Raw genomic sequence first — 72089 nt, 5'->3', positions numbered from 1 at the left:
TATACACAGATCTTCTTGGATAGATGTATTTAGTACCTTAGAATAATATATCCTTAGGAGAGGAATTGCAAGGTCATAGGGAAAGTCCACTTCTAGCCTTCTAAGAGATGGACCATATTCCATTTGCCATAATGATCTAGGACCTGACCTGCCTCACCCCAGAGTCTTTTACTTTGGTGCAATACAACAACTTCAGTCCAAGTTCTACTTAGTGTTTTCCCTTCTTTTTTTTAAATTTCTTTATTGGGGAATTAATGTTTTACATTCAACAGTAAATACAATAGTTTGCACATGCATAACATTCCCCAGTTTCCCATGTAACAATACAACCCCCACTAGGTCCTCTACCATCCTTCAAGGACCTGTATTCTCCCCACCCACCCACCCCAGAGTCTTTTACTTTGGTGCAGTATGCCAATTCCACTTCAGGTTCTACTTGTGTTTTCTTTTCTGATCTTGTTTTTCAACTTCTGCCTGAGAGTGAGATCGTCCCATATTTCATCTTTCTGTTTTTGACTTACCTCATTTAACATGATTCCTTCAAGTTCCATCTAAGATGGGGTGAAGGTAAATCCACCATTTTTAATAACTGAGTAGTATTCCATTATGTATATATACCACAACTTGCTCAGCCACTCATTTGTTGTTGGTCACCTGGGTTGCTTTTGGCTATTGCAAATTGTGCTGCTAAGAGCATAGGTATAAACAAATCTTTTTGAATGAGTGTGTTGGGTTCCTTAGAATATATCCTAGGAGAGGAATTGCAGGATCATAGGGTAGGTCCATTTCTAGCCTTCTGAGAGTTCTCCAGATTGTTATCTACAGAGGTTGGACCAATTGACATTCCCACCAGCAGTGCAGAAGAGTTCTTTTGCCCCCACAAAGTCTCCAGCATTTGTTGTTATTATCCTTTCTGATGTATGACATTCTTATAGTGGTGAAGTGGATGAGATGAAAGAAGAGGCATTAAATCCCAATTAATATTTTTCTTAATAATGCACTCTGTTGTATATTTTATGAAAAAGAATGTTGCTTTAGAACATATATTAACTTAAGCTCTCTGTCTTAGTTTTCTCACTTTAATTGGAGATAGTCACTCAACTGCAACTTTGTCTCTGTGCTTTACCTCATTAGTATTCGCTGGTGGGATACATAAATCATTGTCTGAAAAGGTGTTTGAAGTCTTTAGGAAAGATAACTAAAGACTGATACAGCAGCAGATACCACAATAAGTGAATTTTAACTTTAGTGTTGCAAGATGTTCCCTATTAGGTTGTAAGTAAAATGTATTTCAATCTGGAGGAAAATAGGGACCCTGCCAACTGTTATCAATGCTCACTTGCCTTTTAATTGAAGCACACTCTTGGAAAATGTCTAAGTGTCTGGGGGAAATATGCATTCTGCATAAGAATAAATCTCTTTTTGAGAGAGTTAGACCTAGTGATATATATGTATATATATTTTTACTTTTCAGTCATTCCATAATCTTTCTGGTTTATCAGCTCCTTTTCCTTTGCTAAGCAGTGACGGTAATGCATACATTTGCCTTTTCCAGTAAATCATCCTTTTGTAATTTGGCTTTCTTTCAATCTTAGATTCCCATCAGAAGGATTTTACCTCGAGGCATATTGCAACCAATTTCCCCTCCATAATTAATGCCATATCTGCCTCAGAGTCCATTTCAACTCCCAAATGAAAATTGATGAGGCAGTCAACCACAAATAAGGATCACATACCACTGATTAAACTATCACTCTGGTTTCCAGACTATCACGTTACAATGCTGAATCATAACCAGAGGGTGAGTTTTCTGGTCTTTTGCAATGTATATTGTTCATAGGAAGCATCCATAAATTGCCATTAGCAGGGTAAGAGAGGGATTTTCTATAACCCCTATCAAATTCTACCAGAAAAACTAATGATTAAAGAGGTTTGTGTTCCAGGGACTGAAACTCCAAAGCACATGAGAAAAAAAAAAGTGTCTAAAGTGTCTAGACTTGATAAAATGAGCCACAGGCTGAAACAAAAATAGCCAAGAAAAGAAACATGCCCCACGTAAGTGGGTCTTTTTTCCCCCTACCCAGGAAGAGTGTAGATAGATGAATCAGACAACAGCATATTGTCTTGGGAAGATGGAGACCAAATCCTTTACACAAGAGTCTTCACTGACAGATACAAGATGGAAGTGGAATTTGCATTCCCCAAGTTGTCAGCAGCAAAAATTATGGAGGCTTAAGAGATAGCATAATGGTGATACAAGAATACTCTTGTGCTTGAGATTCTGAGGGTCCAGGTTCAGTTTCCAGGACCAACATAAGCCACAGTCTCTCTCTCTCTCTCTGACTCTCTTTTGCTCCTCTTCTCTCTGTATCTTTCTCTGTATGGTCTCTCTCTATCTCTGATTCTCTTTTTCTCTCCCCCTCTCTGTATCTTTCTCTCTGTAGATCTCCCATTAAAATCAATCAGTAAAAATATTTTTAAGAAGAATTATTCACTAAAGTTGGCACGATAACTCACCTGGATAGTGCACCTGCTGTTTCCACCACACCGGGGGGAATTTGGTGCTGTTTCCTCCTCTTTCTTTCTTCTTCTTCTTCTATTCCTCCTCCTCCCCCCTCCTCCTCCTCCACTTCTTCTTTTTGCCTCCAGGGTTATCTCCGGGGCTCGGTGCCTGTACTATGAATCCACTGCTCCTGGATACCATTTTTCCCATTTTATTGCCCTTGTTATTATTGTTATTGTTGCTATTGCTGTTGTTGTTGTTGGATAGGACAGAAAGATATTGAGAGAGAATGGGAAGACAGAAAGACACCTGCAGACCTGCTTCACTGCTTGTGAAGGGACTCCCCTGCAGGTGGGGAGCTAGGGGCTCGAACTGGAATCCTTATGTTGGTCCTTGCGCTTGACCCACTGTGCTACCGCCCATCCTCCATCCTCTACCCTTTCCTTCGGTCTCACTTTTCCTCTGAAAAAGTTGTGTTGGAGTGGTAAAGCCTCAGCAACAACAGCAAAAACAGTTGCTCGTTTATTCACTCACTCACTCCTCACAATTTACTGCTGATTTTCCAGGCAGAGCATGAAGAATGTGAGCACACAATACAAAAGGTTCCAGCTCAGGAACAAGCAGTGAAGCACCTGGTAGAGAACACAAACTGCCATGAGCAAGGACCTGGGTGCAAGGTATCAATCCCCACCTGCAGGGGAGGAGTTTCCTAAGTGGTGGAGCAGTGCTGCAGATGTCTCTCCTGTCTCTTATCCACTTTCCTCTTCCCTCTCACCTTCTCTGTGTCCTAGCAAAAGAAAGAAAAAGAAAGAGAGAAAGAGAAAGAAGAAAAGAAAGAAAAAAAGAAAGGGAAAGAGAAAGAAAAATAGAAACACAGAGAGAGAGAGGCTACCAGCCAACTGTGAATTCATTGTGTGGTCACTGAGCCTCTAAGGAGAACCCTGGTGGCAATAAAAAATAAAATTTAAAAAAAGAAGATACTGACTCTGTCCTGGCTGGTCTTCAAGGTGAGGATTTATTAAAAGCCACAAGTTACTCTGTGTGTGTGTGTGTGTGTGTGTGTGTGTGTGTGTGTGTATACACATGTGTACGCACTCACAGGCTCCTTTAGGAGAAGAGGTCACTAGAGTGGTAAGCGGATGAAGACTGTTACCAGGAATAGGATGCTGTCAGGGCAGGGCATTCACAGCTCTGGAAGCAATGTGGCCAGGTATGGAATGATGAGAGAACATGACTACTTTTAGTAACAGAAAAGTTGATCACAGCAGAAATAAAGGTTTTGCAGAGGGCTTTGTTAGGGGGAAAAGGACTAGAGGAAGGGTGTCATATATTCTCCCTAGGTATTTGACCTTCCATGGGAGCAGGGCAGATACTAAGGCAATTATGAACATATGCATGACTATATGAACCTGCATACATAAAAATTATTACATGTTTCAATAAATGATGCATAAGTACCTTTAGGGTACTTTTTAAAGAAAAAACTTTTTTTCTTTAAATTTTTTTCCAAGCCTCCTCTTCTTCCTCTTCCTCCTTGTTCTTCTTCTTCTTTTGCCACCAGGATTTTTGCTGATAGTCAGTGCCTGCATGATGAATCCTTAATTCCTGGTAGATATTTGTCCCTTTTCACTGATTTGATAAAGAGAGAAAAAAGAGAGGAGAGGAGGTAGGGAGGGAGAAGGAGATAGAGACAGACAGACAGACAGAAAGACACTTACTGCACTGCTCCACCACTTGCAGCTGAGAATATGGGACTTGAACCATGGTCCTTACATTTGGTAGCTTGTTTGCTCTACTGGATGTGACACTGGCTGCCCAGCTCTAGCTGTTGCTGCTCTTGTTATTGTTGTTGTTGCCGTTGTCATTACTGAGGCTTCACTGCACCAGAATGACTTTTTAAATTAATTGATTTTGGATAAAGACAGAAACTGAGAGGGAAGGGGGTGGGGATAGAGGAAGAGAGAGGAGAGACACTTGCAGCACTGCTTCACCGCCCACAGAGCATCCTGCCTACAGGTGGGTACTGAAGGCTTGAAGCAGTGTCCTTGTGCATTGTAATGTGCACTCTATAAGACACACCACTACTTGACCTCCAGGATGACTTTTTCAGATAGAGAGCGACAGAGACAAAAATATGGAAAGAGAGAAAGAGACCACAGCACCAAAGCTCCCTCCAGTGTGGTGGGGGCAGGCTTGAACCTGAGTCATGCACACGGCAAAGCAGCACGCTTGGAACTAGCTGATGATGAAGACAGCAGCTCTTTGCACAGTCGCATGTCTAAGATAAATCCTAAGAGGACACAGACAGAATCAAACGGAGAGGTTTAGCTTTGCCCAGGTCTTCTGGGTTAGAATTTTTTAAGCATGCTCTATGTGGCTTGTCTCACTGTGAGCATTTTTCAGCTTCTTCACTTCAAGGATATCAAAGTGTTGGAAGAGAGTCAAGGAAGGATAATGAAACTCTGCTGTGGCTTCCTTACGGAAGTGGGCTTACCGCCTGAGAGGACAGCAATGTTGAATCAGCTCTTTCTGGGAAAACCACCATACCAGACAGCTGAGACCCCTCCATCTCATTCATGGGATTTGACTTAGACCATTATTCCCCTTCTGACTGACCCTGAAGCTATTGGCCTGCCTTTAAGAAAGAACAACTCAAGTCCCTTATTAGATTGAAGAAAGTAGCCAGAAGTACTAGACAGATTCAAAACCATTATTCCACCCCCAACTCCATAAATATTTATCTGCCTAGCCTAGAACTAAACCCACGCATATACAAGCGTATTATATATGATAAAGAGGCCAAAACTGCCCACTGGGGAAAAGAAACTCTCTAACAAATGGTGTTGGGTGAATTGGATAACCACATGCAGAAAAATGAAATTAGACTACCATCTAACACCGTACACCAAAATTAACTCAAAATGGATCAAAGATCTGGATTTAGAGCTGAAACTATAAAATACATAGAAGAATACATTGGTGAAACATTTTATGATCTTAACATGAAAGACTTATTTGGAGACTCTACCCCATGGACAGGAAAAACAAAAACAAGAATGAATAAATAGGACTATATCAAATTAAAAAGCTTCTAAACATCAAAAGGAAAATTCTATAAGGGTAAACAGGCAACCCAGCAAATGGAAAAAGATATTTTATTGTTTTATTTATTTTTTATTTATTTTATTTTATTTTTTATTTTTTGGAAAAAGATATTTTCACACTACATTTCAGACAATTGGTTGATAACAGATGTTTATAAAGAACTTATACTGGTGTATTGTACCAAAGCAAAGGACTCTGGGAGGGAGATAGAGGGTAGATAGGAAGAAAAATGGGGGGGGGGCTATTGTATAATGAAATTGTATGCATATGTTAGTTATTGCACTATAAACTATTAACCTCCTTAATAAAAAAATCACCATAAAAAGAAAAAAATGAACTAATACAGCTCAATAAAAAGAAAAAGAACATCCCAATAAAAAAGTGAGCAGCAGATATGAATAGACATAGAGGCTAGATTTGAACCTGAGTCCCATGCTTGCCAAAGCTATCCAAGTGAGCTATTTTATCCCTCCACCGTTTGTGTTTATGTATAAACTGCCTTGGCACCCTGGATGTGTTTATCCCTCTGCATCTAACCAGCCACCAGATTCTACCACTTTGTTCTTACTCCTGGCTTTCAGAAGCACATAGATCAGGCTTAGTGAGAGTTCACCATTACATGAACATCAGAGTGAAAAGAGCTGTCTGTCCTTGTGTAGCTTCAGATTCACCATCTCATGAGCTGGGATGATGAAGCTGAGTCACTGAAATCCTTAAAAGCACAGAAGCATTGTAGAGGTACATAATCCATCTTAGGTGAATTTTCATAAGATCACTTGTCGTGCTTTCAAAGACAGGAAAATATGATTGTGAGGCCACCTTCTGGGAAATGAAAAGGATTCTCATTGCTGGGTGATTTAGGCCATGGGGAAGGGTGAAAGTGCTATGCCATTGGAAGATTGAAGGAGCCACTGAAGGCACTTAAGCAAGAGAGTGCTGTGAGTAGACCTCTGTGTTAGGCAACAGCATTCTGGCAGTGTCATATGGGAAGTGGCACAGGGAGAAAACTTGGCATCGAAGCAAGGTAAATCAAGCACTCACCTTGGATTTAAAAAAAATGAAAGAGGGAAGGCACCACAGCCCCTATAATCAAAGTATGGCAAATAAATATTAAATACATGCTAATGGAATATTAAAAATTAGAATATATAAAAGTACAAAAATTCACGGTATAAAGGGATGTGTTGGATCCACAGGCACTAGGTCCCCAGTTCAATCTCCAGTATCACATGTGCCAAAGAAATGCTCTGGTTCCCCCTCTCTCACTTTCACATAAATAATTATTTTAAAAACATTCTATTTATTTATTTATTTATTTATTGCCTCCAGGGTTATTGCTGAGGCTCGGTGCCTTCACCATGAATCCACTTCTCCTGGAGGCTGTCCTTTTCCCCCCTTGTTGTTCATCGCTGCCACTGCCATCATTGTTGTTGCCATTGCTGTTATTGTTGGATAGAACAGAGAGAAATGGAGAGAGGAGGGGAAGACAGAGAGGGGGAGAGAAAGATAAGACACCTGCAGACCTGCTTCACCTCTTCTGAAGTGATCCCCCCCACACACAGGTGGGGAGCCAGGGACTCGAACCAGGATCTTTACTCCGGTCTTTGCACTTTGCGCCACGTGCACTTAACCCTCTGCACTACTGCCCAACCCCCAATTTATTTTATTTTAATGAGAGATAGAGAGAGAAAGATACACAGAGAAAGACTAGAGTATTGCTCAGCTCTGACTTATGGTGGTGCTAAGGATTGAACCTGGGACCTTAGAGCCTCAGACATGAACATGTTTTACAAACCCATTAGGCTTTCTCCTGAACCCTAAATAAGCCAGAGAGAAAGATATAGATATATAGATATAGATATAGATATAGATATAGATATAGATATAGATGATATAGATATAGATGATATAGATATAGATATAGATAGATAGATAGATAGATAGATAGATAGATAGATAGATAGATAGATAGACCGACCGACCCTGTAGTGACACTGTGAACTTCCAGAGAGGCTGAGTGATTTAGAGTGCTGTTGAGGAATTAGATGACTGATGAATGTTCTGGGACAGTGAAATGGGGGAGTAAAGAACAAAGGCTACTGTTATGACTCAGAGCACTGCTAGTTACCAGCTAAGGGAATGCAGAGAAGTAGGCTTGGGGGAGGAGGAAGATTAGTTCTGCTAGCAGTTTTCCACATGTGAAGTGTAGGTGGGATATGGGAGGAGATCCAACTAATGACTAGAATTATGGGATGGTCCTTTGCAGAGGAGTCTTGAACTCCATCCAGAGGGGCAGCCTCTCCTGTGTTATGGGAAGGACAGAAGATGGTGCTGGATATAAAACTAGAGAGCAGTAGTGCCATTTACTGAGGCTGGCTGTGTGCTAGCCAACCTGCTGAGCTATTTACAAGCATTAGCTAATCAAATCCTCACTACAGCTCCCAAGATCTATGTCATTATTATCATCAATTCAGTGACAAGGAAATGAACATTTAGGGAAATTAAATAAGCAAGATTTGAGCTCAGCAAGTAAATAGCAAAGCCAAGATTAGTCTCGAGGAATCTGTAGAGAAAAACCTGGCTCTGAAAGGTGGTGTCCAGGGCTTCAACTCCAGCTTCATTATCCATGGGCTGTGTGATTTTGGCCAACACTCTGACCATCTACAATGACCATCTAACAATACCCCAAGGAACAAGCATGAAGACAAGATGGGAAATAGTAAGTGTTTGATGCCCAGTAGGCTCTCAGGATGAGTTTGTAAATATTACAATCCTTAGAAACACACCAGGGTCATGCTTAAGGATCCTGGTTCGAGCCCCCAAGCCCCTACTTGCAGGAGAGTCGCTTCACAGGCGGTGAAGCAGGTCTGCAGGTGTATTTCTCTCCCCATCTCTGTCTTTCCCTCCTCTCTACATTTATCTCTGCCCTATCCAACAACAGAGACATCAATAATAACTACAACAATAAAACAACAAGGGCAACAAAAGGGAATAAATAAATAAATATAAAAAATAAAAAAATAATGTACTAAGGTCTCAAGTTAAATCTTCAGCACCACCATAAACCCAAGTTGATCAGTGTACTAGTAAATTAATTAAAAATGGTGTGGAAGGAATAATGTACTAATATTTTTTATTCAGGCACTGAGAGAAGATTGAAATTGTTTGCACTGTCTTGGATTTTGGGGTGTCCTGGGCACACCAAGCAAGGTAAGATTTGGATTCCACATGGTGGGCAGACAGTGACACCAGACTTGAATCCCATATCCTCTGGTATAGACTCAGCCTCCTTTCTCTCCCCCTCTCTGCTTTTCCCTCCTCTCTCCATTTCTCTCTGTCCTATCCAACAACAGTGACATCAATAATAACTACAACAATAAAACAACAAGGGCAACAAAAGGAAATAAATAAATAAATATATCTACCAATCCACATGTCTTTCGTTTTCAAGTAGAACTCTCCAGAGTGAAAAAAAAATTGCTTGAATTATGAAGGCTCTAAGCTCAACTCCAGTGAAGATTATATAAAAAAAAAAAAGCCAAAACCTCACAGAGAGATGGAAAAGTTATGAATAATTTGCATAGTTTGAGGAAAAACTTTCATTTCGTTAGATTTACTTAATACGCACTAACGGCCAAATGTCATGAAGAACTTGGAGAGGATCTGGCAGAGGAATTAAAAGCAAGTAAAGAGAACCTGTTTATTCAGATGCCCCAAAGTCTGAGCTCTTTGTGCTGACATGCCCTTTGGAAAGCATGGTAACCATTTTATGTGAGAAGTAACATTTCATCCAGGTTCACCTATTTGAATATTTGTGATTCATTTGCATATACCTTACTGTGCTCTCAAAATGTGTCGACCTGTTTCTAGTCACAGCTTTAACTTCCTGATATCCTTTATAGTCCTTTGGTACTATAGCAGGTCAGATACTGCAGCATACGTTCTTGCTAGAAAGGATGACAACAGGTCTCATATGTAATCTTCTATTCTGGGGAACACTCCATGCATGGTGGATGAGTGCTGAGGTTTCTCTCCTCTCTCCTTCTGTCTCTAAAATAAAGAATGAAAAATTAAAACAAACTAACAACAAATGTCTTTTATTTTAAATATCTGATGGCATTTCTTCCTTACATTTATTTCTCTTTCATCTCATAAAGTGACTTCCTTACCTCCTAGCTACTCTCCAGCTTTAATTCAAGACCATTGTTTCCTTTTTACGGAGCACTTCCCTAACAACCCACTCACTCAATGCTCAGTGGCCTTCATAGTGATCTAATAGCTCTTTGATTTAATTATATTCCTCATACTCCAGCATCTTAATTTCTCCCATTGTGTTCTGCCCAAAATTGATAGTGATGAATATAGACTTTACCAGAAAGGTAAATGACTTTTTCACCATTCTTGCTCCCTTTCCCATCCCCAAAGAAGCATCTTTTCCAGTTCAGTTTCTTCTTGGAGCAACAAAGAAAGACAAGCAGGAGGTGGAGAGTAAAGAATGCAGCAAGAGATAGAAATTTGCTCCTTCTCCTTTTGTGGAAAAGAAGAAAGTACAGAAAAAGAAAGATGATGAGGGGATGAAAAAATTAAAACTTTGAGAAAGGGATCTCTTTCTGTTTCTTTGTGTCCCTGTCTCTTTTAACAGTGCTCTTTACTTTTTAAAATTTTTTATTTATAAAATGGGAATATTGGCAAGACTTTAAGATAAGAGGGGTACGATTCCACACAATTCCCACCACCAGAACTCCATATCCCATCTCTTCCCTTGATAGCTTTCCTATTCTTGAGAGCTTGTTTGGAGGTTCTATCAGGGGAGCAGAGCTGCTTATACCCTAGACCTAAGACCTGTTCGTCTCTATTCGGGGAAGGCCATCTTCTTCAACCAAGTGCACAACTTTGTGAGGGATGCACATGGAGTGGTGAGGGAGGAAGGGGACACCCGCCTAGCCAGCCAGATCAGCCGAATCAACCCTGGCGATCGATCAATGGGGTGACAGATGTCTCAGCCAGATTGCCCTCACATCCAGATTTCCTATTCTTTAACCCTCTGGGAGTACAGACCCAGAGTCACTGTGGGATGCAGAAGGTGGAAGGTCTGGCTTCTGTAATTGCTTCCCTGCTGAACATGGGCACTGGTAAGTCAATCCATACTTTCAGCCTGTCTCTTTCCCTAGTGTGGGGGGAGGGGTCCTAGGAAGGTGAGGCTCCAGGACACATTGGTGGAGTTCTCTGCCCAGGGTAGTCAGATTGGCATCATGGTAGCATCTGAAATCTGGTGGCTGAAAAAGAGTTCAGATATAAAGTAGAACAAATTGTTGACTAAAGGCAGGAATATTACAGATAGAGATTTGGGGTCTCAGTTTTGGAAAAAGCTAGTAGGCCTATTTTAGGTATATTCCAAGGAGCCCCTGATCCTACTAGTTTTTGCCTGAGCCTGAAAGCTAATATGCAGGTGACCTAAGTTCTTGTCTGGGGAGATAGTGTCATGGTTGGAAAAGGGACTAGCCAGCTGGATCAGGGAAGAGAGTAGCTCCCAAATATGGGGAAAGTATTTAAATATTGTTATCTATAATCCCCGTCGATTTGATGGCCCATATTCAGCACAAGATCCTATGTAACCTCTGAATCCCTCTAGGTCTGAGCTCATATTCTGTGGACACGGCGAGGAACATTCCAGGGTGCACTAATTTCAGGACCCATCTTCTTCGGGTGGTAGGGAGAGTATGTCGTCCAACCTCCCTTTGGAGAATGGAACAGTCCCTACCATTGTTGACCCACATTGAGGGCAAGATCCTGTAGGGGCCCACAAAGGGGTCTATTATGTTGTTCCTGATGGAGATGACCATTGACAGTGGAGAGAGGGATCTGTTAGAGGTGTAGGCCCATCATGTCTGTGTGGGAATCCCGGGACTCCCTGACTAGAGCCCCAGGTGATGGGGTGGCCTGGTAGTGACCAAAGAGTCATCATTAAAGTATGCCAGTCTCTTGCCCTTATTCAGCTTTTGTAGTCCTTACTTTGTCTGACAAGGTTAGCTTTGGAGTGATTGAGGGAACTGAAATAGGAAGTAGGTGAGGAGGGTATCTAGGTATAAGTAGAAATTATTTGACTAGGTACTTTATGGTGTCTTTTTAAGTCTTTCTACTTGCTTGCTGCTTTTATTGACTCACTGCAAACTATTGTGCACTTTTGCTTTACCGTATATATTTTTCCCTAACTTATGGATACGTGTGTACATATCACTATCTGATGGACACTGGTCTATATCTAGGTTTTGAGCCTTTGTTAAGAAGTACACTACCCAAAATGGAATTAAGGAGTCCTATGAGCTAGGAAAGGTCTCACCAGAGTAATGAAGCTGGAGGGATATTGACATTCCACACCTGATGTCTCTAGACACAGTCCAAAGGGAAACATACTGAGGTGGTACTGGTTACATTGATTAGGCTGGGATCAACAGATGCAGTATCAATTGGCATGAACTGAGAGAAGCCAGCAGGAAAGCGTGCTCCACTGCAGAGGTTCCAAGACTGGAAGAAATATGGGTTTTATAGAGAAAGGGGAAGGTTCCTGCTGTCTTAGGGTTCAAGAAGGCAATAGATAGTTATTGTTATAATCAAATTATTTGGCAATTGGGTTACCTTTGAAAATCCCATTGTTAGGATTTGCTGTATTATACAAGACCTCACCATAATTTATGTCATTTAATGCTATTTACATATATCTATATCTTATTAAGTAATGCCACCAGTTGCTTTTTTTTCTCCCTGGTCTAAGCTTTTAGGAGATTTAATATTTCAGAGAACAAGTCATTATTAGAAATGTATTAACAATTTGAGCCCACTGTTAAAATTCAATCTGATTACCAATTTGAAGTCTTAAGCATTTACACTGAAGGAACATATATACTCAGCCTATAGCCATGTGGTCTATGCATCAAGAAGTTTGAGACATTCGATCCGTTTTTTTCCCCCCTCTCATGTTAATTAAATAGTGATCTGTGTGACTATAAGTTAATAAGAGTGCATATTAACACCATTCACACCACCAAAGGTCTATGTCCCTCTCCCCAACAGTGAAGTTGAACATCTACCCTTACCCTCCACCTAGAGATTTTTTACTTTGGTGCCCTACTCCAAATTCAGTCAGATTCTGCTTTGAGTTTCCCTTTCTGTTCTTCTTTCTCAACTTCTGTTTAAGAGTGGGACCATCCCATACTCTTCTTTGTCTTTCTGACTTATGTCACTTAACACAATTCCTTCTACCTCCATTAAAGTTGGGTCAGAGAAGGTGGGCTCATTATTCTTAATAGCTGCATAGTATTCCATTGTGTATATACCACAGTTTTCTCAGCCATTCATCTGTTGTTGGGAACCTAGTTTACTTCTAGGTTTTAGCTATTACAAACTGTGCTGCTATGAACATAGGTGTATGCTCTTTAGTTTTTATTGCAGATAAAAACTTTTTATTTTTACCATTTTTCTTCTTTATTAGGGGGATTAATGGTTTACAGATGACAGTAAAATACAGTAGTTGGTACATGCATAATGTTTCTGTTTTCAATATAACACTCTAACCCTCTACCTAGATCCTTCTCTGTCATTGTGTTCCAGGACCTGAACACTTCCCTCCACTTCAGAATCTTTTGCTTTGGTGCAGTACTCCAACTTCATTTCTGCTTTGTGTTTTCCCTTCTGTTCATATTTTTCAACTTCTGTCCATGAGTGAGACTATCTCATATTCATCCTTTTCTTTCTGGCTTACCTTGATTAACATGATTCCTTCAAGCTCAATCTTTTTTGCCCCCTTTATTGTAGTTATTCCAGATAATGGGGAATGAATTAGAAGAAATTGGAGCATATTTGAGTGTGAGCAGAGAGGTCTCTCCTTCAAGAGCTTGTGCCATTGACAGAAAGGGAATGAGACTGAATAGGGAAGCCAGTGAGGAGTAGGCAAAAGGGGAGAAGAACCTGAAGTCAGTTACCTGTATTGCCAAGTGACTGTTAAGAGTTGAGGAGATGTGAAATGCTGGTTTACTGGAAGCAAACTATAGAAAGAAAAGGAGGCATATTATGTGACACTTAAGTTTATGATTTGGGTAATGAAGTGCGTAATGGTAGCACCAACCAAGACAGAGTAGAGGGTATAGAAGGATGAAATGTGAAGAATAAGGCATAATTTGATATGCTTGGAAAAGATCCAGGTGGGTTCTACTATGCAGTTGGAGAACTATGTCTGGTGCTTAGGAGGAAACCTAAATTAGAACTACAGACCTAGTTAATTACTGTGCGGTGTTTACACTCTGTTAAATCCTAGACAAATGCATTTTATGTTTTGTTTATTTATTATTGGATAGAGACAGAAAGCAATTAAGAGAGAAGGGGAGACAGAGAAGAAGAGAGACAGAGAGACACCTGCAGCCCTGCTTCACCACTTGTGAAGCTTTCCCCCCGCAGGTGGGGACCAGGGGCTTGAACCCAGGTCTTTGTGCACTATAAGTTGCACCACCACCGGGCCCCCAAATTAATATTTCTTTAATTAGTAGTTATTAGGAAGGAAAGGGAGTGGGTCAGTCTGGACAAAGAGGATAAAGATATGGTAAAGAATGGGACTTCTCTCAAATGTGGAGTGGGAGTGGTGTACTGCCCCAAAGCAAAGGACTCTGGGAAAGTAAGGCAAGGAGCAGCTGGAGAGGACATTGGGGTCCTGATGCATGATGGTGCAAAAAGATCTAAACTGGGGTAAGAGTATTTTGCAGACAGTTATCATGGGGAAATGAGCAATTGTACCCATGTCAATAGCTATACTATTAACTAAACCCCCCACCCCAAAATAAAATTCTAAAAAAGTAAAGAATAGGACTTCTGATGATGGGTTTAATAAAGTGTATACATACTAGTTTTTCTTTTCTAATTGTGATTTATAGTAGATTACACTATTGTGAGATTACACCACACCACACCAAAGTTCTGTATTCCCACCCTCCCACCTCACAAAGATAACCACCATATTTCTCATAAGCCTTACAGGTTGCTCGTTTCTGCTTTGTTTTTCCTCCAAGTTCATGTGTATCAGTTCTTTAGATTCCACATACGAGTGAAAGCATCCTATAGTTGTCTTTCATCTCTTTATATATTTCACTAAACATAATTCCCTAATCACCTCCAGTTCCATCCATTTTGTCCCAAAAGACACAATATCACTTTTTATTGCAGAGTAGTATTCCATGGAATATATATCCCATATCTTATTTAGTCAGTCATCTGATGATGAGTGTATAGGCTACTCTTTGGCTACTGTAAATAATGTAGCTATGAACATAGAGGTGCATATGTTCCTTTAAATTAGTGTTTGAGTGTCCATTGGATAAATGCCTAAGAGTAGTATTTCTGGATCATTAGGTAATTTCCATTTTTATTTGTTTAAGGACTCCATGCAGTCTTTAAAAGGGGCTCCACCAGTTTGCATTCCTACCAGCAGTCCATACCAATTTTCAATGATGCACACATGGGCCAGGCAGTGGCACACCCAGTAGAGTGCACATGTTACCACATGCAAGGTTCAAGTCCCCAGTCTCCACCTGCAGAGGGAAAGTTTACCAAGGATGAAGTAGTGCTACAGATGTATCTCTTTCTCTCTCCATCTATATCTCACCTTCCCCTCTCAATTTCTTTCTGTCTTATAAAATTAAATAAGAAAGAAAGAAAAGAAAAGGTCACTGGGAGCAGTGGATCCATCATGCAGACACCAAACACCCATGATGACCCTGGTGGCAATAAAAAACATGATAGGGGGCCGGGCACTAGCGCAGTGGGTTAAGCACACATGGCACAAAGTGCAAGGACCGGCATAAGGATCCCGTTTCGAACCCCCGGCTCCCCACCTGCAGGGGAGTTGCTTCACAAGCCGTGAAGCAGGTCTGCAGGTGTCTATCTTTCTCTCCCTCTCTCTGTCTTCCCCTCCTCTCTCCATTTCTCTCTGTCCTATCCAACAACAATGACAGCAATACAAACAACAATAATAATAACAACAATGATAAAGAAGGGCAACAAAAGAGAAAAAATGGCCTCCAGGAGCAGTGGATTTGTAGTGCAGGCACTGAGCTCCAGTGATAAATATCCCTGGAGGCAAAAAAAAAGTGATGCACATAAGAAGCTCACTTAAAATTCTAAGTTCACATAAACAAAATGTTGCTTCGAAAATCCATCATGTCTACACAGACACAGGAAGGACCTATGACAGGAACGATTTGTAGGCAGGCTCCTCTAATTTTCTGCTGGACTAAATTCTACAGTCTAATTAGTGTGTCACCTCTAATCCACAGAAAGACTCTGAAGGTGACCTCATACAGCAATCACAGCTGAGTGAAGCCTGCAGTCTACACATGTGATGACTCAGCTGCTGTGGAGAAGGACAGGCAGGTGATGGAGACCATGAGGCTGTGAGAGAAGCCACAAAGACATCACCACAGTCAAAGACAATCGATTCCAGACCAAATCTTTCTAACCTTCCCCCAGGACTTATTTCTCAACAGCATAGAAAAATGCCTGGAGAATGAACTGGAAGGAAAAGCAGGGAACTGATTTGACTGGTCTTTTGAATGGGTGAGAATAGTTAGAATGTCATTTGAAATGAAACTCCAAATGCTCATGCTTCTCTCCTGTTTGGAAGGGCTGTGTTCTTCAGAACCAACAATGGCCATCACTTGTAAACAAGGCTCAGCATCACCTTCCCCTCTAAAATATGTGTAGACAGTCAGAGTGTGTTCCACTGTCTCGTATCCAAAAACAAAGGCAAAGACAGGGTGGCACACCCAGTAAGAGCACACATATTATCTTTTCAAGACCCTGTTTCAAGCCCCTGAACTCCCTGCCTGCAGGAGGGAAGTTTCAGAAGCAGTGAAGTAATACTAAGGTGTCTCAGTCTCTCTCATCCTCTTTCTCTCTCTCTCTTTTATATTTTATTTATTTATTGAAAAAGATATGAGGAAAGGGAGAAAGAACTGACATCTTTCTGGTATATGTGCTGCCAGGAATTGAACTCAGGTCCTCGGGCTTGAGGGTCTAATGTTTTATCCACTATGCCACCTCTCAGACCACTCTCATCTTCTCTATCTCACCCTGCCCTCTCAAATTCCCACTGTCTCTATCAAAAAGAAAGAATAAAAAAGAAAAAAAAATACTGCTGGGAGCTGTGGATGTGTTGTGCAGTCACCAACCCCTAGCAATAGGCTTGGTAATAATAAAAATAAACTGTGTTTTAAAATATATATATTATTTTATCTAAAATATATATATATATATATATATAAAACAAAGGCAGGCAGTCAATTAAAACCTTGATTTACTTATGTATCTCCTTTCTTCCACTGACTGTCTTTGGAGAAGAATTCTATTAGTATGATTCATCACAATAAGCAGCATGGTTTCGGCTTTAATTGACTTGTCTTTCTCTCTCTCTCTCTAAAAGTCCTCTGTGTTTCTATTTTACATCAACTTTATTGTCTTCACCACCCGGCCCCTCCATATCTTTGTCAACTCAGATGATTTCTACAAGGACTAGGATTTTTTAAACAGTCTACAACATAAATCAGTTATTTTTTAAAGTGCTGACTGTAATCATTCCTTACATTAACTGAAATTAGCAGGGGTTTTCAACCCTTAGTCAAAAAAGAAGAGGATTTTAAAGAAGAAAAGCTTCCTGCTGTTCTTTGTGGGTGAAACAGTTGACATTTTGTAAAGAGATTTTTTTCTTTGCTCGACTTTAATTCTCAAGCTTTAATGTATTCTTAACAGTTAAAAATGGAATGGTTCATTTTAAATGGAAGTGTAGCTATGGCAGCATAGTTATATCCAGCCTCTGAAATGGATCATTGCATTTCACACGTGCTACAGAATCTTAAATTCCACCTTTACTCATCTCAATTTCTATACTTAAAATGACTCTGTTGCTCTGAATTCTGACATCAATGGATTGAATATATACCAAATTGTAGTGGTAATTGTTCATAAGTACATATTTTATAACATGTGCTAATAGAGTAATAAAATATATTGCAATAACAATATGCTTTGCCTGATAGAATTTCATCATGAGATTCCATTAGCACACCCGGCTGATATCAGCTTTTGAAAATGCCTCTCATTGTGTCAGAAGGGAAATACTCCATAGAAGTGAATGAAGAAAATGGAATTCAAATAGGAATCTCTAGTAAGGCTGAAATGAGAAAAAGACGGAACTGTGGATGGATGCTGACCAGGCATTTTGTGACACTGTTTGAGAATCTAGGTTCGTTCTATGACTGCCTATACTAGCTATCATAATACCCTAGGCCTTCAGTCCCTACAGTTCTGTAATTGATCTTGTGCTTGAATCTCTCTCCCTCTCCCTCTCCCCCAACCCCCCTCTCCCTCTCCCTCTCCCCCTCCCCCCTCCCCCTCTCCCTCTCCCCTTCCCCCTCCCCTCCCCTCCCTCTCCCCCTCCCCCTCTCCCCCTCTCCCTCTCCCTTTCCTTCTCTCTCCCTCTCCTTCTCTCTCCCTCTTCCTCTCCCTTTCCCTCTCCCTCTCCCTCTCTCCCTCTTCCTATCTCCCTCTCCCTCTCTCCCTCTCTCCCTCTCTCCCTCTCTCCCTCTCTCCCTCTTCCTATCTCCCTCTCCCTCTCTCCCTCTCTCCCTCTCTCCCTCTTCCTATCTCCCTCTCCCTCTCTCCCTCTCTCCCTCTCTCCCTCTCTCCCTCTCTCCCTCTCTCCCTCTCTCCCTCTCCCTCTCCTTCTCTCTCCCTCTCCTTCTCTATTCATCTTCCTCTACCTCTCCCTCTCTCTCTCCCTTCCTCCCTCCCTCCCTCCCTCCCTCCCTCTCTCTCTCTTACTGCTTCGTGTTTGGGATTGAACCCAGGATCATGTAGGTATGTTCTACTGAACTACCTTCATGGCACAATTTCTGAGTTTTTCTTTTAATTTTTGTGGGAGTAGAAAGAGACAACTGAACTTTGTTCCACTATCCATGAAGTTTGTCTTTGGTGTTCCTCTGCAGTGCAAGGATTGAGCTCAGAGCCACAGGCATGGCAGGCAGGTAGGCACCCTACCCACTAAACAACCTGCACTGACTTTCTTCTTTTTTTTCTTCACTTAAAAAAATGTATATATTGTATTAGTGGTTTAATAGTTATTGACAAGATTTAATAACATAATAGGGGTATAATTCTACACCATTCCCACCACTAGAGTTCTGTGTCCCTCTCACCTTGCAATGTCAACCACCATAGGTTTCCCAAGGTTGTAGATATAGGTTGAGTATATATAATTTTTCTTTTTTTTAATTTTTTAAATTTATTTTTATTTAAGAAAGGATTAATTAACAAAACAATTAGGTAGGAGGGATACAACTCCACACAATTCCCACCACCCAATTTCCATATCCCATCCCCTCCCCTGATAGCTTTCCCATTCTCTATCCCTCTGGGAGCATGGACCGAGGGTCCTAGTGGGTTGCAGAAGGTGGGAGGTCTGGCTTCTGTAATTGCTTCCCCGCTGAACATGGGTGTTGACTGGTCGGTCCATACTCCCAGTCTGCCTCTCTCTTTCCCTAGTAAGGTGGGGCTCTGGGGAAGCTGAGCTCCAGGACACATTGGTGGGGTCTTCAATCCAGGGAAGCCTGGCCAGCATCCTTATGGCATCTGGAACCTGGTGACTGAAAAGAGAGTTAACATACGAAGCCAAACAAATTGTTGAGCAATCATGGACCCAAAGCTTAGAATAGTGGAGAGGAAGTGTTAGGGAGGTACTCACTGCAAACTCTAGTGTACTTCTGCTTTCAGGTATATATTTTGCAGTAGTTTATGGATACGTGTGAACATATGCTCTCTCTCACAGAAACTGGTGTATATCTAGGTTTTGGGACTTTGTTAGAAAGTGAACCACCTGAGATGAAATTAGAGTGTACTATGAAAGGAAAGGTCTCACCCGAGTAATGAAACTGAAGGGTTGTCATTCCACATGTGAAGTCTCTGGACACAGTCTGAAGTGAAGCATGTTGAGGTGGCAATCGTTGCGTTGGTTAGGTTGTGATCGGCGGATGCAATATTATTTGGTATGGATTGGGAGAGGCATACGGGAAAGTGGGCCCTATCCAAGGGTTCCAGGACTGGAGGAAGTAGGGGCTCTATAGTGGAGATGTGGGGTTCCTGCTGTCTTAGGGTTCAAAAAGACAATGGATAGTTAATGTTATCATCACATTATTTGGTAATTGGGTTAACTTTGAAAAGTCCATTTGTTAGAGTTTGCTGTATACTACCCAGTATCTTGTATGTAGCTGTGCCATTGGTTGCTTCTGATCTACTTGGTCTAGGCTTTTGAGGGAGTCTGCATATCAAATACACAGCCTCTATATTAAAAAGACTCAGTCTGTGTTTTAAAAACTTCGAGACATACAATTAATTTTCCCCCTCTCATATTAATTAACTAGTGATTTATATGACTACACTTTACTAGGAGTGTACATAAACACCATTCCCACCACCAAAGGACTATGTCCCATCCCACCCACCCACCCCCACCCCCACCGGCCCAGGAAGCTGCATGTCTACCCCTCACCACAGGGTTTTTACTTTGGTGCCCTATTCCATATGTAGTCAAATCCTGCTTTTAGTTTCCCTTTCAGATCTTCTTTCTCAACTTCTGTTGATGAGTGGGATCATCCCATACTCATCTTTATCTTTCTGACTTAGCTCACTTAACAAATTCCTTCTAGCTCTGTCCAAGATGGGTCAGAGAAGGTGAGTTCATTGTTCTTGATAGCTGTATGGTATTCCATTGTGTATATATACCACAGCTTTTTCAGCCACTCATCTGTTCTTGGGCACCTGGGTTGCTTCCAGGTTTTAGCTATTATGAATTGTGCTGCTATGAACATAGGAGTACACACCTCTTTTTGGTTGGGTGTTATGGAGTCCTTGGGGTATAACCCCAGGAGAGGAATTACTGGATCATATGGAAGGGCCATGTCTAGCCTTGTGAGAGTTCGCCAGACTGCTCTCCATAGAGGCTGGACCAATTTACATTCCCACCAGCAATGCAAAAGGGTTTCTCTGTCCCCAGAGCCTCTCTAGCATTTGTTGCTGCTGTCCTTTTTTAAAGTTCTATTTCAGTTCTCTATATTCCACTTATGAGTCAAACTATCACATATAGTTTTTCTTCTTTTTTCCTCTTCCCTTTCAGGCAAGAGAAACAGCACTTGACATTCTTAGGTGTTATCTAGAATCTCTTAATGATGACACAAAAATAGAGGTTCTTTTATATTATTATTATTTTAGCTTTGTGGCCCTTTTTATTGTTGTTATAGTTGTTATTGGTGTCATTGTTGTTAGATAGGACAGAGAGAAATGGAGAGAGGAGGGGAAGACAGAGAGGGAGAGAGAAAGACAGATACCTACAGACCTGCTTCACCGCCTGTGAAGCGACTCCCCCGCAGGTGGGGAGCCGGGGGCTCAAACCAGGATTCTTATCCCAGTCCTTGTACTTTGTGCCACGTGCACTTAACCTGCTGCACTACCACCCGACTCCCCCAAAATACAGAGGTTCTTTGTCACAAGAATTCTGGAACATCGGTTCAGATCCCTCTGATCATCTTCCTCTAACATTTTCCCCTCTGGGTCTGTGGACCAAAATTCTTCTGGGGCTGCAGAAGGAAGAAATTCTGGCTTCTATAATTGCTTCTCTCTGGCACTGGTTTTCTTTTCTTTTTTTTTAAAATTAATCTTTTTAATCTATAAAAAGGAAACATTGACTAAACCATAGGATAAGAGGGGTACAACTTCATACAATTCACACCACACAAACTCTGTATCCCATCCCCTCCCCTGATAGCTTTCCTATTCTTTAACCCTCTGGGAGTATGGACCCAAGGTCATTGTGGGATGCAGAAGGTGGGAGGTCTGGCTTCTGTAGTTGCTTCTCCTCTGAACATGGGCACTGATAGGTTGATCCACACTCCCAGCATGTCTTTCACTTTCCCTAGTGGGGAAGGGCTCTGGGGAAGCGGAGCTCCAGGACACACTGGTGGGGTTGTCTGTCCAGGGAAGTCTGGCTAGCATCATGCTAACATCTGGAACCTAGTGGTTGAAAGAGAGTTAACATACAAAACCAAACAAATTGTGGACCAATCATGGACCTAAACGCTGGAATAGTGCAGATGAAGAGTTGGGGGCCCTCCATTTTGTGGATGGCTAGTAGGCATGTTTTAGTTACATTCCAAAGGGCCTGTGGCTATACTAGTGTTTGTTTGTTTGTTTCTTTGCCTGAGCCTGAAATATGATATGTAAGTGGATCCTAATTATTGTCTGGGGAGATGAAGTCATGGCTGGCAGAAGGACCAGAAAGCTGGATCAGGGAAGAGACTAGCTCCCAAATATAGGAAAGGGGTATAAATATTGTTGACTGTAAACCCGATCAATTTGATGTGATCTGGGGCCCATATTCAGCTTAGGAGCCTATGTGACCTCTGCATCCCTCTAGATATGAGCTCACATTCTGTGGTCATAAGTAAGAATGTTCCAAGCTGCCCCAATATCAGGACCCATCTTCTTCAGGTGTCGCATAGAGTATATTGTCCAGCCTCCCTTCGGAGGATGGAACATTCTCTACCATTGTTAATCCAAGGGCAAGGTCCTATGGGGGTCCACAAAGGGGTCTATTGTGTTGTTCCTGATAGAAATGACTGGTAACAGTGGAGAGAGGGAATTATTCGAGGTCTAGGCCCATCATGTCTGTTTGGGAGTCTCAGGACTCCCGGAATAGGGTCCCAGCTGATGGGGTGGCCTGATAGTGACTAAAGAGTCATTGTTAAAGTATGCCAGTCTCTTGCCCTTATTCAGCTTTTGCAGTCCTTGCTTTGATGAGGTTAGCTTTGGAGTGAGTAAGAGAACTATATTAGAAAGTAGGTGAGGTGGGTATCTGAGTCTAAGTAGATACTCTTTCATTGTGAACTTTATACTGACTCACTACAGACTCTTGTGTATTTTTGCTTTCAGGTATACATTTTGCCCTGGTTTATGGATACATGTGAACATATGCTCTATTTTACGGTACCTGGTCTATATCTAGGTTTTGGGACTTTGTTACGAAGTGAACCTCCTGGAATAGAATTTGAGAATACTATGAAAGGAAAGATCTCACCCAAGTAATGAGTGTGAAGGGTTGACATTCCATGCCTGATGTCTCTGGAAACAGTCTGAAGTGAAGCATGCTGAGGTGGTACTCATTGCGTTAATTAGGTTGGGATGGGTGGATGCAATATCATTTGTTATGACTTGAGAGAAGCATGCAGGAAAGTGAGCCCCACCCTAGAGGTTCCAGGACTGGGAGAAATATAGGCTCTAAAGAGGAAGCAGGAAACTCAAAGCAGAATTTGACTGAGTTTGGAGTAGGGTACCAAGATAAAATCTCTGGGTTGAGGGTGAGGGTGGGTGTTCAGGTTCAGAGGGGGGGGGGAATGGTGGATGGGATGAGAAAGGGAAAATTGATAAAATGTCTCAAACTTTTAAAATCACAGACTGAATCTTTTTAATACATAGGCTGAGTCTTTGATATGTTGACTCTCTTAAAAGCTTAGACCAGGGAGAACCGAAGCAACTAGTGGCACAGCTATAGACAAATAATGTCAAAGGACATAAATTATTGTGATGTGTATGATACAGCAAATCCTAACAAAGGGATATTTCAAAGTTAATCCAATTGCCAAAGAATGTGATTATAGCAATATCTATTGTCTTTTTTTTTTTTTTTTCCTCCAGGGTTATTGCTGGGCTCGGTGCCTGCACCATGAATCCACCGCTCCTGGAGGCCATTTTCTTCCCTTTTGTTGCCCTTGTTGTTGTAGCCTCGTTGTGGTTATTATTATTACCATTGTTGATGTTGTTCATTGTTGGATAGGACAGAGAGAAAAGGAGAAAGGAGGGGAAGACAAAGAAGGGGAGAGAAAGATAGACACCTGCAGACCTGCTTCACCACCTGTGAAGTGACTCCCCTGCAGGTGGGGAGCCGGGGTTCGAACCGGGATCCTTACGCTGGTCCTTGCGCTTTGCGCCACATGCGCTTAACCCTCTGCGCCACCGCCCGACCCCCATCTATTGTCTTCTTAAACCCTAAGACAGCAGGAACAAAAGACTTTCGTGCCTGATGCTCCAAAAACCCTAGGCTCAAAATCAGTCACCTCTGTAGACAGAGCTAAGCACTATTCAGGAAATAAAAGGAAAGAAATTTAGATGGTGATAGTATAATGGATATCCCAAAGATTTTTTTAAATATTTATTTATTCCCTTTTTGCCTTTGTTATTTTATTATTGTAATTATTGTTGTTGTTATTGATGCCGGTGTTGTATAGGACAGGGAGAAAGGAGAGAGGAGGGAAAGACAGAGAGGGGGAGAGAAAGATAGACACATGCAGACCTGCTTCACTGCTTGTGAAGTGACACCCCTGAAGGTGGGAAGCCGGGGGCACGAACCAGGATCCTTATGTTGGTCCTTGAGCTTTGTGCCACATGTGCTTAACCTGCTGCGCTACTGCCCAACTCCCCCAAGAGATTTTTTTTTTTTTGCCCAGGGTCTCAGGTTCAATCCCAGGGACCAACATAAAGCAGAGTTGAGCAGTGCTCTGGTAAAGCAAAACAAAAACAAATAAACAAACAAGAAACATCCATTTCCTAAAGTATACAAAACAAAAGCAAGAGATCAGGTAACAGAAAGATCAGTGACTCAGATGGGATGTGAGTGGAGAGACTGAGGGAGAACCAAGTGAAAAGCACTTGATTGCTGTGGAAACATAGTACTCAGAAGAATACCTCTGAGGTTTGTGAAATATTGTCTGTCTTTGGACCAGCTGAGTTGAGGGCTGTGCATTTCTCAGGCATTGGCATGGAGTAAGAGGTCAGTCCTGGGCAGGGAGTTCTGATGGTGGGAATTGTGTGGAGTTATACCCCTCTTATCTTATGGTTTTGTCAATGTACTCTCCCCCACACCCACCCCCCAGAGTCTTACTTTGGTGCAATATGCCAACTCCACTCAGGCATAAGTCTTTTGCCTAACCATTATACTGTTTCTGCAGCCCTCACAGCATTTTATTCTTGAGTTTAGTTCTCTTAATTTCTGCTTCTAAAAAGATGAATAGATAGATCCCTGGATTGTTTATCAGATTTCAGTCCTTTTCACATGTTCTCAGGTCGAGTTCTACCAAAAACAACTTCAGTGATTCCCTATGATCTGCCCGTTAAAGTTTATTAAATATTCTTTATGGCCAAGCTATACTTTCATCATAGATTATTTACTACTACTTGCATATATATGTAGTCTTTGTAGTTTAGTCACACCTAATTACTTGTAAACATACTAGTTCATAAATACTACTCCCACTAGCTCTCAGCTACTACCAATACATGAACAGATAAGAGGCAGCTAGCATAAGATCAATCTAATCCAGTAAATCCTCCTTTATGACAGTTGATAGGTTCTTGGAAACTGTTACTTTAAGGAAAATAACATATGATAAAACCATCTCTTCCTTCCATAGGCTGGTTGATATGAACAACAGTTAATTTCCTCTAGAATACTTCTGGTCACAAGAACATAGCAAAAACTATAAATATGAATGCAAAAGCAACCTCTAATGTGAAAACAGGAATTTATATTCATTTATTTTATTTGCCAACTTACTTATTCCAGTTCAGAGTTGAGGGTGGCCAGAGCCTTTCCTGATAGCTCAGTGCTCAAGGTAGGGCCAACCTAGGCCAACCCTGGCCATCCAGACACACTTACACTCCCTTAGATTGGGACAATGTGGATGTGTCAGTAAACCTAAACCACATGTGGCTGGGATGTGAGATGAGACAGTAGTATGTGCAGAAAACCCATGTCTAACCTGTGCTAAAGCCTATATTAGAAATTTAAGATAGGGGGCTGGGTGACAGTGTGCTGGCACTCATGTGGGTGGCCTCTCAGCAGAGGTAAGCCTTGTTACTGGCCTATCATATTAACTCTAGTGGCTAACAACAGAAAAAGGACCAGGAGACCATTTTAATCACAAATTATCAGTTTTATTGTACAGAAGGCAGGGTTCAAGTAGCAGAAGGGAACAACGACATTTTTCACATAAGGCAATAGCGGTGGGCTTTGAAGGTCAGAGCCTTCATGGTGAAAGTTCTAAGGAATGAAGAGAATTGATAGTAGTAAAGGGGAGTTCTGGAGTGATTAGTGGTGAGAGAAGCAGACAGAAAAGAGCCTTGAAGGCAGAGAGATAAGATAGAGGACCAAAGTGGAGGACGGGGTTAAGGAAATAGAAAGAAGGGCCTTTTAGTCAAGGCAGAATGTATGATCAAAAGCAGGTGAACTATAGTGAACTTTAAGCAAGCAAACCATTTGGTTTATAACAAGGAAATGAGTTAAGTGTTAGGGGGTGTAGGTTCTTGTGATGCTTGGGAGACTAATAAGGGGAAACTGAGTCAGGAAAGCTTTTCCTCCATGCTCAACCCCTGAAAGGGAGAGACTGACAGGTGGGGTATCTTTTTAGACCTCCATCTTTATGATGGGAGTTCCCCTATGCTCTTACCATGCTTTCACAACTAACCCCACAATAGCGCACATGTGGCAAAAAATATAGGGACCAGAGTAAGGATCCTGGTTTGAGCCCCCAGTTCCCCACCTGAAGGGGGGTTGCTTCACAGGTGGTGAAGCAGGTCTGCAGGTGTCTGTATTTCTCTCCTCCTCTCTGTCTTCCCATTCTATCTTGATTTCTCTCTGTCCTATCATCATCAACAACAACAGCTATAACAATAACTACAACAAGGGCAACAAAATGGGAAAAATGGCCTTCAGGAGCAGTGGATTAATGGTGCAGGCACCGAGCCCCAGTGATAACCCTGAAGGCAAAAATAAATAAATAAATGTTTAAAAAGCAAACAAACAAGTAAATAAAAACATAACATATTTACAGTGGCATGACTCCTTCCTTGTACAAAGCTGGATTTCTGCAATATTGATTTCTATGACTACATGCCTAATCTTTTAGCTCATTTTCCGGATTAATGACATTATTTAGAAAGTAGACCTTTCTCAAGAACTATGTGTTTATAAACAAACTATCCTTTCCTAGCTGGTCTCCCATGCTTTAGTAGCCAAGATGTCTAGAAACTGTGGTGTAGCATCTGAAGGTTCGGCTTGGTTACCACTGGGTAACTGTCACTGAGCCTGCACCTTTGCAGGAATTCCCTGTGCCTCCCACTGAATCCACTGTATAGCTGGTGTAGTATGATCACCCTAATGTTGAGAAAAATGAGTGACAATTCTCTGGTGGCAGACAGGGATTGATTTCAAACATAGGAATTGATTAAATTTCCGGTGATGGGTTGAAATTTAAGAGGAAGAAGAGAGCAAATGAGGCCTGTATAATGGTTTCCTCTTTAAGTGCTGGTGAAATTAGCCTTTTTTTTTATTGATAGGCACAGGAATTCTTGGACATATTCTTGTGGCCTTCATCATAAAATAAGAGAGAGAACACCAAGTCAGGACTCATTTGTGGAGGAATTCAAATGCATATTTAATAATAATCATTCAGAAAAAGGAAATCCTTTTAGTTGATGCAAGTACTGTTATAATACAACACTGGTTTATCTGGTTTTAGATAAGACTAATGAACCACCTTACTGAATAACCCACTTTACTGAAGCTTATTAAGGAGGTTCTACTCCCAAAGTTTCTCTCATTATCCAGTTCTTGCTCCTAGATGTTTACCACATAGAAACACCACAGTTAAAGCATTTGAACTATGAAATTCATCCCTTAAAGGCAAAAGTTTATTGTGCTTAAGTAAGCATAAATATCACCCGGGTTGCTATCACCTGGATTCTGATTCTTGGGGCACAGGATGGAATCCATGAAATTGAATTTCTCTTTAAGTATCCTCAGAGAGCTTGGTAGATGCCCTGCAGTTGTTGTAAATACTAGTCTGTATACAGATTACATATAAACTTAGACTTATCTGGATAATTTTTCCCCAACAACATATTATAGGATTAGAACACAAAAGAACTAGTTTCAAAATAAGGTCATGGTGAAGAGAAAACATGCAATATAAAGGGAATTAGTTATCAGAGAAGACAAGCTCAGGTTGGTGTCTAGGCAGGGAGACTTCAATTGATGCACACTGATAATACTGTTGGATGCCCGTGGAAGACAGCAGGCTCAGGACTCAAGTGTGGCAAAGAGGTGTCTTGAGAGGAGCTATATAGGATCATGAAAGAATGTTCTATTGTGTTGTTTTTTTTCCTTGCATTTTCTAGGCACCTCCTTAATCTCCTAGTTTTGACTTTGGTAGGCAGCTTCCGAATATTTTTTTTTCCTCCCAGTGTTATCATTGGGGCTTGGTGCCTACACTATGAATCCACTGCTCCTGGCATTTTTTTTTTTTTACCAGAACACTGCTTTGCTCTGGCTTATGGTGGTGAGGGCAACTGAACCTCGCACTTTGGAGCCTCAGGCACAGAGTCTCTTTGCATTACCGTTATGCTGGGATGCATTGGATCGACCTTCTCGTGGTGCATCCCGTGAGTACCCATTCATTGGGGAAACTGACGATCCTTCCTAGCCAACTGAATCCACATGGATCCCAGTCACTTTCAAAGCCAGCAACAAGCAGCTCCTGACAGCTTTCAACCTGACCTGTTGACTGGCTACAGAAGAAGGGCAAACGCTAGAAGAAGAAACCGTTATGCTATCTACCCACACCCATGGCAGCCTTTTTTTCCAGTTTTTTTTTTTTTGATAGGACAGAGAGAAATTGAGAGAGGAGGGGAAGATAGGGAGAGAGAAAGTTAGACACCTGCAGACCTGCTCCACCGTGTGTTATGAGATTCCCCTCCACACACACACACACACACATGAAGGTAGGGAACCAGGACCATGGTTCTTCTGTTTCATACTATGTGCACTTAACCCAGTGTGCAATTGCCTGGCTCCCCCTGAAATGGTTTCTAATAATCTACACCTCCTGGAGTTCTTGTCTGTGTATAATCCACTGCTGTTGTGTGTGGATTAAACCTACTGACTTGTTTCTAATAAGTGGTACATAGTAAAGATGGTGGACTGTCACTCACAAGATTACGTTATAAAAGATTATGACTTCTACCTTGCAATGTGCAATGCACTCTTTTCCCTGCTCTCTTTTTTTCTCACTCCATTGGAGTGAGAACTAAATCCTGCCAACAAGTACAAGAGTTTGGTTGGAAACAGATCTCTCTCCAGCTGAGTCTTCAGATGAGGCAGTAGCTTTATTCCTAGTCTATGAGAGATCCCAAGTCAGAAATCTCAACTAAGTCATGTTTATAGAAGCTACAAGTTAGTACAGTATAGTTATAGAAGTTATAGTTATAGAAGCTACAAGTTAGTAAATAGTGTTGTCTAAAGTCACATAAAATTTTAAAATAATTTATAATGCAGCAGTAAGTGGCTAATACAGTGAATGAGGCTTTGGGTGCTGGCTGAATTTGGAAGAATAACTTAAATTAAGAATAGTTGTTGTTCAGAACACTGAACCTATGTTACACGTTTATTTAGTGAATTACCTTTTTGCAGGGATGCTTCTTTCTGTTCCTTCTTCCTTACACCCCCAGCCTTTTCTCCCTTAAAAATAAGCTATAGTTGTCTTATCAGGGTTTACTGTTGAACTTAGAAATTTCTTCTATTAACTTTACAGTACTATTATCATTGCTCTTCTCTATCATGAACTCCTTTCCTCAGATTTATGATGATACCAGGAAGCAGATGGCCATAGTTAATAATGACCATATTTTCTACCATCCAAATTATCTTTTACATAGGAGCCATAGTCACTAGAATGAAAAAAAAATATCTAGAATGCCTGAGATACCAAAGACATAGGATACCAAGACCTTGCACTCATTGCTTACAGAACTACAAAATGATGTGGTCATTTTGGAAAATTCTATGGGAGTATCTTATAAAGATAAGCTTAAGAATCAGAGAAGTAACTTCCTATTTGCACAGCACATCTTTCAACCCCAGGAGTACTACATAGAAGATGCCATGGCATTGAAGGAAGCTCTTCTACTGTGGTATCTCTTCATTACTCTCTCTGCCTTTCTCTTTCTATCCTAATGAAAAAGCAGACTAGGAGTGGTGAAATCATGTATGTCAAAGACCACAGTTTTGCAAAAATAGAGGGAGAAAGAGAGAGAAAGAGGGGGGTGAGAGAGAGAGAGAGAGAGAGGAAAGTAAAGAAAGTTAAACCTAAATATAACATATGGCCTAGTAATTAAGTCCTGGGTATCTATCCAAAGGAATAATAACATAAACACTAATGATAAAATATACATAACACTTTATAATAGTCCAAGACTAGATATAATCCAAATAATCATTCGTTAATGACTAGATTAGTAAATTGTAGTCTAGCCATACAATGGAATGATACTTGGCAATGAAAAGGCACAGCACAGAATGCTGGGATATATATCATTGAACTTATAAAGTCTCATGCTAGCTGGCAGAAGCCAGACACAGAACATAATGTACTCTTATTCCAACTGTAGAAAAGAATAGAAAAGGCAAGTCTATAATGAAAGAGCACGTCAGTGGTTTACGTGGGTGGATCAGAGGCAGAGGGAGGGAGGACACTATTGACGGAAAGACACAGGAAAACTTTTTGCATGATGGAAATGCTCTGTGTCATGACTGTAGCAGTGGTTATGTGACTATCTGCATTGGTCACGACTCATTGAGCACTAATTGAGTGCGTTGTTTATTGCGTATAAATTGTACCTCAATAAAATTGTTTAAATGAAAAAAACTTAAGTGGTTACAGAGACTAAAGAGCTGAAGTACTTCAATTTCTGTTTCTTGTCTTTATAATCATGCCATAATCATTGTTCACTTTCAATCTATAATTTGAATGCAAGAATACATAGCACCCAAGCACTCAGATGAAACAGCATGAGTTGTGAGCTATTTGAATTACTTTCTGGCTGGATGAAATTATCATTAATGAAAAATCATTAAAGTGTGCCACTTTGAAACCCATGGTGATTATTAAAAGATAACCCTAACCTCAGCAATTGTTTAGAACTTAGATAAACAAAAGATTTGGGGGTGAAGAATGTTTTACTACTAATATTGTATAGAATTTCTGGCCCATGGTAATAATAGAATGCAGGGAAACTTTTATCTTTTATTAGTAATTTAATAATTATTATTAATAATTATTTAATATTATTATTATTTTAAGATAACAGGGATGCAATTCCATATAGTTCCCATCACCAGAGTTCCATGTTCCATCCCTTCCACTGGAAGCTCCCCTACACTTTTTTTTTTTTTTTTTAATATTTATTTTATTTATTCCCTTTTGTTGCCCTTGTTGTTTTATTGTTGTAGTTATTATTGTTGTTGTTGGATAGGACAGAGAGAAATGGAGAGAGGAGGGGAAGACAGAGGGGGAGAGAAAGACAGACACCTGCAGACCTGCTTCACTGCCTGTGAAGCGACTCCCCTGCAGGTGGGGAGCCGGGGTTCGAACCGGGATCCTTATGCCGGTCCTTGTGCTTTGCGCCACCTGCGCTTAACCCGCTGCGCTACAGCCCGACTCCCGCTCCCCTACACTTTATCCCTGAGAGTATGGACCACAGTTCTTCATGGGATGCAGAAGGTGGGAGGTCTGGCTTCTGTAATTACTTCTCAGCTGGATGTGGGCATTGGCAGGTCTATCCACCCAAGCCTGTTTCTGTATTTCCTTAGTGGGGTACAGCTCTGGAGAGGTGAAACTTCGGGACACTTTGATGAAACCATCTGCCCAATGAAGTCAGGGTGGCGTCATAGTAGTGTCTGCAACTTGTTGGCTGAAAGGTGATAGGATATAAAACAGGACAAACTGTTTAATAAACAGGGACCCAAAGGTAGGAATAGAGCAGATGAAATTAGGGGTCTTTGTTGGCATGAAGCTAGGAAGTCTATTTTAAGTATATTCCAAGGTGCCCATGACCTTAGTAATTTATTTTTAAAAATATTTATTTATTTACTCCCTTTTGTTGCCCTTGTTTTATTATTGTAGTTATTACTGTTGTTATTGATGTCGTCTTGTTGGATAGGACAGAGAGAAATGGAGAGAGGAGGGGAAGACAGAGAGGAGGAGAGAAAGATAGACACCTGCAGACCTGCTTCACTGCTTGTGAAGCGACTGCCCTCCAGGTGGGGAGTCGGGGGCTTGAACCGGGATCCTTAAGCCAGTCCGTGCACTTTGCGCTACCTGCGCTTAACCTGCTGCGCTACCACCCAACTCCTGACCTTAGTAATTTTTGCCTGAGCCTGATAGCTAACATGCAGGTGGACTAAAAATAATGTCTAGGAAAAATGGTGTCAGAGTTTAGAATAGGGTTAGAAGTCTGTATTAGGGCAGAGAGTAGCACCCAAAAATGAGGAAAGTGTATACAAATACTATTAACGGGGAGTCCAGTGGTAGCAGCAGGTTAAGTGCACATGAAGTGTAGCGCAAGGACGGGTAAGGAGCCCGGTTCGAGCCCCTGTCTCCCCACCTGCAGGGGAGTCGCTTCACAGGCAGTGAAGCAGGTCTACAGGTATCTATCTTTCTCTCCCCTCTCTGTCTTCCCCTCCTCTCTCCATTTCTCTCTGTCCTATCCAACAACAATGACATCAATGACAACAACAATAATAACTATGACAACAATAAAAAACAAGGGCAACAAAAGGGAAAATAAATAAATAAATATAAAAAACAATAAATAGGATGATCTCACTCTCAGGCCGAAATTGAAAAACAAGATTAGAAAAGAAAACACAAGTCGAACCTGAAATGGAATTGGCGTATTACACCAAAGTAAAAGACTCTGGGGTGGGTGGGTGGGTGGAGAGAATACAGGTCCATGAAAAATGATGAATGACATAGTGGGGGTTGTATTGTTAAATGGGAATCTGGGGAATGTTATACATGTACAAACTATTGTATTTACTGTTGAATGTAAAACATTAATTCCCCAATAAAAAATAAATTATAAATTAAAAAAATTAATTATAAAAAAAACAATAAATACTATTAACTGTTTACCCCATCAATCTGACCTAAAGCTCATATTTATTCCTATTTAGCACAGGAGCCTCTGAGTCCCTGTCAGTATGAGCCTGCACTCCATGGTCACAAGCAGGGAAATTTTATCCAGTTTAATTTTGTTTTCTAATTTCTTGAAGGCAATACATCTTACTACCTGCACCAAGCATGGATGCTTCTACCTGCTGTCCTTGAGAAAATACGGCTATTGCTCATCAGCACCATAGCACAGGGGCCCTAGAAGAACACCTCAGAATCAGAGGTAAATATATGATCTGCAGAATCTTTGAACACTTCACATTCATCCTATGTTATTGATCATTTACTGCAACAGACCAGACACAGTTTTAGGTGCTAGTAATTTCAGGTGAAAAGATCAGTCACCTCTAGTTCTTAGTTCCCACACCTTAAGTTTTAAGAACATCTATTACCATTATGAGAGTAAGTTAAAAAGTCAATAGCTCAAAGCAGTCAGCTTTCCAGAAAGCTGCAGGTTGTCCTCTAATCCCCTTTGACCTGCTGGTTCAGTGTCTTCCTAGGTGAGAATATTTCTTCCAGTATGATAATAAGTGATATTTCTCATAAGCTTTGAGTGTAGAGTTCAGGAACAGGCTTCATTTTTTCCCCAGAAGGGAAATCCAACAAGTGAGATCTTCTGTGCTACCTTAGATCGAGTTGTCCTTATACGCCTGTGACATCTACCTGCCAATAAAAGCCTCTCACAGATACAAGGTGCTTCTGATACGTTTGATGTAGGGATGCTGCCCAAAATCTCTGTCAAAATCACTAGCTAAGACTTAACCAGCAGATATCTGGGTCTCTGAAAAAATACTACAAGGTCTTATCACTGAAGATAAAAGTGTTTTCAAGAAGTTTAAAGGGATCAAAGACCCACAGTGGGAAAACTGGAGAGGTTCTCATAGACCAAGTTAGATCTACCACACAGATTTCAATTTTGTAACAGGATTACCTGCTATATATAGTTCACCTCACTTTGTTTTGATCTTTTTCTTTTTTTAAAACCTAACTTCTTTCTTTCTCTACCCCCTTTCATATCTCTCTCCCCGTGTTAAGGAACTCTGCTGTAAATCAAGAAGACTAGAGCCAACGTAGTTGAAGGGAGAAAGGAAGTTTACTATGTGAAGGCCAAGAGCTCAGATCTAACAAAGGAACGATACAAGCTTATATAGGCGGTACAGGCTTGAGAGCATAAAGTATCATTATGGAATCAGAGGCTGCAAGGTTAAAGAGGATCAGGGTCTGGTTGCCTTACTTACTGTTATGGTTACTTGTTATCTCTCTTGCGCTATATAGCTGTGTCTGGGAAAGTTTAGCCTCAACATAAGATACAACACAGGGGTTGAAGGGTGGAAAGACAGAAGCTAGCTAGGGTTATAAAAGTTGATGTGACAAGCAGTTAAAAACAAAATATGGGGAGTCGGGCTGTAGCGCAGCGGGTTAAGCGCAGGAGGTGCAAAGCACAAGGACCGGCATAAGGATCCCGGTTCGAACCCCGGCTCCCCACCTGCAGGGGAGTCGCTTCACAGGCGGTGAAGCAGGTCTGCAGGTGTCTATCTTTCTCTCCTCCTCTCTGTCTTCCCCTCCTCTCTCCATTTCTCTCTGTCCTATCCAACAACGACAACAACAATAATAACTACAACAATAAAACAAGGGCAACAAAAGGGAATAAATAAATAAAATAAATATTAAAAAAAAAAACAAAGAAAAAAAAACAAAGAAAAAAAAACAAAAAATGGTTGGGAGTTGGGCAGTAGCGCAGTGGGTTAAGCACAGGTGGTGAAAAGCAAGGACCAGTGTAAGGATCCCAGCTCGAGCCCCCGGCTCCCTGCCTGCAGGGTAGTCACTTCACAAGTGGTGAAGCAAGTCTGCAGGTATCTATCTTTCTCTCCCCCTCTCTGGTTTCTCCTCCTCTCTCCATTTCTCTCTGTCCTATCCAACAACAGTGATATCAGTAATAACTACAACAATAAAACAACAAAGGCAACAAAAGGGAATAAATAAATAAATATTTAAGAAGACCAAAATATGGCAATAACCTTGGTTACTATAGATACAGTTTAGAATATTTGCTTTTTCGATATCAAACATCTTATTTTCTTGGCCCTCTGTTTAGAGTTGGGACCTTCTCAGTGAAAGTTTAGTCTGACCTTTACTGTCTCAATTTTGTTTTCACTTACTTTAACCTTCTACTTTTACATAACCACCAGCTCTGTCTCAAAGTTTCTGTACTTAGTCTTTCTACACATTCTTAACCCTTTATTCTCAGTTATTCTGTTCTGTGTTGAGGCCTTCTTACAAACACACCACAGTCATATTATAAGCACCTATTCTGAGGCTAACATTTTGCAACTTTTCTATCACCTACTTTCCTACCCCCAACCCCAGGTTATTGCTGTGGCTTGGTGCTTGTGTGACAAATTCACTCCTCCTGGAAGCCATTTTTTTTCTCGTTTTGATAGAGATAGAGAGATAATGGAAGAGAAGGAGAGAGAGAGAAGAAGAGAGAAATAGAAATACCTGAAGCACTGTTTCACCACTCATGAATCCTCCCCCTTACAGGTAGAGAGCTGGTTCTTGAACCTGGGTCCTTATGTGCCACAACCAAGCCCACAGTTTGTTTGTTTATTTATTTATTTATTATTTTCTTTTCTTTCTTTTAAGGAAGTTTTTATTAGTGATTTAATATTGGTTTACAGAATTAGAAGATTTCAGGGGTAAATTTACACTCCTATATATGCATGTATACAACCCCCCCCCCCCAAGCTCCTGTACTTTCCTCTTCTTTCCTCTGAGAACCACCATAGTTTTCAGATTCTAGGACATAGTTTGGTTACTTTTTTTTCTTCTATTTATTTTTACCTACTTATATATAATCCACATATGAGCAAAACTGTCTGGTAGTTGCTATTCATTTACATACTTATTTCAGAAAACAGAATCACCTCAAGTTCTAGTGATTTTGTCCAGAAAAATATTGCTGGGCATTTCTCCTAACAGTAAAACTACTTAGAGTGTAAGAGTGAGGGCCAGGATTTGCAATGGGGCCAAGAAATTTCTTTATGATTAAATGAGTGAACATAGTGAAGCCAGCACTTCCCAGTCTTTCTGACAGATTAGCGGGTAAACAGAGCCCCTCCTCTTTCCCACATAGAAATAAGATAGGACATCATAACGAGTACAATTTTCAGAATCTTAAGATAACTTTCCTATTTCTATGTTATTGTTACAGAGAAAAAAATAACAATTGTCATCAATGAGTTTTATTTTGTTTCTCTGGTAAAAGTATAGTGTTTACTTTTCAGGTACATTTTAGCAAGTCCTTGTGAAACAGCTGTAAATTCCTTCTCAAGAGATTCTTATTGGGGGCCGTGCAGTAGTGCAGTGAGTTAAACGCACATGGTGCAAATCGCAAGGACTGGCATAAGAATCTTGTTTCAAGTCCCCAGCTCCCCACCTGCAGGGGGGTCGCCTCACAAGTGGTGAAGCAGGTCTGCAGGTGTCTATCTTTCTCTCCTCCTCTCTGTCTTTCCCTCCTCTCTTGATTTCTCTCTGTCCTATCCAACAGCAATAACAACAAGGGCAACAAAAATGGGAAACAAATGGCCTCCAGGAGCGGTGGACTCATAGCGCACAGGCACTGAGCTCCAGCAATAACCCTGGAGGCAAAAAAAAAATTCCTATCATGAGCATCACAAAGTTAGTGGCTGATCTGAATGCAACAAGTAGTTGAACACTTAAAACAAAAATGACAAAAAGTCATTTTAAATGTTGACTTTATGTGAATACAAATGACTCACTTTTTAAAAGATGTTTATTATTTAAATCACACTAGAGAGACGAGCTTTCTATAAGAGAAGAGAGAAGCCAAGGCTTCACTGTGGCACATATGGTGCAGGGGATGGAACTGGAAGCCTCAGGCATTCAAGTCTTGGGTTCTGCTAACTGACCCATCCATCCCCCAGCTTTCTACCACCAGAAGTGATTAATTTTCAGCACAAGAAACTACTGGAGATGAAAAATAAATTTTAAATGTATTCAATATAATAATATTCTGTTTATGTGACAATCTAACCACAGCTGTCTCCTCCCCCCCCCCCACCTTCTTACTTAAATGCTTTAATTAGACTTGTTCAGGCTATAGAAAGGTCACACTTGAGATCAGGTCTCTGTGGTTGTTTTTTGTTCTGCTGTAAAAGCATCCTCAGCTGCCAGGGGAAGGCATGTGTCTGAATTCTCTCACCTGGGTCAAGGTCGACTACGGTTGTGTACAAAGATTTCAGCTGTTACAGACTGATAAAAACAAGGTGTTTTTTGAGAGTCTGTTTACATTTTATTTATTTATTTTGAATTTTCTAATAATGATTAACAAGATTGTAAGATAATAAGGGTACAATGCCCCACTCTTCCCACCATCAGAGATAAGTGTCCTAGCCCCTCTATTGGAAGCTTCCCTATTTTTTTCTTTCTTTATTTATTGGATAGAGACAGCTAGAAATTGAGAGGGCAAGGGGAGATAGGGAGAGAGACAGAGAGACATCTGCAGCACTTCTTCACCACTTGCAAAGCTTTCCGCCTTGCAGGTGTGGACCGGGAGCTCAAACTCAGGTCCTTCTGCATTGTAACATGTACGCTCAATCAGTTCAGCCACCACTCAGTCCCAGAAGCTTCCCTTTTCTTTATGTCTCTCTGGGAGTATGACCAAAATTTTTTTTTTTTTTTGAAAATTTTTTTATTATCTTTATTTATTGGATAGAGACAGCCAGAAATCAGAAGGGAAGGGGGTGATAAAGAGGGGGAGAGACAGAGAGACACCTGCAGCCCTGCTTCACCACTCATGAAGCTTTCCCCCTGCAGGTGGGGACCGGGGCCTCAAACCTGGGTCCTTGAACATTGCAATACGTGCACTTAACCAGGTGTGCCACCACCCGACCCCCGACCAAAATTCCTTATTGGAAGGTGGGAGTTCTGGCTTCTGTAATAGCTTCTCCACTGGATATGGGCACTGGCATGTCCATCTATATCCCTAACCTGTTTCTATCTTTCTCTAATAGGGTAGAGCTCTGGAGAGGTGAGGTTTCAGGACACCTTGATGAGGTCGTCTGCCCAGTGAAATCAGGATGGCATCATAGTAGTGTTTGCAGTTTGGTGGCTGAAAGGTGCTAAGATATAAAGCAGAAGGAACCAAAACCACCTGTCCAAAAAGATTTGCGTACACCTATGTTCATAGCAGCACAATTTGTAATAGCCAAAACCTGGAAGCAACCCAGGTGTCCAACAACAGATGAGTGGCTGAGGAAGTTGTAGTATATATACACAATGAATATTATTCAGCTATTAAAATGGCGATTTCACTTTATTCACTTCATCTTGGATGGAGCTTTATGGAATCATGTTAGGTGAGATAAGCCAGAAACATAAAGGTGAATATGGGATAATCTCACCCATATACAGAAGTTGAAAAATACTTGTTGCTTGCCTGCCTTCACTGGGCAGATGACCTCACCAATGTGTCCTGGAACCCCAACTTCCCAGAGCCCTACCCCACTAGGGAAAGGTAGAGACAGGCTGGGGGAATGGATGGATTGACCTGTCAATACCCATGTCCACCAGAGAAGCAATTACAGAAGTCAGACCTCTGACCTTCCGTGCCTCAGAGAGATTTTTGGTGCATACTCCCAGAGGGATAAAGAAAAGGGAAGCTTCCAGTGGAGGGTATGGAATATGTCACTCTGGTGGTGGGAATTGTATGAATTGTACCCCTCTTATCCCACAATCTTGTCGATCATTATTAAATCACTAATAATAAAAAAGTTGAAAAATAAGAAAACACAAAGCAGAACTTGGACTGGGTTTGGTGTATTGCATCAAAGTAAAAGACTTTGCGGGGTAAGGGAGGGCTCAAGTCCTGGAACAAAATAGTGGAGGAGGACCTAGTAGGAGTTGAATTATTATGTGGAAAACTGAGAAATATTACACATGTATGAACTACTGTATTTTACTGATAACTGTAAACCATTAATCCCTTCATAAGGAAAAAAAGATATAAAGCAGGACGAATTGTATAGTAAACAGGGACCGAAAGGTAGGGATAGAGCAGATGTGTGGGAAGAAGTTAGGAAAATATTCTAGATATGTTCCAAGGGGCTCTTGACATTTAAATTTTTTGCCTGAGCCTGATAGTTAACATGCTGGTGGACAATGCAAAGGGATTGAGTCAGGCAAGAGCTAGAATATTTTGGGTCACTGAGTGGTACTGTTTAGTGGGAAGAAGAGAAAGAGGCATGGAAAGCAGTCTAGTTGCTGCTGAAATGACACGATTCTGGAATTCCTATAAGCTCACTATGAACTTGGTATTGAGTAGATAGCTTACAGTGACAGAGGACCCAGCGTCCTTTGATGTCTTGTGCCCTTTCTTTGTTCTTGGGACTTCTCTGAAAGGTGCTAATTTAAAATACATTTATATTTTGAAAGCTTCATAAGTCATTTTGCTCTATAAATTATATGTGGAGTGAAAGGCTTGTTTATTTTTAGCTCCCTCACTCTTAAACTTTTCAACTTGTTCTTGCTGGCTAAAATTTAGTGGAGTGGGGGAGAGAGATTCTAAGGGTGGGACTTGCTTACTATTCATTTACATTCAACAAAAATGCACTAGATGCCAGGGGTACTCAGTGCTTTGTAAGCACTTGGCTCCTAGAGGATCTGAGTCCTGCGCTGTGAGCCTGGCTTAGAACCACAGATGCAGGTAGGGCTGATACACTGGTTCTTGTCATTGCTGAAGCCTTTCTGGAGCTGGTTCTTTGAGGAAACACTTTGCCTGAAGCTCTCGTGGTTGAATCTCTAAGCACAGCAACACAAGCCAAAACTTCCTGTTGAGTAATGTAGCCTATGGAAAAGCAAGAGGATAAAAGTCAGACTCTTTCAGTACAAATAAATAAACATTCCACATAGACAAAGATTTCTTCTATTTGTCAGAGTAGAAACGGTGCTCAACGCATATACACTATATCACTGAAGACAAAGGTACAAAAATATAAGGTGTATCACTGGTCACTTCCACCAGGAACATCATCATAAGCCCTCTCATGGGCCACTCCAGGAACTTCTCTTCCTTATTAAATAGCAACGGTAGGAACTGCCCTACTCTTAGAAGAAGGTTGGATCACCCTGCTCTGACACTCAAGAGTAGCAGCCTAGAATATTCCCAGCTGTGACCATCAACTGCAAGCTCACACTGACAGGAACTCAGAGGTTACACAGGTTCCAGTGCTCAATATAAGTACCCTGGGTCAGGTCGATGAGGTAAACAGTTAATTTTATTCCTAGATTTTCTTTAAGTTTGGGAGCTACTCTCTCCCCTAATTCAAGTTTCTAGCCCTATTCTCAACTCTGACACCATCTTCCCAGAACATTTTTGTTCACCTCCATGTTAGCTATCAAACTCAAGCAAAAACTATGAAAGTCATGGAGCTCTAGTAACATACCTAAAATAGACTTCCTAGCTTCTTTCCACCCTAAGATCAATAGTATCATCTGCTCTATTCCTACTTTTTGGTTCCTGTTCACTAATCATTTTTGTCCTGCTTTATAACTGACTGACTTTCAGCCACCAAGTTTAGATGCTATCATGATTCCATCCTGACCTCACCATTGTGTCCCAGAGTCTCACCTCCCCAGAGCCTTACCCCTCTAGGGAAAGATAGAAACAGACAGGGGTATGGATCGACCTGCCAGTGCCCATGTCTAGTGCAGAAGCAATTACAGAAGCCAGAACTCATACCTTCTGCTCCCCAAAGAGAATTTTAGTCCATATTCTTAGTGAGGGAGAAATGATAGGGGGAAGATGATCAGAGGGCTCTGAACTCCAGCTCCATTAGAACCCAGAAAGAAAAGAGGGAAAAAAAGGAAGGACATTCAGAAGTAGTAGTAGGTATAGGTGTGACTTAGAAAGGAGGAGAAGGAGGGTCGGGCTGTAGCTCAGCAGGTTACGCGCAAAGCAGAAATGCAAGGACCAGAGTAAGGATACTGGTTCGAACCCCTGGCTCCCCACCTGCAGGGGAGTTGCTTCAAAGGCTGTGAAGCAGGTCTGCAGGTGTCTATCTTTCTCTCCCCCTCTCTGTCTTCCCCTCATCTCTCCATCCAACAACAACATCATCAACAATAATAATAACCACAACAGCACTAAAACAAGGGCAACAAAAGGGGAAAAAATAGCCTCCAGGAGCAGTGGATTCATGGTGTAGGCACTGAACCCCAGGAACAATCCTGGAGGCAAAAAAAAAAAAAAGAAAGAAAGAAAAGGAGAAGGAGAAGGCAGGACTATAGGGAGGAAAATGGGCAAATATATACAAATATAAACAGATAGTTATAATAATAATAGTCAACCCATATTTGCAACCTTGGGAGAACTACTGTAGCTTCCAGTGGAGGGAATGAGCATATAAGACTCTGATGATGATAAAGATGCAGAATTATACTCCTGTTATATTATAATTTTGCAAATAAATATTGTCTCTAATAAAATTTAAAAATATAAACCAAAAAAGGAAAAATATGCCATGACTTTTCTGACAGCCCAATATTAAAATTGAACAGTTGTATGTCTTAGTGATACCTGAACTTCTTAATGTTCACCCATTAAAAACGAAAACCAGTGGTTACTTCAGTATATATATATATGGAAAGAAATTCTATCAGTGTTAGAAATAGTGAGTAACAGAAGGAAGCCAGAGACGGAAAGCTTTTCCAAGAAGAAAATGGATTTAACAATTTTATACATCATTTCTCACAATATTTGAAGATATTTTACAATGAGTATTTCATTTGTGCTTCATAAAATCCCATGAAGTTTGGAGCAAAAGAAAGAGAACAGACCAAGAGGTTGAAAATTCATGATCTTAGGAGGTGATGATCCTAACTGCAACATACTCTGTGTGAGCTTAGTCAAAATATAGAGCTGGTGTGAGCTGTAGTTCCCTACAATGTAAAGTGAGGGGGGAAATGAGATATTATATGGAGAGCTCCTAGCTCAATACCTGAAATGTAAGAGATGCTGGGTATTAACTATTACTGCTATGAGTAAAACAAGCCTTTGACTGACTTGAGTTTCTACAACCAGCAAAGCCCTGAGCTATCATCTATGATCAGCTGGAGCCTAGATCATCTGTCTGAACCCTGTCAAAACTTTTTACAACTTTATGCTGAATAGAACAGGCATGGACTCTGAGATTAAGAAAAGCATGAATTTATGGGCCCGGCGGTACCACATCAGGTTAAGTACGCCAAAGTGCAAGGACTGGCGTAAGAATCCTGGTTTGAGACCCCCAGTTGGAGCCCCCAGCTCCCCATCTGCAGAGGGGTCGCTTCACATGTGGTGAAGCAGGTCTGCAGGTATCTGTCTTTCTCCCCCCTTTCTGTCTCCCCTCCTTTCTCAGTTTCTCTGTCCTATCAACAACAACAGCAATAGCAACAGTAACAAGGGCAACAAAATGGAGAAAATGTCCTCCAGGAGCAGTGGATTCATAGTGCAGGCATCAAGTCCCAGCGATAAGCCTGGAGGCAAAAAAAAAAGCATAAATTGACCTGAGGCTAGTAATTTGGAGAATGTGATATGCCTTCTTTAGGAGTGACCGTGTTGTTATATGCTTTTGACTTTGGACCAAGACAGTACCTTGTTGCTAAGAACTGAGCAGGGTTTGTCAGTGGAACCCACCTTGACCAGTGATGTTGTTCTGCCTTGCTCTGGACATGTGCTTTCTGCTTTCCTTCCCCCTTCATATATGTGCATAATTCTGTGTAAAATCAGACTCCCACTCCCAGATTGTTGAAATAGCTCACTTGGATAGTGCACCGCTGTGCCATGCTCATGATTCAGATTCAGGCACAGCCTCCACACACTGAAGAAAGTTTTAATGCTCTTAAGTGTTAGTGTTTCTTTTACTCTCTTCTTCCTCTTCCTCTCTCCTTGCTACTCTTTCCGTATCAAATATCAAATAAATAAAACAAAATAGATCAGACTCCCCCACTTCCTCTTCTTACTGTCAACACAAGTTTCCCAAATGGAATTGTTTTTCAACTCAATAAGGCCTTTCTTTTTAAAAAAAATCTTAATTTTTTATTTGGATATTTAGAGAGAAATTGAAAGGGAGAGAGAAAGAGATATCTGCAGCTCTGCTACACTGTAGGTGGGGGGTGGGGACCAGGAGCTTGAACAAGAGTCCTTGTACATTGTAATATGTGTGCTCTGCTGGTTGTGCCACTGCCTGGCCCCCTAGCCTCTTCCTTTCTATACACCTGTTTCTATAATCTCATTGATGATGATTTATTACCATTTCTACTAGGTAAAATTCATGTAAATCTCAGCTAGTTGCAAGCATTTTATAGAAATTCATACCCCCCCCTTTTTTTTTTTTTGCTTCCAAGGTTATTGCTAGGACTTGGTGCCAGCACTATGAATCCACTGCTCCTGATATTCATTTTTTCCATTATGTTGGATAGGACAGAGAGGAATTGAGAAAGAAGGGGAAGGCAGAGAGGGGGAGAGAAAGACAAACACTTGGAGACCTGCTTCACCACTTGTGAAGCATCCCTTCTCCAGTTTCTTGCACAGGTCCTTGCACTTAATATTATGTGCTCTTAACTGGATACTCCACCACGCAGTCCCACACCATGAGTCCCATTTTTTTTCTCCCATCACTCATATGCATTTTTTTCAGGAAAAAGCAACAGTAGCCTTTATCAGACTTTTTAAGGGGGGGTGTGTTCCCCAAAGTAATAGTTGTTACAGACTTACACACACATTCATAGTGCTACACACCTCATTGTCCCTTGAAATCCCTATCTTTGTCCCACTTTTTAGCTCTATTTCCCTGCATCTGGAAGACTTCTTGACTCATACTCTGACTTCTTTCATCCCTCCTAATTTACCCATTAAAAACACATCTGCTATCAGAGATCACCCCTTTTAAACACAACCTGCCTACCACGTTAATAAAATGTTCCAGCCACTTGGCTTGAATAATTCTTCTGAAATGTGATTTTGTGGTGCAGCTGGAGGGAGTCCTTTTCTGAGCTGCCTGGTGTGAGTCTGCAGTTAGACTCACCAAGCTGCTGGTGGTGCTGAAGACTGTGCATGTAGCGGCTCTGTAGGGCCTTCCACTGGGGCCAGGGGTTGTAAATCATCATGGTGCTGTAGAAGTAGCGCCTCTGCCCTGGGGTTAGGTCCTGTCAGAGCAGAGCAGAGCAAAGCTGAGCAGGAAAGTTTGATGAGTTGGTAGAGATGTGATTGAGAGTGTGATGTGTCTAAAGCTGACTTCCATGGGAATGTGATGCTCCTCTCCCTGCACAAACCCAACCCCCCAAACCCTTGTGATGGTGAACACTGGCAAATAAAAAATTCTTTTAAAAAATATATTTATTTATTTTCCCTTTTGTTGCCCTTGTTGTTGTTTTTAACTTTTTATTTATTTATTTTATTTATTTATTCCCTTTTGTTGCCCTTGTTGTTTTATTGTTTTAGTTATTATTGTTGTTGTTGTTGGATAGGACAGAGAGAAATGGAGAGAGGAGGGGAAGACAGAGAGGAGGAGAGAAAGATAGACACCTGCAGACCTGCTTCACCGCCTGTGAAGCGACTCCCCTGCAGGTGGGGAGCCGGGGTTCGAACTGGGATCCTTATGCCGGTCCTTGTGCTTTGCGCCACCTGCCCGACTCCCCTTGTTGTTGTTTTTATTGTTGTTGTAGTTATTGTTGTTATTGATATTGTCATCATTGTTAGATAGGACAGAGAGAAATGGAGAGAGGAGGGGAAGACAGAGAGGGGGAGAGAAAGATAGATACCTACAGACCTACTTCACCACCTGTGAAGTGACTACTCTGCAGGTGGGGAACTGGGGGCTCGAACCGGGATCCTTATGCTGGTCCCTGCGCTTCGCTCCACGTGTGCTTAACCTGCTGTGCAACCACCCGACTCCCCAAATAAAAAATTATACCTTGTGGTCCAGGAGGTGGTGCAGTGGATAAAGGATTGGATTCTCAAGCATGAGGTCCTGAGTTCTATCCCAAGCAGCACATGTGCCAGAGTGATGTCTGGTTCTTTTTCTCCTCTTATCTTCCTCATTAATAAGTAAATAAAATCTTTTTTAGAATTCTGCTTTGCAATCTGGAAGGTGGCACAGTAGATGGGGCATTGGAATTTCAAGCATGAGGTCCCAAGTTCAGTCACTGGCATCTCATGGGCTAGAGTGATGTTCTGGTTCTCTATCACCCATTACTCATAAATAAAAAAAATAATAAATCTTATAAAAAAAAAGATTCTACCTAAGTATGCTAGAGTACTGGACTGACAGAGATGAAGATCTCCTTTCCTATGAGGAACCATTATTTAAGGTATTGACTCTTAGTAGGGCTTTGACCTTCAAGAGATGTTTGACAATACCTGAACAAGTTTTTGGTTGTCACAGGTGACAGAAGGGAGGAGTGATGGCATTGGCAGACAGTGGGGAGAGAAGATGCTGCTTAACATCCTCTGATGCATGAAAAAGACACACACACACACACACACACACAATTTAGAGATAGATTAATCTTTTTTTAAGATTTATTTATTTTGGGAGTCAGGTGATAGCACAGCGGGTTAAGAGCACGTGGCACAAAGCACAAGGACAGATGTAAAGATCCTGGTTCGAGATCCTGGCTCCCCACCTGCCGGGGAGTCGCTTCACAAGTGGTGAAGCAGGTCTGCAGGTGTCTATCTTTCTCTCCTCCTCTCTGATTTCCCCTCCTCTCTCCATTCCTCTGTCCTATACAACAACGATGACAATAATAACTACAACAATAAAAAGGGTAACAAAAGGGATAAATAAAAAAATAAAATAAAGATTTATTTATTTTATTTGACAGGACAGAAAAAATAAGAAGGGAAGAGGGAAATTGAGATAAAGAAAGACACCTGCACTACTGCTCCACCATCATGAACCCACCCCTCCACCCCAGCTCCAGTGGGTAGAGACTGAGGGCTTAAACCCAGGTCCTTGCACATGGTAGCGTATGCATTTAACAAAGTGTGCTACTGCCCAGCCCACTGGTAGACAGTTTTATTTTTTTAAATTTTTTTCTTTTCCTTTTAAAATATTTATTTATTTATTCCTTTTTGTTGCCCTTGTTGTTTTATTGTTGTAGTTATTATTGTTGTTATTGATGTCATCGATGTTGGATAAGACAGAGAGAAATGGAGAAAGGAGGGGAAGACAAAACAGGGGAGAGAAAGACAGAGACCTGCAGACCTACTTCACCACTTGTGAAGAAACCACCCCTGAAGGTGGGGAGCCGGGGGTTCGAACCAGGATCCTTACACCAGTTTTTGTGCTTCATGCCACATTGGCTTAACCTGCTGTGCTACCGCCGACTCCCTGGTTTATTTTTTTAAATTTTTATTATCTTTATTTATTGGATAGAGACAGCCAGAAATCAAGAGGGAAGGGGGTGATAGAGAGGGAAAGAGAAAGACAGACAGCTGCTGCACTGCTTCACCACTTGCAAAGCTTTCTCCCTGGAGGTGAGAATTGGGGCTTGAACCCAGGTCCTTGTGCACTCTAACATGTGTGCTCAACCAGGTGTGCCACCATCTGGCCCCTTAGACTGGATCTTTAAGCCAACCAATTTTACATTATGGAAAGTTTATATAACCCTGCTATGAGGAAGGGTCATGTTGAGAGCTGTAATCTACTGCTTGGGAGGAACAGAAATATCCCATATGGCAACTGCTATTAAACATCTTCAGTGATTATTGTATGCATATGAGGAAATGAAGAGAGTGGCATCTGCATTCTAGAAAAATCAAGTTAAAATAAACTCACTCCAGGCTAATTTTTTTTCCCTCCTGGGTTATCACTAGAGTTCTGTGCTAGCCCTATGAACTCACTGCTCCTGAAGGCCATTTTTTCTATTTTTTGTTAGATAGGATAGAGAGAAATTGAGAGAGGAGGGAAAGAGAGAGAGGGAGAGAGAAAGATCGACACCTGTAGACCTGCTTCACTCCTTGTGAGGCTACCCCTCTGCAGGTGGGTGCTTGAATCAGGATCCTTGTGAAGGTCCTTGAGCTTCATACTTCGTGCACTTCATACCATGTGTGCTTTATAAAGCCCTCAGGCTAAAAATTCAAAAAAAAGTTTTCAAAAGTAGGTAAGAGCCATTTAATAAAAGCTAAATGTCACGTTATTAAATCTAGAAGTAAAGTGAGTTTTATCTCTTAGGATTGTTGTGTAGGACTGAAACCTGTGAGTCAGAATTTTTTTTTATATCTATAGACCTTAAACTTGATATAAAAAGTATATTCAGAGTAAAGGCAGTCAAACCAAGCATTTCACCATCCAAGACTCATTTCAGTATTTTTACAGTGTCTGAATTGCATGTTTAAAAATGATATTATATTTTAAAGATGAGAATAGATTCCTAATTAAGCTTTTTCAAATGACTGAGAATAGAGCAATTTGAAAAGTGCAAGCCAATTTGAGCACAGCTCTAGAGTACAATGGGACTCTTCATTATGTAAGATAGAACATTAAAAATTGTGGTTTTATTTTACAAGAAAAAAACGCTTATTTCTTTTTCTTAGTCAAACTATCAGCTTCCTTAATGAGAAGTAATGGGAAAAATTCTGAATATACTTATACTTACCCCATTGTTTATATTTTTTTTTTTAGGGAATAAAGGAACTGAAATTTTTAAAGAGAATTTATAAGAATGATGCTTGCAACTGATGGCCAAAAGAGCTAATAAATTTCTCTAATAAGGAATCACGAGATAGTCTATCAGTGAGTTTCTCCTCTTTCACCTCTTTTTCCTCCTCTTCCTCCACCACCCCATCACTTCCACCTTCTCTTTCTCCTCCTCTTTTTTCTTCCTTTTCCTTACTAACTTACTTAATTATTTAGTAATTTGTTTATTTTTGCCTCCAGGATTATCACCGGGGCTCAGTGCCTGCATTATGAATTCACTGCTCCTGGAGGCCATCTTTTTTCCATTGTTGTTGCTGCTATTATTATTGTTGTTGTTGCTATTGTGGTTGTTGTGGGTAGGACTGAGAGAAACTGAGAGAGGAGGGGAAGACATAGTATTGGAAGTGAAAGATAAACCCCTGTAGACAGACCTGCTTTACTGTTTGGGAAGCGACCCCTCCACCTGCAGGTGGGGAGCCCGGAGCTTGAACCAGGATCCCTGCCCAGGTCCTGTGCACTTAACCTGGTGCACTACCACCCAGCCCCTTACTTTATTTTAATGAGAGGGAGAGAGAGCATGAGCAATGCAGAGAGAGAGAGAGAGATACAGAGAGAGACTAGAGCACTTCTTAGCTCTGTCTTCTGGTGGCGCTAGAGATTTAGTCTGGGACCTTTGGTGCCTCAGGCATGAGAGTCTTTTGCATAAACATTATGCTGTGTCCTCAGCCCCCCCTTTTTTTTTTCTTAATTGACACCAGGGTTATCACAGGGACTTGGTGCCTCCACAATTAAACCACTGCTTCTAGTGGCCTTTTTTTTTTCTTTATTTGATAGAGACAGAGAGAAGTATAGAGGGAGAAAGAAAGAAACCTACAGCACTGCTTCACTGCTCCTGAAGCTTTCCACCTGCAGGTGGGGACTGGGGACTTGAACCTAGGTCCTTATGCTCTACCGGTTGTGTCACCATCAACCCCAATCAGTGAGTTTCTAATCACTGGTGGTGGGTCTGTGATATAGAGGTAACCATCTCTCACAGCTCCTACAAGGGGGTGGATATAAAGTTGATACACTCACTCACTCACTCACTCACTCACTCACTCACTCACTCACTCACTCATTCACTCACTCACTCACTCTGTATGCATGCACCAAGGACCTATTGTTTCCCTAAAGTTGGGTAAACAGACTTGAAAATAAATTTCCCAAACCCTGAAGGTGGACAACAGTTGTCCTTCCATCTGTGAATAATAATTTGTACCTTCAGAAAGGCAGTGTTAGACACCAAAGGAGGAACTTGAATGCCAGGAATCTGTGGCGCATTCTGAAGACTTTGTTGCTGTTTCTTCTGCTTTTTCCTCATTCTTTGTTCTCTACTTCTACGGAACAACAAACATAACATAAACTTTCATTTTGTTCAACCATTTTTGGGATTACCTAAGTAAATAAAAGGAAGCAAATAAGTGAGAGAGGAAAAAAAAAGCTAGATAACTGTTATTTTTATTTCAAGGTAAAAGCAATTTTTGACACATTTATGAGTAATTGAGCCTTGACACACTGCTTAGTTCTGCATTTTTTCAGTATTATAATTCAACACCATTGTCTTTCTGCTTTTCTCTGTCTTTGGAACAGGTGGGTTGTAGAGTTATAATACCAAGTCATGCCAGTTATAATTATTAATTATAAATTAATATTAATTATTAATTTATTATTAATTTTAAATTAGATTGATTATTTTCTTGATTACTAAAAGTAGTATATGTTGCTTTGGATTACTTTTTTAAAATTTAAGAAATTTTTATTATCTTTATTTATTTATTGGATAGAGACAGCCAGAAATTGAGAGGGAAGGGGGGGTGATAGAGAGGGAGAGAGGCAGAGACACTTGCAGCCCTAATCCACTTGTGAAGCTTCCACCCTGCAGGTGGGGACTGGGGGCTTGAACCTGGGTCCTTGTGCACTATAGTATGTGTATTTAACTAGGTGTGCCACCACCCCAGCTCCCTTGGAAAAGTTTAAGAGGTGAAGATCACTCATGTTTTACCTCTCTACAAATATTGCTGGCATTTGGTTGTTTTCCATGTGTTTATTTTGTGTGTTTGTGTATACAGAGGACATGCTATTATAAAAAGGAGATCATAGGCTTCATGCACTTTCTCAGGACATTTAGCATTCCTTAGAATGTGAACATTAGTGAATATATAGCAAGGCTTTTCACCATCTTCCTTTCTTTTTTTCTTCTATCCTTTCCCTTCCATTCCTTTCCTTTCCTTCTATTTCCTCTTCTTCTCCTCCATCTCCTTCTCCTCCTTCTATTTTTTTTGACACCAGAGTTATCGCTGAGTCTCAGTGCCTATACAATATATCTATTGTATTAACTATTCACAGTGACTATTTCCCCCCTTTAACCATTTATTTATTTGATAAGGTGAAAGAAATGAGAGGAGAGAGGGACAGATAGAGAGAGAGAAAGAGAGATACCTGTAGCACTGCTTCACTACACAGGAAGCTTCCCCAACCCCTGCAGGTGAAGACTTAGGGCTTGAACCCAGATCCTTGCACATAGTGATAATGTGCACTTAACTGGGTTCACTGTTTCTTAGCCCCCACCATCCTCCTTTTTATTATATGCTTAGGTATGCAACTTTATAGCACTGTGGTAGAAAAGAAACTACTGAACCTAACCCTGTTTCTTGTCACTTGCTAAACAAAGACACAGAAGAGATGTGCCATGTCTGTTATCATGTTTTCTTTCCATTTGACTTAGTGTAAATAATAATAAAAGTTTAACACTCAAAGGAAAATAGACACAGTGGATAAACCTCTGTGGTTATCAAGGTCCATGTCAATAGTGCCTGCCTCATGGAATTACCTGATTAGCTAAGATAATGATTTTAAGACGTTCTCATTTTATGTCCATTCTCTCTCCTTTTTCTATTTTGTTTTTGTGAGTGAGTGGGCATGCTAACACCACGCACACACACACGCACACACATACACACACTGTTTACAAGTGAAAATATTGACTCTGAATTCACAGATCAAAGAGAACTTTATTAGCAAAACATGAGTTCACATCTCTGTGCATCCTGCTTCTATGATATGAACTTATAAATTTAACTATAAATGTTGTATTTAATACTTCCATGTGCTGTAGAAATCGTATGAACCAAGGTATACTCTTAATATTCTCTGTGATAGAAGCTGACTCTCTGCCCTACGCTCAGACCCACTGAATGTCTCTCTTCCCATTTTCTAGGTCTGTAGAGCAGAACATAAATATGCTTCTAAACTGTAAAGGCTCTCCCACTCACTCCCTTTCCCCGCTTCAAATAGCATAAATAAATAACTGGATCCGGGATCAGGTCCTGGAACACGATGGCAGAGAAGGACCTAGTGGGGGTTGAATTGTTACGTGGAAAACTGAGAAATGCTTACGCATGTACTAACTATTGTATTTTACTGTTGATTTCAAACCATTAATCCTCCAATAAAGAAATTAAAAATAAAAAAGAAAATAAATAAGTGGAGAGAGCGCCGTTATATGTGTTTTCTTTGGTTATTGCTGAAGAAATTCATCTTATCTATTCAAGTGATCCACACCTGATAAAGTCTGATTAAATGCTTGGAGGATTTCGGAAGGAAAAATCCACAAGATACTTCTATTTGAAATGAACAATAATTTTTTTTTTCCTCTAAGCAACTTACCCTGTCTTGTCTCTTCCTTTATAGAGAGTTGGCATTCAGATTCAATGCAGTTTTCTTGCAAGATCTCTCTCCTTCTGCAGTGACTTGGATGAAATTTGTTCTGTTGATAAACTGAAAGCCAGGCAACCTCATGTGATGAAACACAGAGCTGGGGAGATTTGGCTGCATGCCTTTTCCTGCTTCTGGACCCCATCCAACTGCACAGCTTAAACATTTTTCTTCCAAACTCTGCTACTAATCAAGTGTCAATTCTAAATCTCCCATATTTGCATTATAAACAGAATGGGGGAGAACTGTATGCAGAGACAGAAAAGCTGAATATTAAAGCTTAATAAATCATTAGGGCAAAATCGTCATGTGGATGTTTCCCAGATTTAGAATCAGTAGCCCCCATTCCTGCTGCTCAGAATGAGAGAGAAACAGTTTTTAAATAAAAGAATATGGGTAGGAATTTAATTACTGCATTGTCCTAGAGCTTAATATGATGTTTCTTTTCTAATTTTTGGAGGAGTAAGGGTCTTTTCATATTTGATCTAATATTTAGATTTCATATGATGATAATAAACCTGTCATACAAGATCCCCTGTCCAAACTGACCTCCGTTTCAACCTGACTCATGAAAGCAAACTTCTTTCTTCTGTACTAGTATTATCACTACAGGCTTCTTTCCCTTCTTAAGAATCCTCCTCTCAAATGCCAATTTACCTGCAAAGATAGAGTTACTAAAGAAGATAGAAGAAGAAATAACAAAAGAAAACCACAAATTCTTTTTTTCTTTTTATAAATATTTATTTATTTGATAGGACAGTGGGAAATTGAAAGGGGGAGATAGAGAGGGAGAGAGATAGAGAGATATTTGCAGCCCTACTTCACCACTCATGAAGCTTCCCCCCCTGTAGGTGGAGAATGCGAGCTTGAACCCAAGCTCTTGTGCATTGTAACTAGTGTACTCAAGAGAGTACACCACTGCCCAGCCTGAAGATCTTGTCTTTTTTTCTTTTTTAAGTTTTTTGATAAGTGATTTAATATTAATTTACAAAATTATAAGATTACAGGGGTATAATTCTGTAACTTTCCCACCACCAGAGTTCTCTGTCCCCATTCCATCTATTCAAAACTGCATTAGTTCTCTCAAAGTTATAGATATGGGTTGACTATTATTTCTATAACTACCTATATTTATATATATTTGCCCATTTTTATATGGTGCTGCCTTCTCTTGCTTTCTAAGTCAAACCTACTTCTTCAGTGTGTCCTTTCTTCCTTTCTGTTTTTTTGTTTGTTTGTTTGTTTCACTCTCTCTGGATCCTTATGGAATTGGAGTTCAGAGGCTTCTAGAAAACCACAAATTCTTAGGAGGCTAAGGAGAAGATAGAAAGAAAGCAGGTAAGAGTGATGAATTACATGTTTTTTTTTTTTTTCCCTCCAGGGTTATTGCTGGGCTCGGTGCCTGCACCATGAATCCACCGCTCCTGGAGGCCATTTTCCCCCCTTTTTGTTGCCCTAGTTGTTGCAGCCTCGTTGCGGTTATTATTGCCATTGTTGAGGTTGCTTTGTTGTTGGATAGGACAGAGAGAAATGGAGAGAGGAGGGGAAGACAGAGAGGAGGAGAGAAAGATAGACACCTGCAGACCTGCTTCACCGCCCGTGAAGCAACTCCCCTGTAGGTGGGGAGCCCGGGGCTTGAACCGGGATCCTTATGCCAGTCCCTGCGCTTTGCGCCACGTGCGCTTAACCCACTGCGCCACCGCCCGACCCCCGAATTACATGGTTTATGGAAGAAAGAAAGGGCTCAACAGACACAAAAAAGTTTTTCCTCCAATAAGTTAAGTACAGACCTTCTGGGAAATAAACATGGATGGCACAAAGAAGAATCCATAGATACCAGTGAACATCATAAACTGTCTCACTAAATCTGAAAAGTTGGTGATTCTCTACTAAGAGATAAAGAGAAATGCAGAGTGAACATTGCCAGCTGAATCTCCCTAAATGTTCTTTCAGCATATGATAAAATGCCTTCCAGGGTGTACCACATCTGCTAACTGTTAGACACAATCTCTGTGCACTTCTCAGCTCCAGGTCTGCACATAATGCAGATATGGCCAATTGAGAAATTGACACTTGACTTGGAAGAAAATGATTAAACTCTGCAGTTGAATGTTTTCCAGAAGCAGGAAAAGGCATGCAGCCAAATTTCCCCAGCTCTGTGTTTCATCACATGAGGTTGCTTGGATATCAGTTTATCAACTGACTGAATTGTCCACTACCACCACCGAATGGAGAAAGAGACCTCTGAAGAAAGTTGCATGAAAAAAACTTACACAAACCCTGAACATTTCAGATGCACAACTATGTGTGTTAGTTTCTTTTCAGTCAATAAAACAGAAACAGGTCTAGGTGTTTGACAGAAAGACGTTAGGATCTGCTATCCAAATATTGGAACAGGTTAAAGGAGGCAAACAAGAAAAGTTGACTTGCCTAAAGATTGGCATTCAGAATAAACTACTAATCCACATAGAGCTAGAGGACACAAGGAACAGTGATTCTATCAAGAGTCCATGAATACTGTGCCATTCAGGGGCTTTCACTAGAGGATTCCATCTGGGATATTGCTTTTGGATAAAGGGAGGCTTCAGTTATACAGATTTAGGATAGTCATCTGGAGCAAGAGGTTGGTTTTATTAATTTCATTCCTTTGAGGCTCCAGGATAGGCTTGTTGCAAGTGGGTATCCAATAGGCCTGTCTCATGAGTCCTGACACTTATAAAAGTATTTCTGAAATCACAATGAAGATGAGTCCACTGCCTATGGAGAGAATAGACTCTCCGTATGTTTTGTGATGTTTTAGAAAGTAACTTGAATAAAAATGCCATCTGCCACTCAACAATGGATTAACAGAATTACTTTATAAACATTAAAAAGCCCAACTACTGATAGCTATGCTTTCAAACAGTGGCATTTCATTATGTTGTTGTTGTAATTAATAATGATAGGAAGTTTTTAGATATTATAGAACTAGTGTTTCTCTGCAATTGATTAGACACCTTGTAAAATCCTCATTAATAATTTGAAACTTGTTAGCAATTTATAGTAAAGAGTCAGTGATAAGTTATATAGGTTTTTGGCCTCATCTATTACACAGTTTTACTGAGGACTTCAATGAAGACAATTGATAGTCAAAGTTTTTCTTGTTTGTGCAGGTGTGTGTATGCGTGAGTGTGTGTTTACCACCAGGGTGATCACTAAGGCTGGGTGCCGGCACAACTCCAGCGTTCCTAACAGCCATTTTTTCCTTTCTCTCTTTTTTCCTTCCTTCCTTCCTTCCTTCCTCCCTCCCTTCCCCCTCCCTCCCTCCCTTCTTTCCTCCCTCACTTCCTTCTTCCTTTCCTTCCTTCCATCTTTCTTTCCTTCCATTATTTTGATAGGGGGTGAGGGACAGAAAGAGGAAGGGGAGACAGAGATAGAAGGAAAGACACCTGCATTACTATTCCACTACTCATGAAGTCGCCCTTCCATGCAGGTGGGAACTGAGGACTTGAACCCAGGTCTTTCAGCATGGTAACTTGTGTACTCTATCAGGTGAGCCACCACCTGGCTTCACAACATTTATTAAGTTTTCCCATGACCAAGGTCTATTTAGATGTCTCCTGACATGTTAAAGTGGTATACCATAAACAGGATGACAGGGCCAGTCGACAGTACACTCAGTTGAGTGTACACATTGTCACTCACAATGAGCTGGGTTCAAGCCCCTGCTTCCCATCTGCAGGGGGGATACTTCATAAGTACTGAAGCAGGTTGCAAGACTCTATCTTTCTCTTTCCCTCTCTATCTCCCTCTTCTCTTTCAATTTATCTCTGTCCTATCAAATACAATAGAAAGAAAAAAAATGGCCACTGGGAGCAGTAGATTTGTAGTGCAAGGCAGCAATAAAATCCTGGTAGCAATAAAAATAAACACATAAATAAATACAGGATGACATATGATTACAATAAAATACAAGGGTTTTTCATCAGAACTTTGTTTTTATTCAGACAAAGTAAGAAATGGAATTTGGGGGTAGCATAGAGGCATAAGAAATTAAAAGCAGAATAAGCCAATGAAGTAACCATAAGGGGTTGTGATTAAGAAGGTTGCATCAACAGAAGTATAAATTTTAAAACATGTATGTCCCACTGCTCTGGGATTATCTTCACACAAGGAACACAGTACAGTGTGGCTACATTAGAAGTGCTGTTTCACAGGACAAGCTGGTACATGCATTACAGCTTCCTATTCTGGAAAAGACCACTGGCAGAGAGGGGTAGGGTGAGCAATAGTACCTCACAAAATATTTGAAGACTCCCACTGTCTTATTATTTGAATTAGGTTTTATTAGGGAAACAACAATGTGCAAAACAGTTGTCACGTAGGTGCAATTTCTCACTCTTCCATGATAGGTGTCTATACACCACTCCGACCACCAACTTAAATCCTCCAACACTGTTGTGCACTAGGTCCCCAATACCCTCTCTGTCCTCTCCTGCTATCCTCCCCAACACACACACACACACACTCACACACACACACACACACACACACACACACACACACACACACACACACATCCTTGGCTTTGTTGCAACAGACCACACTTAGTCCAAGTTTCACCTTGTGTTTTTGCCATTCCCTTCTTGTTTCTTAAGTTCTACCTACAAGTGAGAACACTTGGTATTCATCTTTCTCTTGGCTTATCTCATTTAACAGGAGTCTTTCAAGTTCCATCCATGGTGAAGCAAAGGAAGACTCCCACTTTTAAGAGCTCATTGCATTACTCTGTGAATCTTTGAGTAGCAAGAGTTAGGATTAACATGCGGAAGCTGGGGGCTGGGCATAGCACAGTGGGTTAAGTACACATGGCACAAAGCTCAAAGACCTGAGTAAGGATCCTGGTTGAGCCCCCAACTCCCCACCTGCAGGGGGTCGCTTCGCAAATGGTGAAGCAGGTTTGCAGGTGTCTATCTTTCTCTCCCCTTCTCTGTCTTCCCCTCCCCTCTCCATTTCTCTCTGTCCTATCCAACAACAGCAACAACAATGATAAAACAGCAAGGGCAACAAAAGGGAAAAAAATAGCCCCCAGGAGCAGTGGATTCATAGTGCTGACCCTGAGCCCCAGCAATAAGCCTGGAGGCAAAAAAAAAAGTGTGGAAGCTACCATTATACAGATTTCTGTTGAAATGAAAAGGCCAGGACAGAGTAAGTTTCCTGTTCTAGGGGGTCTCACTTCTCACTTGATGAGATTGCCTTCTGGGGCACCTAAGCATGACACTATGTCAGTGACTAGAATTCTGTTATCCACATGCCATCTATTAGCCCCAGTATCCCATCTCCACAGCACCTCATTGTAGCATTCTGTTCCCCTCTCTTCACACTGTCCATCTTCATTTCTGTAACCTTCAGCATTCTGCACTTTGATGGAAACAACAAAGTTAGCCAATTCTCCCACTGAACCTATGTACTATTCCAGTTCGCCACGGGTGAACTTCTTCTAGCGTTTGCCCTTCTTCCGTAGCCAGTCAACAGCATCAGGTTGAGCCTGATGTAAAGTTTTGAGACCTCCTTTGAATTCGGAGAGGTGGCAGTCGTTGACTATGTGGGTCATAGTCTGTCTGGAGCCGCAGGGGCAGTTCGGGTCATCTCTGGCTCCCCAGCGATGGAACATAGCGGCGCACCGGCCATGGCCTGTTCCATAGCGATTGAGGAGGGCCCAATCATAACGTGCTAGGTCAAAACCGGGTTGACACTTGCAGGGGTCTGTGATGAGGTGTTTGTTCTTTACCTCAGCTGACTGCCAACTCTGTTTCCAAGAGACTGGAACAGAGAAGTTCAGTGTAGGCGTAGGGGACCAGATTGGGTGACGAGACGTCAAGCGTTGAACAGGGTGGGCAAAGATATCCGCGTATATTGGCAGGTCCGGTCGAGCGTAGACGTGGGAAATGAACTTAGATGATGAACTGGTGAACTCATGTAAGTTTTCTAATGACACTGTGACGTGTGTGCTCTGAGATCCTCCTTTTACCTGTGAGGAAGTGGAGGTGGCACCAGGTTAAGTGCACATAGTATGAAGCACAGAGACCCACAGAAGGATTCCGGTTCAAGCCCCTGCTCCACACCTTCAGGGGATTCACTTCACTAGTGGTGAAGCAGGTCTACAGGTGTCTATCTTTCTCTTTCCCTCTCTACCCCCCTCTCTATTTCTGTCTGTCTTATCCAATAAAAAATGGAAAAAATGACCTCTGGAAGCAGTGGATCCATAGTGCCAGCACTGAGCTCCACTGATAACCCTGGAGGCAAAAAAAAAAAAAAGGAAGTGGAGGTGTGAAGACAGGTGATATAACCTGTCTTCACTTGGGTTAATAATAACCTTCCTACGGGAAGTGGCAGATATTTGGAACTGAATTCTGCATTCACTCTTCAGTATTTGTGCTTTTACTGACAGCAGTGTAGCTCTGAAATGAGAAGTTCACGAAAAGGACTCATTGTTACCTCCACTTGCCCAGCAATCTCACTTTCTATTTCTTTGGCCTTCTGTAGTAAGAGAGAAGGAATATCCTGAGGGGTGGGTAGTGGCACACCTGGTACAGCACTCATATTACCATGCACAAGGACCTGAGTTCAAGCTGCTGGTCCTCATCTGCAGAGGGAATTAGTGCTTCAGGTGCTTCTCTTTCTCTCTCCCACTGTACCTCCCCCATCCCTCTCAATTTCTCTGTTTTTATCCAAAAACAAGTAAAAAAAAATAAAATAAAATTAGGAGTCAGGCAGTGCTACAACTAGTCAAGCACACACATTAGTGTGCAAGGGTCCAGGTTCAAGCCCCTGATCCCCACCTATAGGGGGAAAGCTTCATGAGTGGTGAAGCAGAGCCGCAGGTGTCTCTCTGTCTCCCCCCCCCCTTTTTTTTTTTTTTTGCCTCCATGGTTATTGCTGGGGATTGGTGCTGGTACTATGAATCCACCAATCCTGGTGAACATTTTTCCCTTTTTTATTTTCTTTTTTAACAGGACAAAGAGAAATTGAGAGGGGAGGGGAATATAGATGGGGGGAGAAAGACACCTTCAGACCTGCTTCACCACCTGTGAAGCGACTCCCCTGTAGGTGAGGAGCTGGGGGGTTCAAACAAGGGATTCTTGTGCGAGTCCTTGTGCTTTGTACCATGTGCCATTTAACCCAGTGTGCTACTGCCCAGCCCCTCTCTCTTCTTCTCTACCTCCCCTTCCCTCACAACTTTTTCTGTCTCTATCTAATAATAAATAAATAAATAAATAAATAAATAAATAAATAAATATTTAAAAGATAACAGCAAAGAAGTCCTTAAGGAGAAATATCTAAGGGCCAGTGAAGTAGCTCACTTGGATAGGGTACTACTTTGCCGTATGTGCATCCCAAGTTCAAGCCCTGGTTCCTACCACACTGAAGGAAATTTTGGTGCTGTGGTCTATCTCTCTCTTAAAAGAAATGGAGGGCATTCAGAAAAGTTCACAAAAGCAGCTTGTGAACTTATTTCCCTGTGAGGAGAAGGGGGTTGCAGAAAGAGAAGGAAAATTCTTTGGCAGGGAATGAAGCCTTGACCTATAAGCATTTTTATGGGGAGAATAACCATGGGAGGATTCCCAAGGAACTTCTGAATGTTTGAGTTTCCCATGGGGTGAGCAGGAAATGATGAATGAATGAATAAGCCAGTTAAGTCACAAATAACAATCCAATGCATGACATCTGACCAAACATAGTTCCAGGGCTGCCAAATGTATTAAGTTACATTATCAAAACTAGAGACCTCAGTGTTCAGTAGTTCTAGATTTCAGTATTGACATGCATCTATCTGCTGCCCTGTTCTGATCACCACAATGCCAACAAATTCACAGTTAAAAAAAATAAGGATGCATTTTGTCACTTCACAAGAAGTGAAAAGATAAGGTTAATGAGAGCTTCAAAAGTGATGTCTGATTCTCTTGGTCTTCTCCTTATGGTCATAAGTTGGCCACTTCAATCAAAGTCAAGATGTGGCACTAACCACAGATTTTATCTTCCTGTTTTTTCTTCTCATCAGAGGAAAACTACTTCCTAGAAGTGCCTCAGCTGATTTTACCTAATATCTCTAAGGCAAGTCTATCAGCCAGTTGTTGTTACTAGAGCTGGGGGAAAAAAAAACACCACAAAATTGTCTAAGGGACATATAATTACACTCCTTCATTTCTTTCTCATGTATCTGTGGGTCAGTGGGAGCAGCTCTGCTCCAGGATACAATTGACTCGATGTTTGGCAGGGAAACTCTTCCATGACTTGGGCTACCCAGGAGTCTCTTTTTTCAACAGAGGTCAGAGGCTCTCAGAAAGACATGCCTCAACTTGGGATTGGTGCATCCTAACTTGTGCCATACTGCAAGTTTGAAATCAGTGGGACCGGAAAGAGTATTTTTTTCCTATTGTCTCTGGGACTTTTTGTGTAGGATTCCACTGCTCTTGGCTAATTCTTTTGTTCCCTTTCTATGTCAGGGATAGAGAACTAGAGAAAGAAAGGAAAGAAAAGGAGAGACACCATGGTACTGTTCCAACACTTGTGAAGCTCCCCTAGTGCAAGGTGCTGTGATGCTGGGGGATAAAACCTTATCTTCACATGTGGTAAAATGTGTGTTTGACTAGATGAGATATCTTCTGGTCTGAAAGTATATTCTGCTTAACAAAGCCATGTAGGAGTGAATATGTGATGAAATGTAGTATAATCTCCAAAATTACTGGATTTAGGTTAACTCTGAGAGATGGGCCTGGGTCAACCTTTCTGAAAGGCAAATCATATTTAGCCAATTCTAGACAAATGTGCACTACTTCCTACCCCCCAACCCCCCTTCAATTTTATTTTATTATCATCTCTGGGATTTCAATGCTCTGGGCTGACTTTTTTCAGACAGAACAGAGAGACAGAGCCTGGACTGCCTACATGACAAATGAGCACACTATCCAGGTGAGCTGTTAAGCCAACCCAGAATTCTTACAGTTCTATCAAAATTTTAATCTATCAAAACATTAAGATACAGTGACTTTAAGCAGATAATTGCCCTTTTTTCTGCCTCACATCTTCAGGGATGAAGATGAGGCAAGTAATTTCTTTTTTAAAAAATTTATTTCTTTATTGGGGAATTAATGTTTTACATTCAACAGTAAATACAGTAGTTTATACATGCATAACATTCCCCAGTTTCCCATTTAACAATACAACCCCCACTATGTCATTTATCATCCTTCATGGACCTGTATTCTCCCCATCCACCCACCCCAGAGTCTTTTACTTTGGTGCAATACGCCAATTCTATTTCAGGTTCTACTTGTGTTTTCTTTTCTGATCTTGTTTTTCAGCTTCTGCCTGAGAGTGAGATCATCCCATATTCATCCTTCTGTTTCTGACTTATTACACTTAACATGATTTTTTCAAGGTCCATCCAAGATCGGCTGAAAACGGTGAAGTCACCATTTTTTACAGATGAATAGTATTCCATTGTGTATATATACCACAACTTGCTCAGCCACTCATCTGTTGTTGGACACCTGGGTTGCTTCCAGGTTTTGGCTATTACAAATTGTGCTGCCAAAAACATATGTGTACACAGATCTTTTTGGATGGATGTGTTGGGTTCCTTAGGATATATCCCCAGGAGAGGAATTGCAGGATCATAGGGTAGGTCCATTTCTAGCCTTCTGAGAGTTCTCCAGACTGTTCTCCACAGAGTTTGGACCAATTGACATTCCCACCAGCAGTGCAGGAGGGTTCCTTTGACCGCACACCCTCTCCAGCATTTGCTGTTGTTACCTTTTCTGGGCAGCAGAGCAACAGGTTAAGCATATATACGCTAAGTGCAAGGACCTGGGTAAGGATCCCTGTTAGAGCCTATAGCTCCCCATCTGCAGGGGCGGTCAATTTATAAGAGGTGAAGCAGGTCTGCAAGTGTCTATCTTTCTCTCCCACTCTCTGTCTTCTCCTCCTCTCTCCATTTCTCTCTGTCTTATACAACAACAACGACATCAATAACAACAACAATAATAACCACAACAAGGATAAAACAACAAGGGCAACAAAAGGGGAAAAAGTAGCCTCCAGGAGCAGTGGATTTGTGGTGCAGGAACTGAGCCCCAACAATAATTCTGGAGGCAAAAAAAAAATTAAAAAAATAATTTTAAGATAGACTATTCTATTTATTTTTCATAGTGTTTAAGATATTATTAGAATAGTTTGTTTTACTTTTTTACTTTTTATCTTTTATTATTTGTTTTATTTATTCCCTTTTGTTGCCCTTGTTATTTTATTGCTATAGTTATTGTTGATATTTATGTCATTGTTGTTGGATAGCACAGACAGAAATGGAGAGAGGAAGGGAAGACAGAGAAGGGGAGAGAAAGATAGACACCTGAAGACCTGCTTCACCGCCTGTGAAATGACTCCCCTGCAGGTGGGGAGCCAGGGGCTCCAACGCGGATATTAATGCTGGTCCTTACACTTTGCGACACCTGTGCTTAACCCGACTGCCCGACTCTTTTTATTTATTTATTTATTTTTTATAAAAAGGAAACACTGGGGACAGGTGGTGGCACACCTGGTTAAGCACACACATTGCAGTTCAAGCCCCTGGTCCCCACCAGCAGGGGGAAAGCTTCACAAGTGGTAAAGCAGCGCTGCAGGTGTCTCTCTGTTCCTCTCCCTCCCCCTCCCCTCTCAATTTCTGTCTCTATCCAATAATAAATAAATAAAATTGGAAGAGAGAGGCAGGCTGTGAGTATGGATTGACCAGTCAAAGCCCATGTTCAGCAGGGAAGCAACTACAGAAGCCAGACCTTCCACCTTCTGCAACCCATAATGAACTTGAGTCCATACCCCCAGAGGGATAAAGAATAGGAAAGCTATCAGGGGAGGGGATGGGATACAGAGTTCTGGTGGTGGGAATTTTGTGAAGTTGTGCCACTCTTATCCTATGGTTTTGTCAATGTTTCCTTTTTATAAATAAAAAATTAAAAATAAATAAAACAAAATAAAAATACTTTAAAAAATAAATAAGGAAACACTGGGGTGCTTCCAGGTTTTGGCTAATACAAATTTTGCTGCTAAGAACATATGTGTAGACAGATTGTTTTAGATGGGTGTGTTGGGTTCCTTCAGCTATATCTCTAGGAGAGGAATTGCAGGATCAGAGGGTAGGTCCATTTCTAGCCTTCTGAGAGTTCTCCAGACTGCTTTCCACAGGGGTTGGACCAATTGACATTCCCACCAGAAGTGCAGGAGGGTTCCTTTGACCCCACACCCTCTCCAGCATTTGCTGCTGTTACGTTTTCTGATGTATGAAATTATTTTTTTAAATTTACTTTTTATTTAAAAAAGGATAAATTGACAAAACCGTAGGGTAGAAGGGGTATAACTCCACACATTTCCCACCACCCAATCTCCATAGCCCTTCCCCTCCCCTGATATCTTTCCCATTCTCTATCCCTCTGGGAGCATGGACCCAGGATCATTGTGGGTTGCAGAAGGTGGAAGGTCTGGCTTCTATAATTGCTTCCCCACTGAACATGGGTGTTGACTGGTCAGTCCATACACCCAGTCTGCCTCTCTTTTTCCATAGTGGGGTGGGTCTCTGGGGAAGCGGAGCACCAGGACACATTGGTGGGGTCTTCAGTCCAGGAGTGATTTCTGCGTGTCTTAGTCTTCAGATTTAGTGTTTGCATAAAGAAATGCCAATGATTTTTGTACATTGATTTTGTAGCCTGACACCTTGCTATATTGCCTAATAACTTCCAGTAGTTTTCTGCTGGATTCTTTAGGTTTTTCTATGTGTACGATCATATCATGTGCAAATAGTGAGAGCTTGACTACTTCCCTTCCAATCTGTATTCCTTTGATTCCTTTTTCTTGCCTGATTGCTATGGCAAGAACTCCCAACACTATGTTAAAGAGTAATGGTGACAGTGGACAGCCCTGTCTAGTCCCCGATCTGAGGGGGAATGCTTTCAGCTTCTGTCCATTGAGTATGATGTTGGCTGTAGGTTTGCTATATACGGATTCCACTATCTTGAGGAATTTCCCATCTATTCCCATTTTTTATAGAGTTTTGAGCATGAATGGGTATTGAATTTTGTCAAAGGCTTTCTCTGCATCTATTGAGATAATCATGTGGTTTTTGCCTTTGCTTTTTTTTTTTAATTTATTCCCTTTTGTTGCCCTTGTTGTTTTATTGTTGTAGTTATTATTGTTGTTGTCGTTGTTGTTGGATAGGACAGAGAGAAACGGAGAGAGGAGGGGAAGACAGAGAGGGGGAGAGAAAGATAGACACCTGCAGACCTGCTTCACCGCCTGTGAAGCAACTCCCCTGCAGGTGGGGAGCCGAGGTTCGAACCGGGATCCTTATGCCGGTCCTTGTGCTTTGCGCCACCTGCGCTTAACCTGCTGCACTACAGCCCGACTCCCTTGCCTTTGCTTTTATTGATGTGGTGAATGACATTGATTGACTTACGTATGTTGAACCAGCCTTGGATTCCTGAGATGAGTTCCACTTGGTCGTGATGAACAATTTTTTTGATATGCTGTTGTATCTGGTTGGCCAAGATCTTGTTTAATATTTTGGCATCTATGTTCATCAGAGATATTGGTCTGTAGTTTTCCTTTTTTGTTGTGTCCCTATCTGCTTTTGGTATCAGGGTGCTGTTGGCTTCATAGAAGGTGGAAGGGAGATTTCCTGTTTCTTCGATCTTATGGAAAAGTTTAAGAAGTATGGGTACTAACTGTTTCCTGAAAGTTTTGTAGAATTCGTTTGTGAAGCCATCTGGTCCAGGACTTTTGTTGTTGGGGAGATTCTTAATAACGGTTTCAATTTCTTTGTCTGTGATTGGTGCATTTAGGTTTTGTAGTTCTTCTTGGTTCAGTTTTGGAAGGGCATATGTTTCTAGGAATTGCTCCATTTCTTCTAGATTTTCTAGCTTGGTGGTGTATAATTCTTCATAGAAGTTTTGCATGATTTTCTGGATTTCTGTGGTGTCAGTTGTGATATCGCCTCCATCGTTTACAATTGTATTAATTTGAGTCTTCTCTCTTTTTTGTTTGGTGAGTCTGGCTAGGGGTTTGTCAATTTTCTTTAATTTCAAAGAACCAACATTTGGCTTCATTGATCTTCTGTATGGTTCTCTTATTTTTGATGTTGTTTATTTCTGCTCTAATTTTAATGATTTCTGTCCTTCTGATTGCTTTAGGGTTCCTTTTTTCCTCTTCCTCTAAGTCCTTGAGGTGTGCAGTAAGGTTGTTCACTTGAACTTTTTTGTTGTTTAACATGTGATTGTATGACTATGAGTTTCCCTCTCAATACTGCTTTAGCTGTATCCCAAATATTTAGATAGGTTGTGTCTTCATTTTCATTTGTTTCCAGGAACATTTGAATTTCTTGCTTGAGTGACTCTCTGACCCAGTGGTTCTTAAGGAGTGTGTTGTTTAGTTTCCAAATTCTGTGACTTTTAATAGTTTTCTGTTTGCTGTTAATGTTAGCTTTACTCCACTGTGGTCTGAGAAGATACTTGGGATGATTTCAATTTTCTGAATTTATTGATGCTGTCTTTGTGGCCTAACATGTGGTCTATCCTTGATTATGTGTTATATGGATTTGAAAAGAATGTGTATTCCAGTTTTTTGGGGTGAAGCACTCTGAAAATGTCCAAGAGGTCTAGTCTGTCAATCTATTCATTTAATTCTCTTGTATCTTTGTTGATTCTATGCTTTGTTGATCTAAGTATGAGAGTGGGGTGTTAAAGTCTCCCACTATTATTGTATTACTATTGATGTATTTTTGAAGTTCTCTCAGTAGGTGCTTGATGGTCCCTCATTGGGTGCATAGATGTTAATAATTGTTAAGTCTTCTTGGCTGATTGATCCTCTAATAATTATGTAATGTCCTTGCCTATCTTTTATTACTTTGTGTCTTTTTCAATTTCCTTGAGTAGTGACTCATAATTTTCAGTATACAATTCTTTCACTTCTTTGGTTACATTTTCTCCTAAGTATTTCATTGTTTTTGTTGCTATAGTAAAAGGAATTGATTTCTGGATTTCAACTTCTTCTAGATTAGTGTTTGATAGAGGAATGCCACTGACTTTTTAATGTTAATTTTGTAGCCTGACACTTTACTGTATTGCCTGATGATATCCAAAAGCTTCTTGCTGGATTCCTTAGGTTTTTCTGTGTATAATATCATGTCATCTCTAAATAGGGAGAGTTTGACTTCTTCTCTTACAACAGTTTTTCACTATTGAGTATGATGTTGGCTGTAGATTTGCTATATATAGACTCCACTATTAAAATACTATTGAAACAACTATCAATTTCTACAGTTGTGAACCATTTAATTACCCTAATTAGACACAAGTCAATATAGGCAAGAGTGATCAGTAATTTGAAAAGTACTGAGAGATGGACCTCATAACATATTATATAAAATGGTTAAACCAACTAGAAGAAATATTGGAGAAATGAACTAGGACAAGAGTCCAGCTAAAATCCCCTAAATGTTGAAGCACAGAATAATGAGGTCAACATCCAAACAATAGTTAAGGAAATAATCACAGGAGTGAGTAAAGAGTTTGAAAGAAATGTCATCAGAAATAACAATTGAGACCCTGGAAGAAAACACTAACTATCTCAAGGTTATTAGAGAGCTGAAAGCTGAAATAGCTGAGCTAAGAACACAGCTAGCTGAAAAAGCTAAAACAGTATCAGAACAGGGCAAAAAAAAAAATAGATGAAGTCCAGAAAACAGTAGAGGGGAGAGAGAATAGAATCAATGAGGCTGAAGACAGAATTAGCAAGATCAAAGACAAATTAGAAACATCTAAAAAGAAGTAAGAGATCTCAAAAAGAGATTATGAGATACTGAAAACAAGAACAGAGACCTATGGGATAACTTCAAAAGAAACAATATACACATTATTGGCTTACCAGAGGAAGAAAGAGAGGGAGAGGAAGAAAGCATTCTTCAGGTCATAATAGCTGAAAACTTCTCTAGTCTAGACAACATCAAAGGCATAAAGGTTCAAGAAGTCCAGAGGGTTCCAAACAGAATTAACCCAGACTTAAAGAAACCAAGGCACATCATATTTAGAATGGAAAGGAATAAGTATAAGAAAGGATCCTGAAGGCTGCAAGAGAAAAACAAAGAGCCATCTATAGAGGAAAAGCCATAAGATAAGAAGACTTTTCCACAAAAACACTATAGGCCAGAAGAGCATAGCAAGATATCTATAGAGTGCCCAGTGAGAAAGGCTGGAGTCAGCACAGGACCTCCCTGCTGCTGTTCCAGATTCTGAGGGCAGTAGCAATGGAGACTCACAGTTGGATTTGGTGAGTCTCAGGGGAGTTCTCTCCTCCCTTCAGCCATCACCTTGTTAGTGAAATAGACTGGAGTTGGTATCTCAACTGGTAAACTGCCGAACTGTTACCAGCCACTTAATCTCTCCATAGGCTCCTCTCTGTCCACCAGCCACATATGTTTGTACTCACTCATGATTTGGTGGGTTCCTGAAGTCATTCTAGTCCTATCTTGTTGTGGTCCCAGGTGGTCTCCTTTGGTATTCCTAGTTGACCCAGGAGAGGAGAGAAGAGAAACAGAGCTGCTGCTGCTCTGTAGCCCTGCCTCCGGAAGGAAGTCTTCAAATATATTACTTTGAATGGGGTCACTTGAAAAAGCACTTAATATGCAATACTTGGAAACAGACTTGAGGAACAGCAAGTGGTGGGGTTGGTAAGCAGAGAGAGCCCTTCTTGTGCAGTGCCTTGTTAGCTGGGCATAGAAAATCATTTATGGGCTGGAAAAATTGCTCACTTGGATAATGTGCTGCTTCACCATATGTGTAACCTCTGTTTGAACTTAGGCTGTCATTGCACTGAAGGAAGCCTTAGTACCACAATATCTTTCACTCTTTAAGAAAGGAAGGGAAGGAGGAAGGAAAGAAGGTAAAAAGGAAGGGAGGGAGAGAGGAAGAAAGGGAGGAAGAAAGAACTTCTTTCATTACCTGTACCTGAACTTGGGAAGTGCATTCAGACATTGATTCCATGAAAATAGGAAGTAGGAAAATCATCCAAGAGGTATTTTTGCATTGAGCTTTGACTCTTCCAAATGAGCTTTGCTGCTAGTCACCACCACCACCAACAACCACATACAAACACACAAAAAAGCAAATAGTTTTCTCCCAGGTTCCCACATCTTGGGCGGGCTGAATGCAAATACCCTTGCCAGCTGTTCTGTTTGTAAAGAAGGAAAACATAATTTCACAAACCATGGAGTTCTGACATATTGTATAGGGAATCTTTCTAGGTCATACTTTTCTCCTTGGTTTGAAATATGCAACCCATGGAAATTTAAGGGATTCCATATTCTGTGGATGTGGATAACAAACAAAAGAAACTCAGAAGGCGGGTAGCCATATAACTTACTAGGGCAAGAATTAGAAGATATTTGTTTAATCATCATACTAGGAAAACAGGCATAAACTAAGATTCTCTCACTGCACTAAAGTATCTGTCAATCCTATATAGAAGAAAACACTGTGGGGGAAAGAAGTATACAGGGAAATAGAGATACAATTCCCCTGTGCTCATTTTGCACACCTTCAATGATACCATTCGTAATTACAGAATCGTCAAACCACAGACGAGTAAGGTTTAGATTGGTTTCCTATGTCATCTGTACTTTTCTACTCAAAAGATGGTGCCTAGACCAGCAATATTGTCATCATGTGGAAACTGGTTAGAAATGCAGAATCTCGAGTTCAAGGAGATTGGGGCAGCACGGCTGTGGTCACCTCCTCCAAGTCGGCGCTGCAGCCAACATGCTGGGGATAGTGGAGCTGCCCACTGTTAAGGATCTGAAAGTGCAAGAGGTGAATGTCAGTTCTTCTGTGCTTAAAGCGGCTGCTCACCACTATGGAGCTCAGTGTGACAAGCCCAACAGGGAGTTCATGCTCTGCTGCTGGGAAGACAAAGATCCACGATGGTGTTTAGAGGAGGGCAAGCTTGTCAACAAGTGTGCTCTGGATTTCTTCAGGGAGATAAAGCTTCACTGTGCGGAGATTTTTAAAGAATATTGGACCTGCATTGATTACTCCAACTTGCAATTATTTCATCACTGTTGCAAACAGCAGACAAAGTTTGATGAGTGTGTGTTGGACAAACTGGGCTGGGTATGGCCTGATCTAGGAGAGCTTTCAAAGGTCACCAAAGTGAAAACAGATAGGCCTTTACCCAAGAATCCCTATCACTCAAAACCAAGACCAGAGCCCAACCCTCCGATAGAAGGAGACCTGAAGCCTGCCAAACATGGTAATCACATATATTTCTGCAACATGTAGAGTTGGGTCCATCACCTATACACAGTCACGCACCCAGATGATGGATGCAATTTGCATCCACTGATAGAGCATTCTTTCCGGGATCACAAACGTTAGCAAAAACGTTAACTTATGTGACTTGGCAGTTATTCTATACCATTTCCTGACCATTAAAAAATTTAAAGGAAACAGTTGTACAAAAGAAAAACAAAAAAGAAATGAAGAATCTCAAGCCCCATTCCAGATGTAGCCAACCAGAATCTACGTCCTAAGAAAATTCCCAGGTGATTGATTCCTAGATGTATTGAGTTTGAGAAGCACTAGTTTAAGCTACTCAATAAATAAAGAAAGTTATAAATCTCAAACAAGATCCCCTAGTTATCTCCAGAATATCATCTCATTTCTCTGGTCATGCTAGCAATAGTTAGGTAGGCATAGAAGCTCTCTTCATGAGTTGCCCCTGAACTTGGAAACAGCATAGTCAGGCATTGATGTTGTGAGAATAGAAGTGGACAACTCACCCGGGACATAGTCCTCCACTTAATTTTACTTTCAACTTCATTCCAGTGCCTTTCTTCTTGTTCAAGTGGTGCAAAATGTTGGAATGTGGTATTGGATACCTGTGGTTCAGCACAGCCCCACACCACATAACAAATTGACGGCTTGAGTTCCTTGCCATATAGAAGGTCAGTTAACAGCAGACTAATCCAGTGCTAAAGAGCTGGAGAAAATGGCAGACTCATGCCTCAAGAAAAAAAAATCTTATTCTCAGCCTGGAATTCAAGGTTTATAAATGGCAGTGGGTCAGTAGGGCACATGGATGTCCTATCGTGACTGTGTGGTTTGGAATGGTCTGGTCACACAGAGTGAGTCATCAGAGCTTGGTTGTCTAGGCCTTGAAAAACTCTGAGATGGCATTATTAATTAATATCTCCCCCCTCCCTTGAATGTCTATTGATAGGCTTATAGTTTAATGTTCCTTAGTATCAGGAGACAAAGTAATAGGCAGGAAGACAGTGAGAGGATATAAGATTCATACATGCAGAGCAAGATGGGGTCTTTAATGTTTGCTCACTGGCCATTTCATACCTCGGAAATGGATAAAAGTTGAGAAACAAGAACAGAAATGAAAAACACAAAGTAGAATTGGACTGGGTTTGTTGTATTACACCAAAGTAAAGGACTTGCTGGGGAGGGAGCCTTTCAGGCCCTGGTGCATGATGGTAGATAAGGACCTAGGCTGGGCTAGAACCTAGAGTGTTTTGCAGAAAATTGAGAAATTTTATACTTATACCAACAAATGTGTTTATTGTAAACCATTAGTTCCCCCATTCAAAATCTTAAAAGCAAAAAAATCTGTCTCTTCCTAGCTGTCACTCCTTTTTTCTTCTGGGATTTCCATCTTAATGGGAGTGTGCCTTAGCTTCCTCTGTGGCTTGACATTGTACCACCTCCATCCCTGTCTCTAGCTATGGAAGGCCCCCTTGTCTTGGTTGGGCTTCTGAGTAGTATGACTCAAGTTTTAATGTAGACTTGTTATAATATCCAGAAGAGGTAAACACAGATCCTCCCTATCTGGCTACATAGGTAAGCTTATTTATTAGAAAGAAGGGTAGTGAGGGGTGAGAAAGAGAGAAAGAAACGCTACTCTATTACTCTGGCACATGCAATGGCAGAGATTGAAATTCAGGACCTCATGCTTGAGAGTCCAATGCTTTATCCACTATGTTATCTACTGGCCATGCTATCTGGTCATCTTGGTCCCATCCTTTTGATCTGCCTTTTATATAAATGGAATTACTAAAATGTATGACCTTTTGTTTGACTTCTCTGATTTAACATGATGTTGTCAACATCCATCTATGATATAACACGGATCAACATATGTCAATGTTTTTTCTTTTGTATGTGGCTGGATAATTTTCCATTGTATTTTATAAATATATTTCATACTCTTTAGTTGATGATCATTACAGTTTATTACATATTTGGGTTATGATGAATAATGCTGCTATGAAGTCATGTCAACATTTATTATTATTATTAATTTTTGCCAGAGCACTACTCTGTACTGTACTATTGATAGTACTATCTCCTCTACCCCATTCTACAGTTTTGTATAGAACTATATTTTTAAATTATTTTAAGTAAAACAATTAGAAATTAGCTAAATAATATAATAAAATTTAGTGTATCCATGAAAAGTATAGTTATACATATGTCTGTGTGAGCAGAGTCATTTAATGAAATATGAGGTATTGCAATGTGTACTAAACAGTAATAAAACTATAATGGATAAATATTTGAAAGAATGAACAATAGGGAGAAAATGAGCTTTTCCATCTTCTTCAAATGCATATGTTACAACATTTAAAAGGTAGTGTAGATGGGAGACAACAGTAGTAAAAGCTGTACCCTCACCCATGACAAAACGTAAAGGTATTATTTTTTCGAAAGGCATTTTTATGTTACCTTTTTTGGTGAATTTTTTCACGAATGCACAATTAAGATAATTGTCAGTAGCTATCTGAGTTTGGGAAGAGAAGGAAACATGCTGTTTTGGAATTTGTGTGGGCACAACTTAAAAATAAAGAAAAAGAAAGCATCTATGAATGCACTTGAAGAACTTGTGTTTTCAGTTTTAAGATATCACCCCTATGTGGCTATGAATTTTAGCTTTATCCATGAAAAGCCTTCTATCTCTGGTGAATCTCTTCTCTCTACCTGTCTTCCTTTTGTTTTTGTGGAAGTATTTTCCCCCACAAATTCTGCTTGACTCATGACAACCAATAAAACATGGTTCTCACGTAAGCCATGCTACTCAAGTCCTGTGATCAGCCCTCAAGAGGGCAGCTCCTGCCTCTGTGCTCCTGGGAGCCCAAAGCCACCAAGTTAAGAGCTGCTGTCTCCTGCTGGTGGGGTCTGGAAGAAGGGTTGTTTGTTTAGTGACATTCCAAACCACACCTTCCTGGTGGTCCAGGGAAAGAGAAATATGTGTCTTGGCACAATTGAGAGAAAGAACATGGGGAACTAGAAGCTGGGAAGGTAGGAAACATTAGACTCTTCTAATTTTAAAAGGAAAAAGAAAAAAAACAAAAACCTCTGAGTCCTACTGTCTAGGATGCCAACAGCATTCCTCCCTCATCTCTCTGCCTCCCTAGAGGCACCTTAATGGAGGCCAACATTTCTTTTCCCAGGCTGTACAGTCACTCACAGCCCTTTGCAACCAATAAACATCTTTTTCTGCCTGATGGTGTTCTGGGAGCTGCTGGGCTTCTAAAGGTAAAATACAAAGCTGATAGAACTTAATATATATTTTTTCTTTCTTTCTTTTTTTTTTTTGAGGGTACTGTTAAAAGAGAAGCAAAAAATTCCAGGCTTTCTTGTTGCTGGCAAGACTATAGTTTTTATTTGTTGTTGTTCTATAGGCAAATAAAAAAAAAGTAGTTTGAGCCCCTGGCTCCTCACCTGCAGGGGAGTCACTTCACAAGCGGTGAAGCAGGTCTGCAGGTATCTATCTTTCTCTCCCCCCTCTGTCTGCCCCTCC

General features: G+C 40.9%; 2 protein-coding genes across 2 annotated transcripts; one reads left to right on the top strand and one right to left on the bottom strand.

The window, feature by feature from the left end:
• Window positions 1-34982: 34982 nt before the first annotated feature.
• FAM216B (family with sequence similarity 216 member B) lies at window positions 34983-51316 on the bottom strand. Its single transcript, XM_007537846.2, has 4 exons — window positions 51159-51316; window positions 48712-48829; window positions 43839-43959; window positions 34983-39622 (listed from the first exon to the last, which is right to left on the bottom strand). Exons 1-4 carry the CDS (start codon window positions 51191-51193, stop codon window positions 39405-39407), a joined length of 492 nt encoding a protein of 163 aa, XP_007537908.2. The 5' UTR covers window positions 51194-51316; the 3' UTR covers window positions 34983-39404.
• Window positions 51317-67986: 16670 nt separating this feature from the next.
• On the top strand, window positions 67987-68717 carry LOC103126920 (NADH dehydrogenase [ubiquinone] 1 alpha subcomplex subunit 8-like). Its single transcript, XM_060193448.1, has one exon. It carries the CDS (start codon window positions 68045-68047, stop codon window positions 68561-68563), a length of 519 nt encoding a protein of 172 aa, XP_060049431.1. The 5' UTR covers window positions 67987-68044; the 3' UTR covers window positions 68564-68717.
• Window positions 68718-72089: the final 3372 nt, after the last annotated feature.

Source organism: Erinaceus europaeus, chromosome 7 (assembly GCF_950295315.1).
Source record: "Erinaceus europaeus chromosome 7, mEriEur2.1, whole genome shotgun sequence".
In the NCBI taxonomy this organism is placed as follows: domain Eukaryota; kingdom Metazoa; phylum Chordata; class Mammalia; order Eulipotyphla; family Erinaceidae; genus Erinaceus; species Erinaceus europaeus.
Note: the sequence above shows the minus strand (reverse complement) of the source record. Positions and strands in the feature narration are given on the sequence as shown.

Excerpts from the sequence above, each read along its gene's own strand:
- LOC103126920 (XM_060193448.1), top strand. The coding sequence starts at position 68,045 with ATGCTGGGGATAGTGGAGCTGCCCACTGTTAAGGATCTGAAAGTGCAA.
- FAM216B (XM_007537846.2), bottom strand. The coding sequence starts at position 51,193 with ATGCCAACTCTCTATAAAGGAAGAGACAAGACAGG. Across the intron at positions 48,830-51,158 it reads AAAGGAAGAGACAAGACAGG|AAGTAGAGAACAAAGAATGA; the intron begins GTAAGTTGCTTA and ends GTTGTTCCGTAG. Across the intron at positions 43,960-48,711 it reads CTAACACTGCCTTTCTGAAG|GACCTAACCCCAGGGCAGAG; the intron begins GTACAAATTATT and ends CTGCTCTGACAG.